This window comes from Sprattus sprattus, assembly GCF_963457725.1.
Source record: "Sprattus sprattus genome assembly, chromosome: 4".
Classification (NCBI taxonomy): Eukaryota; Metazoa; Chordata; class Actinopteri; order Clupeiformes; family Clupeidae; genus Sprattus; species Sprattus sprattus.
In genome coordinates, this window is record NC_137923.1 from 30,149,743 (window position 1) to 30,221,831 (window position 72,089).

The following is a 72,089-nucleotide window of genomic DNA, read 5'->3' on the forward strand; positions in this document are numbered from 1 at the left end:
AAACATACGAAACATGAATAATGATTCTTAACTCAAATTCTGGAGACAGATGAATGAGAAGACTGACCTGATAAGTAGAGTATATCAAATGGTTTGATGCATGTATTAAAGTATAAGAGTAATGATATGAATTGTTAATGGCTAGCATAACACATTCACCTTAGCAACTGATTATGGTGTTTATGTAGAAACTTATAAGGGGTGTCAGGGAGAGTGTAACTGTGTGCCATGCTATCATTTTGAAATCACTTACTTTAATTGATATTACATAATTCAAAGTTGGTGGATTGCTGAGGTCATGGATACACAAACGCACTTTGAAATGGATTCTGGCACAGTGCCTCCACTAAAATGTCTCCTGGGTCTCCATGTGAACTGAAGGACAAAGACCTGAAGAGAACCTTCAAATGAACTTCTGTACCTTGAGAATTGATTTACATGGGACCAATTGGATCAGGAGGGTAAAATTGTCCCTGTGTTATAATATACCAATTAAAGGCCCTCAATATTGACACCCAAAAGCCATTACAGTTACTAAAATGTGTGTGAGTCTGTGCTGTAACTAAAATGAGGGAGTCTTCAATGCTTCGTAACCCTGTATGTTGGACAGAGCTGACAGGACAAAATTCATAGCATGTGCCATTTTGGCCTGTTATGAGTTCAATTTGGCAATGTGACCAAGGCCAACAGAGACCCTAAAAAAGCTTGACTGATTAAATAAATGTTTTGGCACGTAAATCAGATCCAACCAAATGTAGTTTAGACAGGTCATTCAAGTAGCACTATGGAGTTTTGGTCTAAAACTAGCAAGCTAACTCCCTAAAAGGCCTGCAAACAGACAAAACAAACATCACCCTCAGCTGATTAAAGCCTATTAATGTGCCTGCTACATGATGCCTTTTTGGCAATGTTGTGGCCGCCAAAAAGTTTACAATATCTGAAGGCTTTTCTTAAGTTTTACATTCTGGGTGTTCCTCCCTGGCCCAACCACACCCAAATTGACTTTATGAATGTATCGGCCTGGCCACGCTGACTGGGGACAGTCTCCAGTTGTTGCATGGGTGTAGATTTCAGGTTAATTTTGAAACCATTGGACCAGCCTTCATGTTGCTAGAAGCATAGACATGAATGAATATATGTTTGAATATACATTTATATGTCTATGGCTAGAAGGGTTTCCAGACTGCAATCTCAGCCAAATATTGATAGTTCGTCCTGTCGTCCTTTACTAACCACTTTTCCTTGTAAAATGTCATTAGGTCAAGGAAAGATGTGAAGTAGAATTCACAAGTTCTTAGGAAAAGACAACCGCGGTGCTAAGAAAATCCAACTGCACATACACTAGGCTACTAATTATGCAAAGGCGGAGGTTATTGAAGTGATCAGTTGTTGACTAGGTTGTTGTTACAGCTGCAAGTGATTGTGGGGTGGTAGCCTACTGTCTCCTTTTCCTTCCCTATGGATGGCCCAATGCTCCCCATGCTAGGTATGATAACTATCTAAACTGAGTGGGGTCTCCCACACTGTTAAATCCACAGCCGGCACCTTTCCTCGCCTCCCTGGTACCTTGTGACAGATCTAGAAGTCCCGTAGGCACTGTTTAACCGTGCTGCTCAGACCTCAAAGTTGTTCGACCCTACTCTCTTAGAAGCGGTTGCTAAGGTAGGATTGGACGAGGGCCGTTTTAGTGAGGAGTTACGCGAACGGTCAATTGTGAAAGTCAGCGATTATTTGCATTTTTATTTTGAACTTGTATTAAGTGACTGACAGGCTCGTTCGTCAAGGGCGGGCCCAACCGAGTCCCAGGGCGGGCCCGGCACCCCAAGGCCCGCCCATAGCGCCGGGTCTGCAGCTGCAAGTGATTGTGGGGTGGTAGCCTACTGTCTCCTTTTACTTCCCTATGGATGGCCCAATGTTCCCTATGCTAAATGAGATACAAAAGGAATAGAATTACTAAAGCACTTTTCCTTAACATTCAGAGATTTCGACCAACTCTTATCATAGCTGCCACTTAGATACTTCCGGGTTATTTCACGTGGTACGGAAACCTCTTAAGCCAGAGGTCTCAAACTCAGGCCCGGGGACCAATTCCTGTACCCCAAGCGATTTCATCCGGCCCGCCAAGTTCGATTGATTAAAAAAAAAAGAAGAAGTTCAAATGATTTAAATGGGCCACCCCAACGTTAACCGTAAAATCTGCCCCCCCCCCCATGACCAGACTGGACACTCATTGGCGCCAGGGTCATTTGAGTTTGAGACCCCTGTCTTAAGCAAAAGAGACAATCCAAACGGGGCCAAGGACTTTAGTTCAGTCAAAAAAAACAAGAAAAAATAACTTTAGTTCAGTCCCTGACCATAGAACTACACCGTGCATAGTGGGAACGGAACCATTGAGATATAAAAACATATAAAAATAGTTTTTTACTGAAATGTATGCACCTCGGATACTATCTGATAGCAAACATATCCAAATTAAGCAATACTAAACACTTACATTATCCAATTAGATGAAATGGTACATAATTTTATATTTTAAGTGTAGCGTTTTTCTTTAGTAGCCTAAGAGACTTTAAGCTTGGGGTGACCGCCAGATTACACTCCTTGCTCAGTGTTTCACGCTCCTTGCAAAACCCTCAATACACACGCATGCACACAATCACGAGATACAAATAACCTTTCAACTAGAAAAGCTGAATTTGTTGTCTGATTAATATTATTGTAACAGGTAGGCCTGGCCACAATTTGTATAGGCTAGCCTACTGTGTATATAACCCAATCGGGACTAAAAAGTGTCCAGACAATAAAATAAAAATCCCCGAACAATAAAACACACAATATAACACATGTCAATAATCAAAACTGCTTTCCTGCTATATAGTTTCTTATGATACAACCATTCAATGTGCTTCATACTTTCTTCAATCATGGGTCCGACATATTGTGTAAGGGCAAAGGTGGCTAGGCTGCTGCATCAATCAACTGGTGATGGGATTTTCGGCTCCTTTGCGAGATGCGGCTCTAATGGCTCTTCTTACTGTGGAGAGCCGGCTCTTTCGGCTCCCAAACGGCTCCCCATACACATGTTTTACATTATTAATTAATTAATAGCTTAAACCTAATTTTATAACATTTTGTTTCATTACTGACATTGTTAAGCACTTATGAGTAAAAATGCAGCATTACAATGCTTTATGAATAAAACCTTTATTATAGCCAATTAAATTATCACAAAATAGCACCACTTCCAAAAAAATAACTTGAATTTAACAGTTAAATATAAATACAAACACCCACCACAATACAAAAAAGTAGGCAATCTACGAGTCTGACGTAGCATTAAAATGAGTCCAGATTTTGCTCCGTTTTCTGTCACCACTCATTATCACACAGGCCTATTCAATTGTCCCTTGCGCGACTTTTCACGTCTTGCGTGCGTCGGCCCCTTTTTCCATAGATATCTTAGATAAAGGCTAGATGGATTATGGCGGACTCTTGAATGTCCGCACAGGAGGCCATTTTGAGGACAGTATGCTTCCGGTAGGGATCAGTGGTACGTTAGGTAACGTCAGTGATCTTCACAATCGTTTACACTCTTATCTCGCGGAAATTTTGACGGATTTACATATGACTTGATTTACAATCGTCATTACCTTGGTAATAATTATGGATGCTTGAACATGTTGAAATGTGCAGCTTAATTGTGTATCACGGCTATTGTGTATCAGTCATTTTACATCAATTGGCGAGTAATTGTTCTTTCTTTTCAATATAACTTAAGTTGCACATAATAAAACTGAAGTTGCACATGATTTCCAATCGGGTTGGTTTGTTAAACATCTTACATTATGATTTCGACAGGAAATTGCTGACTATTGCCAATGAAGATGCCAGCATTTTGTGCAACCTGCTCTACTGAACACTCCCTTGAAACGAGACCTGTCAGAGACCTGTCAATGTTATTTTCATATGAAAACCCATGTTTATAATTCTTCATAAGTATGTAGTGCCATAAGAAATATCTTACGTTTATAACAAACCAACCTGTTTGAAAATCGGTTGAAAATTGAGCAAGTTCTGGTTATTTAAAAAGTCCACTACCAACACAATGTTAAGGGGAGTGAGCGATACTGTCCTCAAAATGGCCGAAATGTGCGGACATTCGACTCCGTCGGCCACAAACGCAGGCAGGATATCTAGCCTTTATTATAGATATCTATGCCTTTTTCTACACTTGCGTCATTTTTTACGTAAGGTCTTACGCGAGCCTCGCAGCCTGCATTCTACTATCAACGAATGTTACGAGATGAGGTTACTAAAATATTCTGCATGTCTACTCAATTTTACAGTGCTTCCCAAGTAAAGGTTTGAAAAGAAATTCAAGCTTCAGACTTTCTGTTAGGGAACCTGTTATCTATCTGCAGAACAAATGCCAGGCTCATACAAAAACATTAACGTGAATTAATTGATGCTAATACCTAGCGCGGTCTCTATAGGATTTCCCATATACGTTAGCATTAAGCTAACGTATTTTCTACCACAGTAAAACATGCAATACTATGTGATTGTTTTAAAAAAAGAATGTTACGTGATGAGATTACTAGTCTGCATGTCTGCTCAGTTTAACAGTGCTACCCAAGCAAAGGTTTTAAAATAACTTCAAGCTTCAGACTTTCTGTTAGGGAAACAGCTTTCTATCTGCCAAGCAAATGGCAGGCTCATGACAACACGCGCAAGCATGAACTGTGCACTGAGTAAATTTTGCGTTATAGAGACAGCGAGGCACCGCAGGAGAAAAAGAACTTAAAGCAGAGCACAAGCACAGCGACAGGGAGGCGGAGAGAGCGAAAAACTGAAGAAAAAAAACCGGCTCCCAAATAGGATCTTAAAACGGCTCCCATCGTAGAGCCGGTTCCAATCGTTCACTTCAAAGAGCCGGCTCTTTGAGCCGGATCGTTCGCGACCGACACATCATCAACGTATTTGTAACGTTCTTGCTTGAACGTTCGCAAACTTCAAAGACAAACAGGCACTAGTTGACATTTTGTGAAATTTAGCACGTCTATAACTTCGGCAACAGGATAAAGAAATTGACCAATATAACCTCTACAGATACGCCTGGCAACTTTGTACACAGTCTTTAAGAAAAGTCCTACCGGTCAGACTCTGCAGTTGGTGAGTTTACAATAGAAGCATCCTTCTTGTCTCGTTTGATTATGGATATCGAACTTTCTCGCATTTATTTCAGAGAGTGACCGTTGTGATGATATAGGGCTACAAGTTAGCAATGAAATGTAATTTAACTTCTGACAGCAGTTATCTAGTCGGTTTACTAGCTAGCTAAGCTGTACCTTGTTAGCTAGCTACTGTGGCATTTTGTTATGATTTTGATATATTTGCAATATATAATGGGCCTTTTTGGAAGATGTCAGACATGCTGGATCTCCAGAAATTAGCCTAGTGCAATGACCCATCACATCGCTGTCCCACAGGCTTGTATTGTTTAAATACATGTATCTACCGATTGCACTGCAAACAAACAGTCAAACCATGCAACGCTACAGACAAGTCAGTTGACAGCTGGCACACTTAAAAACATCTGACTGGCTAGAGCTTTGGATGATCATAAACTAGGTGTCAACCATATTAGAGCCAACAAATATTCAATTCGGTTAGTTAGTCTAACTGTAATGCGTAGCCTCATGTTTTGACCGAGTATGTCAACACTGGACAGTGGACACATTTGATCAAATCCGATAGCAGTGTAGGCGATGCCCTTTCCTGTGGCATCCCTCACAGTGCACCCCTCACTGTCCCCTCTCCCTGGGCCTTGAAGTTAGCCTGAGATCAGAGCCAAGGTCAGTGTTTGCTGTGGCCGGACTAGACCCCACTAGTTAACATTTAACAACCGGCTCTCAGTGCTTAACAGGGTGTAGAGGTCCCAGTGACCTTGAGTGGGTATTTGGTATTTACACTGTTAGAAATCGGTGTGATATTGACACTTTTGTTTAAGTAAATTATTGCAAATCACAAATGCATTATGGGAGGTTGTAGGTTACATAGAAGAAGAAAAAAACAGTATCTTAGTGTAGGAGTGATGTTATACAAAGAACTGTGTATCCCACAATCGCATTGTGGAAAAAAAACATCCTTTAACTGTGAAAAGCTTGCTCTAGGGGGTTCAGGCCTCTATAAAGTGCTCTAGGCATTTTAAAGGCACTACACAGTGCATTCAGAGAGAATTCAAACCCCTTCGCCTCATGATAAAATCATTTTAATTATTTTCCCCTCATCAATCTACATTTAATACCCCATAATGACGTTTTGAATATTGATGAATAATGCATTTTTTTTTTGCAAATGTATTAAAAAGGAATAACTGAAATGTCACATTGACATACGTCTTCAGACCCTTTACTCAGCTTTCCCTCAATCCTGACCAGTACCCCAGTCCTGCCCGTAAAACGCACCCCAACAACATGATGCTGCCACTGCCACACTTCACTGTTGGGATGGTATTGGGCAGGTGATGATGACCTGGTTGGCCTGGTTTCCTCCAGACATCACGCTTATAATTGAGGCCAGATGGTTCAATCTTAGTTTCATCAGATTGTGAAAAAACTGAAGGGGTCTGAAAATGTTCTGAATACAAACAATATAAATAAATGAAATATAGCTGCAAGCAGCGATGGCGGTTTCCTCCTCCAAACATTGCGAACCAGGAAAAAATGTAATTTTGTGACAATTTGTCACTGTATAGAAAAATCCATGCTGCAGACTTGCCAATGGGATATTAAATTTCATATCCAACATTTACAATGCTTTTGCCTTGAGGTTTAGACTGAGTGGAGGTTGTGTGTGTGCGATTACCCTGTGTGTCTGTGAGAATGTATACACACCAAGCTGTGTGTCTGTGAGAATTTGTGTGCGTAAAATCAAGCCTGCGCGTGTGTGAAGACAGAGACTGAGTGTGTGTGAGACAGGCGCGGAGGAGCAAAGTAGCAGAGAGAGAGACCTTCTCTTGAAAATCACCCTAGAAATTAGCCAAGCATGCATGTTTCAAATATTCACCAAAAATCCACTTTTCATCTTACAGTCAACTTTTTTTCAGATTTGTGTACTAAACATTCTCAAGTGTCTTCACATGAACTTGTGATTGAATCAGAGTATCACTTTTTGACCTGTTGATGTGTAAAGCATTATTTTAGCGTTAACAATGTATCCAATTTGCTTTATATAAATCATTTTTTAAGATATGAAGTTGCCTTTGCACATGGGAACATGTTGTAGTGTCTTCCAGTGACATATCAAGTTTGGTGTTGATTTCTCAAAGATTTGCCAAGATATGACTTCACTTCCTGTTTGGCGCCTTTTCTGCTGAATTTGAGTGGCTTTACCGGACAAACGGTTGTGAGGATCAAAATTCTGTTCGATAACTTTTGTGAGGCTAGGTCTGAAGATCATCTCTGGTGATTTTGAAGAAGATTTGCCAAAAATTGTAGGAGGAGTAGGCTTTCAAAGGTTTTTGATAAAACCGGAAATAGCGGAAAATCTATATAACCGGAAGTTGACGCGATAGGGTGTGTTTAATTCGTCTTGATCCTGGGAATCCAATGGTACCTCATTTTTGAAAATCGGTCATACGGTTCTAAAGTTGCGTGTGTTACAAAAGTCCAACTTTGACCTGTTGGTGGCGCTAGAGTGGTGTAATGAGAGCCATGAAACCTGGTGTGAATGAAGAAGGGACTGTCCTTAATGAGTGTGCCAAATTTCACAAAAAGTTACCATATGGTTCTAGGGGCTGCCATTGACTCCCATGGTACTAACATAATAAGAAAGCCTACAATATACTAGCTGCAAGCAGCGATGGCGGTTTCCTCCTCCAAACATTGCGAACCAGGGAAAAATGTAATTTTGTGACAATTTGTCACTGTATAGAAAAATCCATGCTGCAGACTTGCCAATGGGATATTACATTTCAAATCCAACATTTACAATGCTTTTGCCCTGAAGTTTAGACTGAGTGGAGGTTGTGTGTGTGCGCTTACCCTGTGTGTCTGTGAGAATGTATGTGTGTGACACCAAGCTGTGTGTCTGTGAGAATGTGTGTGCGTAAAACAAAGCCTGCGCGTGTGTTAAGGGGAGACTGTGTGTGTGAGATTTAGGAGCCGCGCGGATGAGGAGACAGAGACATTCTATAGAGAACCACCCTAGCAAGTAGTCAAGCATGCATGTTTCAAATATTCACCAAAAATCTACTTTTCATCTTACAGTCAACTTTTTTTCAGATTTGTGTACTAAACACTCTCAAGTGTCTTCATATGAACTTGTGATTGAATCAGAGTTTCACTTTTTGACCTGCAGATGTGCAAAGCATTATTTTAGCGTTAACAATTTATCCAATTTGCTTTATATCAATCATTTTTCAAGACATGAAGTTGCCTTTGCACATGGGAACATGTTGTAGTGTCTTCCAAGTGACATACCGGTTTGGTGTTGATATCTTAAAGATTAGCTGAGATATGACTTCACTTCCTGTTTGGCTGCTTTTCTGCTGAATTTGAGTGGCTGTACCGGACAAACCATATGGTAACTTTTTGTGAAATTCGACACAATTATTAAGGACAGTCCCTTCTTTATTCATACAAAGTTTCATGTCTCTCATTATACCACTCTAGCGCCACCAACGGGTCAAAGTTGGACTTGTGTTAACACACGCAACTTTTGAACCGCATGACCGATTTTCAAAAATGAGGTACCATTGGATTCCCTGGATCAAGACGAATTAAATACAAGATATGAAGTTGCCTTTGCACATGGGAACATGTTGTAGTGTCTTCCAAGTGACATACCGGTTTGGTGTTGATATCTTAAAGATTAGCTGACATATGACTTCACTTCCTGTTTGGCCGCTTTTCTGCTGAATTTGAGTGGCTGTACCGAACAAACGGTTGTGAGGATCATAATTCTGTTCGATAACTTTTGTGAGGCTATGTCTGAAGATCATCTCTGGTGATTTTGAAGAAGATTTGCCAAAAATTGTAGGAGGAGTAGGCTTTCAAAGGTTTTTGATAAAACCGGAAATAGCGGGAAATCTTTATAACCGGAAATTGACGCCATGGGGTGGGTTTAATTCGTCTTGATCCAGGGAATCCAATGGTACCTCATTTTTGAAAATCGGTCATACGGTTCAAAAGTTGCGTGTGTTACAAAAGTCCAACTTTGACCTGTTGGTGGCCCTAGAATGGTCTAATGAGAGCCATGAAAATTGGTGTGAATGAAGAAGGGACTGTCCTTAATGAGTGTGCCAAATTTCACAAAAAGTTACCATATGGTTCTAGGGGCTGCCATTGACTCCCATGGTACAAGAATTCAAATAATACTAACAGAAACAATAGGTTACCTCCTACCAGAGGAAACCTAATAAATGAAATTAATAAATTAAGCTATTGAAGTTAATACGTCAGGTTAGAACTTAGAACCTTTTCATCTCTCTGCTATGCCCCTTTAACCATGTGCAAAAGTGTTAGCAGCATACACTGCATGAAATGTGGGATTTACGACAGTCTCCGACCCTGTGTATTGCCGTAGAAGCCCACATTGGTGTGAAAGCCCCCCCACCCCTTCCCCTTGGCCAGGCCTAGGTTTTGTTATGTTAATTGAATTGACCTGGATTGAACACAACAACCCCCCCCCCCCCCCCCCGCCAGGGGAGGCACCCCGTCACTGCTTCACTGATTTAAAAAACCTGAAAGTCACAGGTTCGATCCCCACTAGTGGCAACCATGGCCCAAGTTGCTTAACGACTGTTAACGACTCTTAATGACTGTTATCAGAGTAAGCCTGACTCTGTATAATTACATGCCAGAAACGAATCTCAAAAACATTAAGGTGAAATAATAATATAAGTTAGGAACATTACACATAGCCTAAGTTAAAACGTTTAAACACATACCACCATAAACATGTGAGATAATTCGACAAGAGACATTGAAAGACAGCTAACTCACTGCTTCGTCAAATAACAGAGATCAACTATATCTGGAAACCACTTACAGATTCCGATTAGCTAAATTTGCGTCTGGATGGAAAGGTGTTATCTTTCCCCATCCCACCCATGCTAAGCCATTTCTAGCATAACATGCGATCTACCGTGGAAAACAGAAGGCAGGCGATTTTTTTATCAGTTCTCACCACACAACGTCGTCGCATCTTTGCTCCTTGAATGTCCAGTGGTGTAGTCCAGTGTATACGCAGGTATACGGAGTATACCCACTTATTTTTCAGTCAGCATTGGGTATACCCACTTCTCAAAACAGGGTGTTTATCCTGTGCTGTATGAATAAATGAAGAGTATACCCACTTCTCCAGGGACAACTACACCACTATGAATGTCGATATGTAGGCTAATGGTATGGTGTTCCGATTCGCACGCTCCAGTAACAGAAGAGAAATACCCCAGAGGAGGGAGGAATGATAAACCAGGTACTTGGTTGCACCGACGAGCTAGAACATTACCAGCAAAGGTGGCTAAGCGGTTAGCAACAGCACCATTAGGTACAAAGTACCACTAACCTGAAGAGCGCAGGTTCAAATCTCGCGAAGCTCGCGTAAAATCTACCTGAAAAGTCACAGGTTAGATATTTACGAGTGGCAAACATGTCCCAAGTTGCGAAATGACTAACTCGATATCAGAGTAAGCCCGACTCTGTATAATCACATGCCAAAAGTGAATCTCAAGAACATTACAGAGAGGAAGCTCCGGAATATGAGTGGAACAGCCTCGAAAGTACATTGCAATCCCCGAACTCTGAACATGAAAGGCAAAGCAAGAATTGTGAAACCCCCGAAATCAAAACCCTAATGACAGAACTCTGAAAACAGCGAGCAAATCAAGAAATGTGATAACCCCGGAGCAAAACCCTAAAGACAGAATATTAATTAAATTATTATCGTGTACATTTTAATTTAGTTTTTATGGGGCAATAGCTGTAAATGGGAGGGGATACGTTTTTTCAGTTGAAAGCTGACCTATAGACAGAATCTCATTCCGTCTCATCACAAGACGTTTTAATTCAATTCCTTCTCGTTTTCAACCAATGGCTGCAGCAGGGTGTGTGTGGCTAGACTGCTGACAGTCAATATGCTAATAAGAGCATTTCGCACCTCTGTCAGCGGGAGGTGAGAATGCTAAACACATCGGCCCCCCTCCCCTCGCAGGTTCCTTCCCGGGAATTTCCGTTCGTATGCGGCAGACGGATATTTCGGGGGAATGTCCGCGATCAGCCAGGAATGGTGATCATTCGCGGCTGTATCACAGCGTTTACGGGCCCGATAATCTTGCTTTTCGTGCAGTGATAGGACTCAAACGTGTGACAATATAAGCTGATGAGACAACACAACACTTAATAAACTGTATGCTCATGGGGCAGTTTTTGAATGCCAATAGCTGCCAGTAACAGTAACATTGCTAAAGGGCATTGCTAATCTCACTAAAAGAAATTGTCTTGATTGCTACAGGCTTGACCTGAAAGAGTTGTTTTCCACCAGCAGCAGGGCTGACAAAAAATCGTAGAATTGTTAATGAATAATTGCCCAAATGTTTGGAAGCTTCTAGATAGAAACAAATATCCCCTTTTCAATGAAAACAAACCATCAAATAGGATGCTGATGTGCCCAATTTGCCTGATCTTGCCACGTACCTCAAACGCAAATAAAACCTTCATCAAAACAGAGACAATTATTGATTCTCCCTGTCGTGTCATCCCATCTAAACATGATCACTTCACCTCTGATGCAATGAAAGCATTTCCTCCGTGTGCCTGTTAGGATAAAGGTCCAAAGAATGATCATGATGAAGCGCGAGTGGATTTCGGAACAGTTCCATATGACACACCAGATGAATGTAACAATTTGTCTATGTATGGTTAGATCTGTTTGATTAGTGTGCCATGCCCTTAAGATAGTTATACATGTATTCAACTAACCAGGGTTTGTTATGTATTGTGTCAAGTCAACAGAAAGGGTTAAAAGAGTTGATAACAACTGAATGATTAAAAAACTCCCATAATATTACCATAAATCACCAGGTCACATACTCTTACCTTGAATTTAATGTTTCTACAGTGGGTCATAATTTGATTTGAGTAATCAATAACCTTTAATGAATTACCCCAGAAACAAATTGGGTATATTCATGGGTAAATTAACCTATGAAACCAGAATCCATGGACAAACCACTTACTATTCCAGTATAAGATAGGATTTTCAAGAAGAGTAAGAATTCTGTTTCGATGGTGTGTGAACCACAGTTATATACTTTGTAACAGGCTTTCAAAACAATGTTTTTGTCTAGGTGCCTTTTAGACCCCATCAAAAAGTGATGACGTATCAGTGGTGGGTAATGAAAATTGGTACTCAAGTAAAAGTACAATTACCTCCTTCAAAATCGACTTGAGTAAAAGTAAATATTCCAATAGGAAAACTTACTCAAGTAAGAGTAAAAAAGTACTCTGTTTAAAAGTTACTCAAATTACAAGTTACTTTTTTGTGTTGGAGTGTTTGGATCAATGAAAAACATAACGTGAGTAAGTCAGAAAGAAATGCACTCTTGAAATATTTCTTCACAAGTTGCTTCATTGTACATGTAAGATGTATTTTTTTTTTCATAACAAATCTCATAGCTGGCAACTATGTCAGTCAGTCAAACAAACTGCTAACTTTAACGGTAGCCATCTAGTCGTTACGCTAGCTGCTAACATTTTAACGTGACTACTGCAGCCAGCCAATGTAGCCTAACGTTAAATGGAAAGGTCTTAGCAGTATAGAGTTTTATCAAAGTGTATAGAAGTACCTCTATACTCTTTGGTTTTATGTGCAAGAGTTTGCACTGCGCCTTGTGCATAGGATGTGAGTTTGTAAAATGGTAAAGGATGTAACATCTCCAGGACTAGCTGCAGTACAGATAAAACAAATGCGACCTGAAGTTGTCTCCTGCGCGGCTATAACAATGTTGCAACCTGTGGAGGGCGCGTCGATAACGCATAGCTAACTGACCTCTCCGTTTTTACCCTCTCTGGTTGCCGTGTATGCTTGTATTCCAGTAAATAAAGATATGTGTACTTTTATCACAATACTCATTTTAATGAAAGCACAATGGAAATGTAACTGAGTAAAGAGTAGAATTCTAGTTCAAATATTTACTCGAGTAAGAGTAAAAGTGCAGACTTTATAAAGGAACGCAAAAAGTACTCGTTACCCGAAAAATGTACTTTTTTACTCATTTGCGTTCCTTGTAACGCGTTACTACCCACCACTGGTAAGGATAGTGCACCTCGCATCTTCTAAGACATGAAAATATTTTCCATAATCTTTGACCCTTTGGGGTGCACTCAGGAACATAAACATGGCCCATTTAAACAGATCGCACTCTTTCTACACGACAGACAAGAAGCTTGACTCTAAGTAAACCGGACCTTCACCTTAACATAACCAATCAGACTACAGATGCCTCTGCTGATTTCCATGACAACTGATGTGTAAATATCTACCTGTCATGTAAATATGCCTCAAAATGTCTGACTGACACAGTGTCACTAATGTTATTTAATTTGCCATGTTACTTGCAAGTTTGGTGTTCGGTGTGTAAAATCCCCCAAGGTAATATGGAGTTAAGAGCAGAGGAGTCATTGAACAGCTCCATTGCAGCAGCTGTTCACAACAGGCTGCATTTCATCTAAGGAGATAAGGGTCAGGGGGTAGGTTGGTATTGGTTCATGGACATGTTGTTTGCACATTGGAAACCAAGCAGGGAATGTATGGGCTACTAAAGTTCAAACTGAGCGTTGCTTAATAATCAACCCTCCTTCTGGACGCAGGTATATAAGCAGACCTGCCACTGACTTGGGCCGTCTTTCTTCCAGAGGAGATCGAGGAGACACGGACTGGCCGAGAAAGGACTGCAGAAACAACAGAAATGATGAAGCTGCTGGTCCTGCTAGTGCTCGTGGCTGTCGCTCAGGGCTTCCCTGCCGCCAGTGGCAAGGAAGCAGAGACCCGCTCCGTCTTCGCCCCCCTGGATGACGTCCGTCTCCTGGCCAACGGACTTCTCCAGCTCGGCCACAGTCTGAAGGACTTTGTGACGAAGACCAAGGGCCAGATTAACGACATCTTCCAGAAGCTCAACGTATTTGACCGCTCGTTCTACCAGCTCGCCACCCTGGCCAGCGAGATCAAGGAGGAGGAAGAGGAGCTGAAGAAGACCACCGTCGTCCTCAAGGCCAACAATGACGAGATCAAGACTCTGTCCCAGCAGATCAACTCCAAGGTGGAAGACATCATACGGGAGAGAAGCCATCTGCAGAGCCAGGTGGGCAACTTGGAGGAAAAAATGAGTGGCTTGTCCCAGGGCATGCTCTCCTCTGACCAGCTCACGGAGATCAACGGTCTCAAGGTAAAACCTCCTAAACGGCGCTGTGGGTTTGTCAGTCTTACCTTTAGCCTGTCAGCCTGAATTTGTTTAAATAGCAAACTGATAAAGTGCAAAAGTGTGTGTGTGTGTGGAGGGGGGGGGGGGGTAACTTTTCTATTTCCAAAGGAAGATAACTGCAAGCGAAGGACTTCTGGGTCTCACCTCTTAGAATAGAAACAAATACAGTGAAGTGAATGTTCGAGAAGTGAGAAGTCAGTTCTGGTAGGCAATGAGCTGTGATGCGTCCCCTTGCAGGAGGTGATTCACACCCAGGAGAAAAGCATCACAGACCTCCTGAAAGCTGTGAGGGAACAAAGCGAACAGCTCAACTTCCAAAGAACCCAGATCAAGAGCCTGGAGATGAAGGTACAGTCTTTTTTCTAACGTCGTCATTATTAAACAATGCAGCCACACAAGATTATGAAGAAATAAGGTCTTGATATCTTACTTGAATGATTAGATCTAAAGTAGACACATGCCTTTTGATGCTGTCCTGAGCTTTGAAATGATCATGATCACCAGTGTGTTTATGTTGCTTCATGCTGTGTCACATAAGCTCAGATATCACAAGGAATAACAGTTGTGGTCCTTGCCTCCCCACTAGATCACTGACAGCACCCTTCAGGAGACTTTCAGATGGGTCTGGAACATGGAGAATCACAGCGTGTCAGGGTACTTGGCGGACAACTCCACCAACAACGCCTCTCTCTTGGACGGTATGCGTGATTGTGTTGTTTAAGGTTTTTGACATGCAGGAACTCAGGTTTTTATTGTTTGGTGCTGTCAATACATGAACATGCTTAAATTTAGCAAAGTATTACTAGCAAACGTTATGATTTATATTTATTAGACGTTATCACACGCAGTACTACATTGTGCCTCTTGAGGACAAAACCCATGTCTTTGTCAGTGTCACCGGCATACTCAACATACTGATATGTAGAGGCCAGTTTCAGTGGAAAAAAACAAGCTTTGACTGTTTTTTGTTTGGTCATGTTACATGTTACAGATCTCCCAGCTCACTGCGGTGATGTGTATGCAAGAGGTCAGAGAAACAGTGGCCTGTACCCCATCAAGCCCAATCAGTCCCTGCCCTTCCTTGTGTACTGTGAAATGACAGCTGGTAAGACACAAAGAGATGGCCTCTTTGTTTTGAAATTATTGCAATGTTAAGATGCTATATGTTGTAAGATTCGATGCTCATATTACAATACAGAGGGAAACGTTTCAGGCGTTTTTAGCAGGCAACACCACCATTGGAACCCTACGAAATCAAATGAGAACTATGTAGTCTTAGTCATGAATTTTGGGTATGATGTTTCTTAATTATTCTGCCCAAACACACTTTGTATGTTTTACTTCAGCTGAATGAAAGTGTTAATGGTAATTGTGTGCTCATTTTCCCCTGCAGATGGGGCCGCAACAGTCATTCAGCGGAGACAGGACGGCTCTGTGGACTTTGACCAAGCCTGGAGAAATTATGAAGAGGGGTTTGGCAACTTCAAAGGTGAGTTGACTGTGCACATAGTAGTTGTGTGTCTTGTAAATTGATCAAAGCTAGGAACATTAAGCTGCACATTCCCCAGGGTGATGACATGGCATGCTTGAAGATCAATGACTGGCTTCCAAAATCAACACTGCTACAGCAGTGTAGCCTGTTGTGACAGCAAACTGTCACTCACAGCCTCTTGAAGATGCTTCCGGTTCAAATACCTAGCGGATGTGTTTGCAGTGAGACAGCATTCTATCCTCCCTGCCAGGCTTCTCTAACCTTTGAACTTACTTCTGTGCTAGTGCTAACCTGATGTGCTGTCATGAACACATGAACAGCATCTTGTGTCTGAAAAGAAAGTCATTTAATGTAGATATGAATACATCGTCATGTCATATGTAATGTCATTAGGCCCAATCAATGTCAATGACAGAAGTTTAAGGTGAACCCATAAAAAAACGGATATGTGTGAGAAGTGATTTAAAGAGCCAACCAGTGTGCTGGTGTCTCTCGCAGGAGAGTTCTGGCTCGGCTTGGAGAAGATACACGCCATAACTCGACAGAATAACACCGTACTGCGGATCCAGGCAGAGGACTTTAAGCAGGGGAGGCATGTGGTGGAGTACCACTTGATGATGGAAGATGCCAGCTCTGACTACACAATCCACCTCAGGCTGACAGACAGTGGCCTGCCTCATATGGTGGGAAACAGCACTGCCATCAGGTTCTCCACCCACGATCGCCTGAACGATGAACAACCGAACTCCAGCTGTGCCAACGACTATACAGGTAAGAGGGGCAAGACAAGATTTGAACAGAAACAGAATCTTATACAACCATGACCAGATGAAAGGGCATTCTCTTAAGAAACCTTGACATTGTGATTTTTGTATGTATGTACCATTAAATTAATTATGTAGAAATAATTACTTCTATAAAGTAGCCTAGTCACTGAGAGTTGCTCATTAATCTTCAAACAGGGTTTTGTCTGGGCACTTGCTTAGAGTAAGTACTGAGATGAGGTACTGAGACCGATATATTTGCAAGTTTGGCTTACTAATCAATATCTTATTCTAGATATATAAATCATGATTACTAAGGTTCCAAAGTATGATATTAACACACCCCTCTGGTGTGTTAATATCATACTTTGGAACCTTAGTAATCATGATATATATATCTAAAATAAGATATTGATTAGTAAGCCAAACTTGCAAATATATCGGTCTCATTACCTCATCTCATCAAGTGTGACTGACTCTACAACAGCCATGTTATTGTGATGTCTAGGGTCATTCATGTAGTCTGAGGCTTGGCTGCATGGATTTTTACAGGCAAACTTTTTTGGATTGCGAAATACTCTGATAATAGCTATGATGCTGTCAGAATCCAATGCAGCCATACACGATACAGTCTTCTGGTAGTCTAGAACTGACTAAACAGGCAGCAATCTCTGGAGGCTGTGGTCGGAGCATTGGGGAGTCTGCAGGCGGCTGCGGCTCTGACTGCGTGAGTGTCTAATCTCTCCCTGCGTTCCTTCCCAGGGGGCTGGTGGTTCAGCGCTTGTGGCGACATCAATCTCAACGGGAGGTACACCAACGGGAAACTGCCACGCGGCCGCCCAGATCGCAGGAAGGGAAGGCACCCGAAGACCCACGGGTTGAGCTCCTTTTTACTCAAGTCCTCCCAGATCACAATACTGCACGGCTCAAACGCACACACCCCTACGCAGGGAACGTCTTAATAAACAGGTCCTCTTATCATTCACTCTGTACACATAAACATCGACACTGACTGCCCTGACGGTAATTTGTAGCAACAGTAATTTGTAGTTTTCTCTGATAAGGCTCAGATTGGAACACAGTTACTGTTGCTGATATTGAATATTGTTGCATACAGCTGCTAGTGTTAAGCTTATTAACATAGTTCTCATAAGACACAAAGTAGAAATCAACTTGATTTCTGTAAGGTTTGTGTGGTGCTAACAGGTTAAAACCTTTCATAAAGATTATGTTGATTGCCAGTAGTGATTTAATGTGTTAGGTTTTCAAATTTTAGAGTGCCACGTTTGCACTTCACTGCTTTTGACAGTAGTCTGAAGTGAGGCCTAAGAACTGTGGACCCTGGACCCAAACATGCTCAGCAGAGTCAGTCACAAGTTTTTACTGAGTCACATTGACTTTAGGAATACACCTCCATACTGTATATATTTTGTTGCGTGTGGTGCCATTTGTATTGAGCTTGGAAATAAAACGTCTTTTTAAAAAAAAATGATGTGTCACATAATGTATGTGACACATACACACACACACACACTGAAATTATACGTGACAGTAGGCTTAGTTTTTGCAATTAGAAGCCGTCATCACGTGGTTGAACCAAACCAGTGGCCTCATGGCTCAACCTGGTGTTGCAAAGCCTTTTGTTCCGCTGCTCCCATGCATGAACCCAGGGCCAGTGAACTCGGCTAGCAAGACGTTCAAGGCTCTGGAGTCTCTGCCAAGAGCAGCTGAGACAGATTACAACATGGCTGGGACAGCGTGGCTGCCATTATTTGCTGAGATTGCCTTGTTTGGTCAGACGCCAATGAATTTACGTCAAGGGATTGACGTTACCTTTTTGTTTTATTTTTGTATAGATTCCTGAATTTGGTATTTTTCACTGCATACTTCCCTTAGGTCACACTGTTGGCTATCAAAGCATTAACTGTTTTTTTTTATATGAAGTTTTATATTTTACTATACAACTTATTTAAAATGAGTATACAGTATATGTTAACAAAGACCAGGGACTACATTTAAAGTCAGAGTTGGTGTACATGGCTCTTACATTAAGCAGTGTCGCCCTCTGCTGATGGTTCTTCTCACTGTCGTCTGACAACCTGTGGTTAGGTTTGACCAAGGCCGTTTATAAGATAATGAAAGAAAAATAAATATGTATATAGCTATTAATAATCATACATATCAAGGCATAATAATGGTAGTAATAACTAATGTTAAAGAGTTGCATATGCTCTCAGTAGGCTCCTTCAGATTATCTCTAAATGTTCAGTTCTACCCCACTACACTTGAGTATGTGCTTGTTCTGTGACTCCCATACCAGTGAGCCAGGCATTTGGTGATGTGGTCATGGCTCTTACCCTTCAGACCCAGGTCTGAGTCTGGGGGAGGAGGCTGTTGTCATGGCTTTTACCCTCCAGACCCAGGTCTGAGTCTGGATGACGAGGCTGTCGGGGGCAGCCATGCAGTGTGTGATGCAGAACTTCACCTGGACCAGCAGTGGCCCACAGAACTGCCCTCTTAAAGAAGTTGACGGGGAAAGTCTTCCAAGGAGCGAAACGTGACATTCTACCCTAACAGACAAATTTTTCCAAAAGAAGTTTGACATGAATACAATTTAGTGGCTCACAGTAAGTAACTGTCATCCACAACCCTGACTTAATACTTAAAGGTTTCGTTGATTTCATTAAAATAGCCCAAGGCCATGTTTCTTACAATAAATGGACTTCACAAATCCCCAAAAAGCCACGTGAGATTATTAAAATAACATCAGGCCATGCCACAGAATGACAGAGAGGGGAAAAACATGCAACCAATTTAGCCGGGGATGACTCACCGTGTGATTAGTGTGCAAACAGAGTGCTCTACTCTCGGACCTCAGGACCGGTCCAGGCTGCACTGGCCCCAGGGGGACAGCCGTCTCTGACACTGATGCCCCGTCACATGTGCGTGGAGAAGTCTTCTGTTACCAATCCGGCTTTCTGCAGTTTTATTTTTGGCCCCTCAACTACCCCGCTGCCAGCGTCCACAATGCCTGGGGCAGCCGCAAGGCTTTCCCTTCCTCTTCCCTCCCAGTTCCTTTTCCCCCAAAGGGGGGTGCGCAACAACTGCCTTAGCTTTGTTCTCTCTGCCCCCCTTTTCCCTCCCCGGCCCGCCAAAACGATGGACGATAGCCTTCTGCAGGTCATGTCTGTGCCCACAGCTCCTTACCCAGACCAGAAGCCTGGGGCCAGTGGCTTAAGGAAGAAGGTCTATGTCTTCCAGTCCAACAGGCACTATCTCCAGAACTTAATTCAGAGTGTCTTCTTCTCCATAGACCTGCCAGACCGCCAAGGATCCGCCAAAATCGTTGCCCAGCCTAATCCATGAACCTCTAATCAGCATCATTTTAGAACTAGAGCTGTTGTTATTGTTTTACAAAGACCCAGAATCAGATACAGAGTGTGTGATTTCCAGAGGCATGGTACATAGAACTCTAGCAGTCTAAACCAAATGCAAGTAGTCTGAGGCATGAGGATTCCTGCTGAGATTTCATACATGATGATACTTGCACATTTCTGGAAAACTAAAGCTTTTAATGCCATTGAACATTACCCATATGAATGACACATGAACATCTAGGGTTAATTCCTCCCGAAATAGACTTTGGGTCTGGCACCGTGGTACTGTTTGCACACTGCCTGTACTGAATGAAGCCAACACACTTGGCCTGTGATCAGGAAGGCATATTTATAGGGGATTGAAAGTGAGTTATGTGTGACGATACGTGTGCTTCTTCTAATTTGGTCAATTAAAACCTGAGCACTCAGGTGCATGAGAAATGCCCAGGCTCAATGTCACTGATGGGCTACTGACAGGTCTTGAGACTGGCCCATATTGTCATGTTATAAACATGCCCTGGCAAACAAGGTTGGATGATGGCATGGATGATTGTAGCATTTCTTTTTACTGTGAGAAACATCATAACACTACTCTCTTATTCCTCCATTTTTTAAACATCAGACCCAACGAGAGAAGGTCCTGGGATATTTTTGCACTCAAAAGTGGGTAGGTATAAGTTCATCAATAGGCAATTTTCCAAATCTGAGTTTAACAAAGACATGCTTTGACTTCAGACCTGTGATGACCACAGATGAGACCCAACAAAAGTTTACTTCAACGAGAATCAGATGGTAATCCAAACAGGGTAGCCCAAGAACACAGAGTCCAGGTCAAACACGACAAGAAACACACAGGCAGACTTCACCAGTAAAACACGAATTCAAGATCAAGGGCAGAAGCGTGGCAAGCTCAAACATTAAAAAATCCAACATGGTGACATTGATGAAGGTTCAGCAGAGTTCACACATAAACATGAACACTACTTCACATCGAGGCAGGGCACACAGAGTCTTTGAAAACCCTTCGGCTAACTGACCAACAGTGTACAGAGGGTGTGGGAGAGAGGAGAGAGACGGTAGGCAGAGATATTAAGATAATATATGACATGAGAAGAAGGGGAGGATAGAGAGAGAGAGAGAGAGAGAGGTGATACTGGACAGGACAGGAGTGGGCATGGCTGACATGGCTTTGAACACTGATTGGGTGTTAGATAGTCTCTTATGGGGATGACAGGATACACTTGGCATTCATATTGTTCTGATTTAAAAACTGAATTTCTTATTTGAATGGAATTGGGTGTAATCCTGTGTGCAGTGCCCTGCGCCATGGTATAACCATCACGTTCTTGAAGATCTTCTCACTTCCTTCATATTTCAGGACCATATTGTAAATGTTTCATAAACAGTCATGTTTTGATGCTGAATCTGTTAGATATTTGCTATTAATAAGCATGTGGCATTATTGTTGTTTTTATTATTACTATTATTATTGTTATTATTATTTTAGGATGCCTACTTTACCTTTAATTTATTTCTGGTGACATAGAGAAAGTTGAAACTGAATTCTGTGATGCACTATATCCAGTCTCTAGCCCTCATGACCCTGCCTATACTTTGCTTAATCCAAATCACACAACCTGAAATAGGCCTCCCTCCAGAAGCCATCACAAACAAAATCTTCCAGCTCAGCAGGACTATAGAGGAATACGCCATATGCCCTGACCTCAGGGTGGACCTGGCTACTCTTGGAAAACAAACATTTTGGAGGTAACAACGTAGGTGCTTTTTTGTGGTGTGTTATACATATAGCTACTAATCTAAATAACTGAACATAAAGATGCTGAAAAACTCTTACATTTATTTGTATTTAGGAGCATATTTGGATGTTACAGCTCACTCACACAGAAAATTATATCCAAGCATGCACGGGTCATTAAACACAAATACCTTTTTTGATCATTAACGAGAGAAACATGTTTAGGAATTGGATGTTAAAATGTTGACAATTGAGGGTCCTTGTCTTCTGGGCTTTCTGGCATTCATGTCTCTTAGTCATTCTGCTAAAGTAATTGCAGAGGTTTCAGTAATGCTACTGCTGAGAAATGAATGACTTTGTGCTATTTATAGTGCCTCAACAACACAGAACTTGATAGTATGTTAATTGTTATTCACACATTTGACGGAAACACATTTGAGTCTAACAGCTGCTAATTCCAAATCCACATGGCAGGAGAGCCAATGAGACTTGAGCCTTCTTTTGGATAGTGAGTCTCTCCAGGCTCACCCATGTCTCCGGGCCACCAGGGGAGTCCTGTGAAATAACACTGAAACCAGACACAGATTCCTCTGTCGCTCGTGCCTTCTCACCCACTCGCACGGTTCCCAGAGCCTCGCCCTGTTGGCATTGCAGACACTCCTGACATGACTGGAACTTTAACCAGTCTTAAAGGCCAACACCTTCATCCGCTACTCCTGTTTCATTCAGAACATCGGGCAGAAACTCATGAAACACAGACACATAGACCCATAGACACATAGACCCACTGACCCACTGACCTATAGACACATAGACCCATAGACCCACATACCCATAGACCCACAGACCTATAGACACATAGACCCAAAGACCCACATACCCATCACTCCTTTAACTGTGTAAAATGACTCCAGTATTGGACCTTTAGGAAACATTACCAATGGTTCCTCAACCCTCTCACCCACATTTCACAGCACTTTATCAGTGTTTACACCTTTAGTAGTCCCCATCTTCTATGATACACAATATTATTTTGACTGTATTGCTACCATTTTGGCACTTGTTAACTTTCACAGTAATGGGACCCTATCTGAAGAGGATAATGTGTGAGGAACTTGGCTGCCCTGTTAATTTAGTCATCAACTTTGTCCCTCTGGAGGACTTTGGGGGAAAGCATCCGGATCCAAACCTCACCTATGCTGCAGAGCTGGTCAAGGCCATGAGGAGGAGTGGCCAGTACCATTTAAGGGCAGCCTTTGATGGTGATGGCGTATGTGTCAGAACACTTCAAACCCCTGTTGTGGCACTAGGTATAGCTCTGCGAATCAGCTCAGTGACACAGAAAATAAGCTTGAGAGATTCCAATGTCCCATTGAGACATCAGATCAGTTGTGTGGGTCAGGTTCAGTTTAAGAAAGCACCTTCTGACCCATCTCTCATCACTCTCTCTGACCCTTACCTAACCCCTAACTTGACATTTTTTCACCAGGACCGTAACATGATCTTGGGGAAGCATGGCTTCTTCGTCAACCCATCAGACTCTGTGGCTGTCATTGCTGCAAATATGTTCTACATACCTTACTTCCAGCGAACAGGGGTGAGAGGGCTTGCAAGAAGCATGCCAACAAGTAGCGCCCTTGACAGTTAAGGGTCTCCATTAGACCTAACTGATGCTTGAGTTGTCATTTTCTTTTTTTAAAGGATGATCGGCTGGTCAACTATGTTTTTCTCACTATTGTATAATTCTAGAAACATTAGTTTTGCCTTGTGTCTGAAACAAAGTTGTTTGTAACCCATTTTCTGGAAATGTTATGGTTATAATACACCTGCATGCACTGCACTGCACAATGCCAGATTTTCGCATTTGTTCTGTTCTTGTGCAAGTAGTACTCTGTGAGTTGCTGAATCAAATAAATGTACTTATATTCAATTTAATTAACATGTCTGTGTTTGGTTTTAAAATCTAGTCCACTTTAGGAAGTTTAACTTATAATCTAACTTTAAAGAAAAAAAAAAATCAAAAGAAGCCAGCTAAATTAATTCAATATAACACTGTTGAGTGAATGGCAATAATAGGGGAAAGTGGGGTGATATGTGCCAGTTTTTACTTATAGTGACTTTTAAGCGAGGCCATGACAGTAATGCTTCCTCACTAAAATATGTACATATATTTCAGGATGTGGTGCATCCTTGGGAACAATCACTTTGGATCTGAAATATAGTATTTAAGAAATATAGCTTTCTGGCACAACTTGACCCGGTGCGGGGTAAGTTGTGCCATTAAAGAGAATACATTGGGGTAAATTGTGCCATTGATTATTGAAGTAAAACAGTATATTTGCATCTCAGAAACTGTGTTGCTAAATATAAAAGCTAGACAAATTAAATGCAAAATTATCATTTCAGGTTTATTAGGTTTCCTCCGGTAGGAGGTAACCTATTGTTATCGTAGGTATTATTATTATTCTTGTACCATGGGAGTCAATGGCAGCCCCTATAACCATATGGTAACTTTTTGTGAAATTTGGCACACTCATTAAGGACAGTCCCTTCTTCATTCACACCAAGTTTCATGGCTCTCATTACACCACTCTAGCGCCACCAACAGGTCAAAGTTGGACTTTTGTAACACACACAACTTTTGAACCGTATGACCGATTTTCAAAAATGAGGTACCCTTGGATTCCCTGGATCAAGACGAATTTAACCCACCCCATGACGTCCATTTCCGGTTATATAGATTTTCCGCTATTTCCGGTTTTATCAAAAACCTTTTAAAGCCTACTCCTCCTACAATTTTTGGCAAATCTTTTTCAAAATCACCAGAGATGATCTTCAGACCTAGCCTCACAAAAGTTACTTCTTAGAATTTTGATCCTCACAACCGTTTGTCCGGTACAGCCACTCAAATTCAGCAGAAAAGCGGCCAAACAGGAAGTGAGGTCATATGTCAGCAAATATTTGAGTGAAATTTACGCCACATGGTGGTTTTAATTTGTCTTGATCCAGGGAATCCAATGGTACCTCATTTTTGAAAATCGGTGATGCGGTTCAAAAGTTGCGTGTGTTAACACAAGTCCAACTTTGACACGTTGGTGGCGCTAGAGTGGTATAATGAGAGACATGAAACTTTGTATGAATAAAGAAGGGACTGTCCTTAATAATTGTGTCGAATTTCACAAAAAGTTACCATATGGTTTGTCCGGTACAGCCACTCAAATTCAGCAGAAAAGCAGCCAAACAGGAAGTGTCTAAAATCTCAGCTAATCTTTGAGATATCAACACCAAACTGGTATGTCACTTGGAAGACACTACAACATGTTCTCATGTGCAAAGGCAACTTCATATCTTGAAAAATGATTGATATAAAGCAAATTGGATACATTGTTAATGCTAAAATAATGCTTTACACATCTGCAGGTCAAAAAGTTAAACTCTGATTCAATCACAAGTTCATATGAAGACACTTGAGAGTGTTTAGTACACAAATCTGAAAAAAAGTTGACTGTAAGATGAAAAGTAGATTTTTGGTGAATATTTGAAACATGCATGCTTGACTACTTGCTAGGGTGGTTCTCTATAGAATGTCTCTCTGTCTCCTCATCCGCGCGGCTCCTAAATCTCACACACTCAGTCTCCCCTTAACACACGCGCAGGCTTTGTTTTACGCACACACATTCTCACAGACACACAGCTTGGTGTCACACACATACATTCTCACAGACACACAGGGTAAGCGCACACACACAACCTCCACTCAGTCTAAACTTCAGGGCAAAAGCATTGTAAATGTTGGATTTGAAATGTAATATCCCATTGGCAAGTCTGCAGCATGGATTTTTCTATACAGTGACAAATTGTCACAAAATTACATTTTTCCCTGGTTCGCAATGTTTAGAGGAGGAAACCGCCATCGCTGCTTGCAGCTATATTTTAAAGTTATTTTACAACAACAAAAGCTGATTTTCTACAAGCCTATTGCGCCACATGAGCACTGTTGAGTGAATGGCACAATCACCTCTATACAAAAATGTCCTAGATGGGTTGCTGTAGGTCTTACATTGCACATGCTCAGAAGCTGACTCCACTTTGAGTGTGATGCTGTGTTCAAATGTGCTGGAGCTCACAGTTTTACCCAGCTGGTATATTTTATTCTGTGATTAGTGCAATACATTCTGTTATTAGTGCATGGTTTAAGAGAGATATTGCTGGTCCTACTGTATTTGTCTTGCAAAAATCAAGCATATATGAGCACATGTTAGCTAGCTCAGGACCTTGCACTGCCACCTCACAGCAAGAAGGTCACGGGTTCGATTCCGCATGGGGCATTGTTGGTTCGCGGGGCAGGTCCTCCCCAGACCTTTAGTGCTCAGGTGGGCTACGTATCTCCCGGGCCTTTCTGTGTGGAGTTTGCATGTTCTCCCAGTGTCCACAAGGACCACAACAGCACACTCTCTAATCAATCCCTGACCAAGATGGACGGTTCACTTCACTTGGTCCCCGGGCGCTTAAAAGCTGCCCACTGCTCCTTGGGTCTTGGAAGAAGGACAGTCCGGGATGGAAAAAATGCAGAAGTCAAATTCACGGCTACGTGTGTGTGTGTGGCCACCTAATATATGCAAGTGTGCGGCCACCTAATATATGCACCTGTGCAACATTGTGCAACAATGAACTGACTGAAGTCAGCCTTGTTTGTTGGTATTTGAATTTACATAACTACACTGAAAAAAAGGACATTGGCCATCTGTTGGATTAAACTAAGCATATTGTGTGTATTTTACACAATTGTTTCAAGTTCTTTAGCCAAACGTGATTGCATTGTGTTGAATCTATATGGTATGCAGAAAGTGTACATGAACGTATTTAGATCACGTTGGGATAAAGTGAATCAATCGAGTAGATTTAGCCTATCAGCTTTCAAATTATGTCTCGCGATAACAGCGCAATCGCAGACATCACTCACACTCGTCACTCAAGTTCAACGGCTCCAGCAAGAAGCAGACATCAATTCAAATTCAACGGCTCAGCTCAGTGTAAGAAATTCCGGATTTATCCACACATGTCCAGCCATCACTCATCTCAACTATGTAAGTATACATGAATTATAATAGCTACCTGGTTTTTAAATTATGTGGGATTTAAAGTAACTAGACGGCTTTTCTTTCACCATTGGAGAAAGTAAAAAAGAAGTTAAAGTTAGCATTAGGCTTAGCTTTGGCTATCACATGCTAGGCAAGTACTAATCTTCCTCCACCATTTAAGATAGCCTACTAACTACACCATGAGACTAGCTTGCTATAATTTGCCTGCTAGTGACACTTTTTTGTGTGAAACCTGGGAATTGAGTAGGTTTGTCTGAACTTGTGTAATACTTTTGTGTGTTAGCCCACATGAAACTGGCGGCAATCCACAGTTAGCGTGTCTCCGACATAAATCTCACAGACAAGTAATGTAGCTATAGTTTTCTTTTAACGATCCCCAAATGTCGTTAAGAGGTATAGCGTGTGAGTTATTTGACCGAGAATACGCAGTTATTTTGCTGCTAATATGCACGCTAATTTTAGCCTCAAGCTGCAGCAAATAAGTCATTTCAAAGCAGTTTTTCTCCAAAAAGCTTTGCATCACAGACAATAAAGTATTTGATATCTTAGGAAAAGCGCAAATTATGTGTTTTAATTTGGCGATCTTTACATATCGAGGGATATGCATGAGTATTTGAGAGACTACTATCTCGTATCAGTGTCTGTTACTCATAGCTCCTCATTCTTTTTCAGAGACAGTTAACAAGACTGGAGCAGGTTGTTGAGGTAAGAGAGCACATAGCCAAAGTGGTAAAAAACTGTTTCTCTTTTTACTTGTGTACTTTGATCCACCATTGGATGTTTCATCAAACTAACAAATTACATTTTGATCAAATTAAGCTTATACTGTAATTTTGCGGACTATAAACCGCTACGTTTTCCCCAGCTTTGTACCTCTGTTTTAAACAATGACGCGGCTAATTTATGGATATTTACCGCTTCTTTAATGCCGCCAAAAAACTGGGCAAAAAAAAAATATCGCTTTTTGGCGGCATGTAGCAGAAAACCAGGAAAGGATAGGATTTTTATTGGCAATAGGACCACACTGATAATACAAGTATCATAGTTGGATTAAAACAGATTACAGTTTATATTGATTAGATGTGATTATTATAATCAGCTCCTACAGGTATGACTTCTTAATAATTCTTGTGTTGTAAATTAAACTGTTAAGCTAATGGTTGGCCAAATGTGTCTCAACAAATGTCTTGTGTGTACATCAGTGTGCCATATCGTTACAAAATTGTTCCATGTTTCAGATAAATGCAGAGTTCAAACGCATAACGACCATGCCTCTACAGTCAAGATTTCTCTCAGAGCTGGACCTACACACTGCAAATCTGCTGAAAATATTTGAGAAGAGATCGGGGCAGCAGGGACAGAAGCTGAAAGACATGTCTGCCATGGTGACGGTAAGAATTCTAACTTAACTGTCATCACAACCATCACATTTGTGTCCATGTTGACATCTCATTTAAAATGCTGCCTTGTGCTTTATTTTTATCCTTAAGGAAGATATTGATGCTTGATGTGTCATCAAAGGACTCTGCATTTACCTCTGCGAGGATCCTGAGGATCTTGTGCAGGAGTATGTGGTAAGTGTATGCGACTAATAAGTGATACAGTGCTTCATTGTGCAAAAATGGGAGAATCTGCCAGAAGGCCTACAATGTTGGCCCATGCTACACCCCTCCACCAAGTTTCATACAAATCGGGCTGGTACTTTTTGGTAATCCTGTTCACACACATACAGACCCACAATCAAACACACACACACACACAGGGGAGAAACATTACCTTCCACCCTGCAGCGGCTTTGCTTGGGTTGGAGGTCATAAACAGTGGGGCATCGGATCTATGATAGATTTGTCCTGGCTGAAGGTAGAAATGATTGCACTGTTGAATTGTTTACAAGCCAAGTTACAAGATGTTGAACCTATCATTAAAGAATTGTATCTTCTTTTTTGTTTTACCAGGAAATGGCTGAAACCGATTTCCTCAGTGCCATAGAGAGAAACAAGTGGGGATCGAGAACAACAGTGGGGTTCTATGTTGTGAGAGACACTACCAGCAGTGAACCCTCTGACGTCAGGATAGTCCTCGAGGGTGTGATGGTGCTTCAAGATCTTGAGAATGTAGCACTTGCTTCTGCAACGTTGTTTGGGCTCTTTTACGCCTTGAACTTGCAGTACCCTACAAAAGCTCCGCTACACCTTTGAGGCATTTCAATAGATTATCATGGAGCTGGATGCAGGTGAACTGTCGAGAAAGACTCAAAGCTTGAAAACTAAGCTATGCCAGTGAAGAGAGCTCTCTCTTCTGTTCCAGTATGAGTGGAGAAGATGGTACATTGTAGACTCTACATTCCAAGACTGAGTGGTGCTGCAGCCTGGTTTTGTTACAACCAATCCAGTGTTTTATAGTTGTAAATACAGTGCAGTTCTGAACAATTTGAATTTTCGTTTGTATTATGTGTACAACCAGTCCAGTGTCTTTCTTTCTTTCTCTCTCTCTATATGTGTTCTATGGTTTTCTAACCACAAGTCAATGTTTTTACTACATATTAAGACTAATTTGATTTGAACTATTCAATTGCAATGCAGGGGGAAGTCTTTGGCATGTTTTTACGCCATTTGGGACACACTTGTCCAGCACTGAGTGGTGTTGCAGACTGGATTTTGTTACAACCAGTCCAGTGTTTTATAATTGTAATTACACCACAGTTCTAGACCATTTGAATCTCTCGCTCTTGCTCGCTCTCTCTCTCTCTGTCTCTCTCAGAAGACATGATTTCATGGTTTTCTTACCAGATGTCAGAGTAAGCTTCCTGTGTAGAGAATATATGTATTCTTTGGTTTTCTTACCACAACAATGTGTTATGTTTTTACTACATATTTAGACTATTTGACTTGTACTATTCAATGTCAAGTCTTTGGCATTTTTCCGCCATTTAGGACACACTTATCCAGCACTGAGTGGTGTTGCAGCCTGTAGTGTTTTGTAATTACAGTACAGTTCTAGACCATTTGAATCTCTCTCTCTCTCGATCGAGCTTACTGTGTAGAGAATGATGTATTTTATGATTTTCTTACCACAAGTCAATGTCAAGTCTTTGATATGTTTTCACCATTTGGGACACACTTGTCCAGTTTGTGGAATAAACGTTTAGAATATAACAGTCTCATCGTTTTTAATGATAATACAAGTGGTTAGTGTTTAAAATGATCAAGAAATAGACATGAATTGACTAATTTACAAAAAGTATAAATATATAATTAAAATGTAATGTATTTGGGATATTCTTTAAATAATAATTGAATGGTGTTGGAATAAAGAGATTAAAATGAGTGTAATTTACTTTATTTAATCATATTAAATTAACTTTTTTGAATTGTGTTGGACTAAAGTGATTCATTCAATTTACTAAATCATTCAATTTACTTGGTATCAACATAAAGTACTTGTGTTGAGTGAACACAAATATTTTGTGTAGATTCAACACAATTGTGTTAGTTGCTACCAAAGCAAACCATTTGTGTGCAACCAATGTCCATTATTGAATTGAGTAAATCCAACACATTCTTTTTTTCAGTGTACATTGTGTGGAAATTGTTGACATAACTAGGCTTTATAACAATGAAATTGCTTGCTTATTCAAGTCAGCTAAATTGGAATTACAAGGAGCTGTTCAGTTGGTGTTAGTAAATCCAGTTGAGTTAGAAATACATAAATGAGTTAGGTCAGTCTAATGAAGGTCTGTTTAGTCAGATGAACACTGCCTGATCAATTATGGCTAACTTGTCCAAATAATATTGAAATTACTTAATACAGTCTTGTTGGTTTCACATAAATTGGTTATTTCCTCTTTAATTATAGTATTACATTAGTTTGAACAAACAATGTTAAGTAATTTGTACAACTTATTTTTTTGAGTGTATGGCCAAGGCCCTCAAGATCCAGCTGTATGAGACGCAGACGGGCTGGAAGTATTTGGGGAATCTGATGGATGACAGTAAACTTTCCCTGTGTGGCGAGGAGAGTTTCGGCACAGGTAGCTTATGAGTGAGTGAACAAACAGGGACTGAAACACACACCAAAGTGAGTGAACAGAGAATGTCACAAGATCCCTGCCGATGATCTCACTAAGGCTGTCTTCTTGCCCTATGTCCGTCCATCCAGGATCATCCGTGAAAAAGATGGGATGGGCTTGGAAACAGTGTGGAAGAGGTCATGATGGAGCACTGGCAGACCTATGGCAGGAACTTATTCACCAGGCAAGAGCACTTCTCAGGCAGCAGCAGAATCTGGAAACAAATCTGTTCCACGGACATTAACCATTTGGGTATAGCCTACTTCTAAAGTGGCGGGACAAGTGTTACAGCTAACATTTCATAATGAGCACACTCACAAAAGAAACTATACTAATCTGGATTTATCCTAAAAACCAACAGAACACTGATGCCAAGGGGTCAGAGCGTCATAGTCCCTGAGCAGTGATTAAACCTTGCCATGGATGAAAGCCATTTTATCCTCCCTTGAACAGAATTTGTGACATAGCCTCTCCTCACCTCTTTAACTGAAATCGTTTTTGATTTGTGAGGTTCATTCTCAACAGATACGACTATGAGGAAGTGGATGTCCTTGCTGCTTTTGAGATGATGGAAGACCTGGAGGCAATGATGTCTGACAAGGCATACATTGGACAAAGTTTCTCAATAGGGGAGAAGACATAGAATGTTGAAAGGGCACACAACTTTGAGTACAGTGACCCTGTGGATGGATGCATATCCAGACATCAGGCGATAATTCCCAACCAATATGCTTGTTGTGGCCTCCTAATTACCAACCAATATGCTTCCCAGTCAATGGCCTCCTAATTCCCAATCAATATTCTTGTGGCCTTCTTAACCTCAGCGTAACACATTCACATCACTTCCACCGAAACCTTTTTCCACTGATGCTCTCCATACCTTCCAATTCCATCTTGTTAAGTATTTCTCCAAATACCTTAGCCTATGAACTTGCAATCATCTATGTGCTAACCTTGAATTTTAATAGAATATATGTAGGCTATCTGTCTTTCAAAGCATTTGGTGTGGGGCCTGTGGCGCTCCTCGCTGCGGCTACCTTTCTGTGTGGGGGAAGGAAGGAAGGGGATAATACCCTTGTTGCACTATTCTTACATATTCTAACACGACAGTGACATGACTGGACGAGTTCGCCACTATGCTTCTGCTCAATTTGCGTTTCTCCAGGCCACCACATATCCCAGAACCGGACGGGAAAGCAAGAAACTAAATGGGAAGGAGGATCACGCGCATAACCTTCGCTCTTATTCGCAGGCACTGTTGCTTGACAACAGAAAATAAACAAAATATAAAGCTCAAAATTAGGAGTTTGGGGGAAATTTAGCGTTACGTATGTTAGCAAGAGCCTTTCAAAGTGAGTCAGGGTATTTAATGTTAGCTGCAGTGCCGCAATGCACTCAACGGCTCCTCTGTTGGGTGGAAAGAAAATCAGTGAGGCCAAATCGCTAAAAAGCAAAACATTAGTAAGTAGCCTAGCTAATGATCTCGTAAGGGATGAGACAGATATGGAACTCAGGAGTTTTGTTACACGGCAACCTAATGATTTATCGGATACCTCTCTCTACTTAACGTTAGCTAATCGTCTGTCATTACAGGAATGTACCTCTCTAAACCATCATCTAGGGATAGAAGCAAGTCCCGTCACACCTGATCTTCTTGAATGGGTGGCACAAATCAAAGGGATTGAAGACACGTTGTGGGAAGGCAATGTAACAGAAAGTTGTCGTAGCCATTGTAGGCCTTTAAAATCCTAAAAGCTCTGACTGCCAATAATAGCCTATTGACTTGAAGGAACATCTGTTTTTTGCCACTAGGGGGTGTATTGAGTTTGTCGTTATATTTCTGTGAACGACACTGCAAAGTTCCACCGTATGTTGTGTTCAACACCGTCCCTTTTCACCCCAATGGTAAGACCATAAAATACTGAATGAAATTCACCGCAGTATACTTGTAATATGACTGAAAACACAAAGCTCCGCTTTCCTCCCATTTTCCCAATGTTTCAAGTGGATGAAGACACAGGGGAGGTATGCATCTCTTTCCCTCACTCTGGAAATAAATGGGATCCCAATACCTCCGCAGTCAGCATCCTTCGCTACATACAGGTATCCTAAATTGCACAGAATAACAAACAACATCAAATTGGCCTATGTGGTAGGTACCAGGAGGTGATAATTAAGGCAACAGTTGCACCTCGGGATGGGCAATGGCTATGGTATGGCTACACTTCTCAGGCTCCTTTTTGAACTACCATCATAATGATGGATCTCACGGCTCATGACATGTTCAGCTACCCTTAAGATGACTGCATGTTACCTGTGCCCTACCCTGTCAGACATACGGTTTAAGCTCTGGTGCTGTGTTCCCTTTGGTGGTCGATGCAGCACGTACTTTCCCATCCTGATTTGGAGGACCCCGTGAATTTGGAAGCTGCTGAAATGTTTTTGAATCGGCCGCATGCGTACAGGGATGTAGTTGAGCAATGTGTGAAAGCCAGTCAAGCACTAGAAAGAGAAGATATGGGTGGTAAGATCATACGATTACATCTTTGATCTTATTGTTATCAGACTTCAGAAAGTATTGCGTAGTCATTGTGCCTTTTCTCTCATGTTTAGTAACTGAGGCTAACCCTGAGAAGCCTTTAAGGAGTGACAGGTGAGAGAATACCATAATGCAGGCCTTTGTGAGTGTGGATATTCAGTATTTTCTCTCTGATTTTCCAGTAATGGGTAATTATCTTCCCAATTGTAATGATCAGGGTTGTCAGGAGGATATCTTTTGAGGAATATCTACAGGCTTGGACAAAAACAGCCACCACCAAAGCAGGACCTCTTATGGCAAACAAATGTATGGGAACCTTTTCCAAGATAAGATAATATAAGAGATGTGAAAAAAGCCTCTAGAGACTATCTAGTTTCTCCTGCTCTCATTTCCAGTAGCCTATTGCAGTACTACAACAAACAGTTTGTCATGCCTCAGTTTTGAAGTTATTGTTATAAGGTTATTACAGGTAAGCAAAGATCAGATATTTATCTTATAAGGTTGACTTGTCTAGGAACATAAAACACCATATTTTAAGACAGCAACTGCAATCGTGAAGGTTGAAGGAACAGTTCACACAAGAATTGTAGCAAACGTGTTGCATACTGTATGTCAAAACAGTCAATCCCTTTTATGACAACTTTATTCATCCGTTTTAAATCTCTTAGCACTGGGCAAACTGGTCTCTGCACAGATGCTTGACCACCGCTGCAGATCACCGACCCCTGTACTGGTTCCTTTGTCTGAAGCATGTCTTGAAACGCAAGTTTATCTTCTCTCTACTGCTAATGTTGAAAATTGAAAAGGCTTTGATATGCACTATAATGATGAAATGAGATATTCCTGCACTTTCAATGCATTTGTTTTACATTGTATTACTGTTTCTGGCCTGGATGAATGACAAAAAATGTCATGAAAAACCATATAACAGATTCATTTAGAAATGTTTTCAAATACGATTTTAAATGTTGAGCTTTGATTATACTGTATTTACTGAAACAAAGGCGAGTCCATTGCAGTCACAGAATAATACTCTGAGTTTTCGTGCAGAATCAGAGACTTGATGTATGGACTACCACAACCGCACCAGAGGGAAAAAAGACAGAAAGAGGACAAACTCGTGCGGATTCAACAAATGAGGAAGTTATACCAACTTTACAGCAAAGCAGGTACTCTTCCAAAAGTAGAAACATGAAATGGCAGTGTGTGAAGCATGCAACGGCTAGATTCGGGCTGTTCTTGTGCCTGGGGAAAAATACTTTTCAAGATGTTCTGGATGTTTCTGTTCTGTTCTATCTTCTCTGCGATTTGCATGTACTGCTGATAAACATGTTATTTAGCATTTTCAGTCGTGCTATGTGCAGCAGTGGCATCACTTCAGAAATACATGGCCATGTACATTTGTTAGACTCTTACTCTGTTGCCTTTCTAATCCTCCATGTTAAATCTGACTCACCCGTCCATCCTCACATGAAGAGCCCCAGAAGGAGTGTTCCACTGCACCCCCAGCAACAGCGCAGTGTCCAGGCCGGCGTGAGCACTGGGAGACTGAGGTGGACAGCCTTGTGGCATGGACACACACCCTGTCTTTGGAGGAACTGGAAGACGATCACTTACCAAAAGCAATGATACCGCCACGCGCATGAATGTTGTTGTAATGAAGTTCACACTTAAAGCTCTGGCTGTAACCATTTCACCGCGGAGGTGTTGTGTAATGCAAGTCACCTGGATTAGACAGGCCACTTTTGCTAAAAGCTAATAAAAAAAACATTAATCACATAATTCAAACAGAGAAGTGTTCAATGTATGTCTTATTACAGAATTATGATAAAAATATTATTTAAAAAAAAAAAAACAGTGGTATGTCAGCCATAGATTTAAAAATGGCAATAGTCTACCTAAAACCATGGGTAAGATAAGGAGACTTCGATAACTTTTCTTAGGAAAGCATGAAGTGGAGTAACTATAATCAAACTTTTCTTTTTATTTGCTCCAATTCAGGCATCATGAACCTTACTTCAACTGAATACATAAATAAATACTAGTGCAGTGCCCGTAGGAATTACGCGTTCTGTAGTGCAGACGTAGGTGTAGCTGTTGGGTAGTGTAATAGCAAGACATATTTGCACTCCACATAGGTAAAGGTTCCACTGAAGTATTATTGTGATGCATGTTTACTTTTCATTAAGAAATGGTTTAATGTTGTATAGCCTTTTTGAATAATGAGAAAACAAAGTACACAGGAACAAGAGCAATCCGAGATTTCTGACCTCCAGCAAGGAGGTACACAAATCCGGATCCAGAAACCGGATCCAGATCCGGATCATCCTGAAATTTTAATGGGGATGTCCCAAGATCCACCTCTGGTGAAAATTTCAGACAGATCCGCCCAGTAGTTTCTGAGAAATCTTGTCCACAGACAGACAGACGGACAAATAAATGAACGGACCCGATCGCATAACCTACTTGCTGGAGGTAATTACAACAGATACATCGGATTTATAGATAGATATCTCACCTGCAAGTTTTCATTTCTGTCCGATCAATTCACAAATCAGACATAAACTCATAATATATTCTGAATGTTTATTTTTATAGATTACAATGTAAAAGAGAAAGTAAAATTGTAAAGGCACATTAAAGTCTGACTATTATCAGTTTATATTCTGCTAACATTTTTGAAAACATGGTCTTTAAAAACTACAGTTCTTTATCAATATTTGTTATGAAATGAAGCCATAAAAGTTAATTATTGTGGTCATAAAGTGCATGATGATACCTAATCAAATAAGGAATGAGTGAATGAATGGCTGCCACACGCACACACACACACATGCACACACACATCTCTCTGTCACACAGACACACACACACACACACACACACACACACATCTTTCTATCAGCCTGATGGGTTGAAACATTACACTGTTGTTTAAAAGTACATGGACAGACATATTGCGTAAATAGAAGATATTCTGTTTTTTCTACTGTAAAAAATATGTCTAAACATCTGTCTATGTCCTTAAACTGATGAATAGTGTGAGTACTGCTCCAGGCTGGTGTATTGTGTTTATCGCTCTGCCAGACGCTGCTGCCTTAGGGTCTTAGGATGGGAAATCGCTAGGCTCAGACAGGAGTGTCTTAAACACCTTGATGAGACCTTTGAAGTCGATGCGGTGATCTGGCGCATGCTCCCAGCATCTCCTCATCTGGGTATAGACCTGGGGATGACATCAAAAGCGCACATGCATCACAATCCGCTCGGGCCAGTTAAAGAAATACAGCTGGGTTGCAACTGAACGATGTATTTTACATTTATATAAACCCTCCTGCAGTTAGAGAACGTGTGCTATAAACTGAAAGGGCCCTCTGTAAATTACACCTGATTCCAATACTAGGCAGTCTGGCAGTGATATGGTTAGATAGAACTGCTCTTAAGTTAACAAACCTACACGTGCAGTGGGAACATTCTCGCTAATTCAACCTAAACTTTGTATTCTCCCTACCATTTCTGGGCAGTCAGTCGGACACGGTAACCTTCGCCCCTCCTCCAGGACTGTGACCAGTCTGGTGACTGTCATCTGTCCCTGGCTTCGACCAATCATTTCGGAGAACATCTGTTTGGAAGAAAGGGGCTTGTCAGTGCAAACAATCCACAACGATCTTGCATCACAAAAAGATACACACACATGACCAGTTGGTAGTTATTGGTTACTGTAATCCAACCAGTGTGAGCAATGCATTCCATGCATAACAGAGATCCATCATGTCTTTGAGTAAATACAACACGTAACAAACAGCCAAAGCTATACTGGATATAAAACAGAACTAGATCAACCCCGCTGACACCAGAAAAAAACACTCTTCAGATGATAACAGCTTCAGATGATCAAAGTCTCTCCCTCTCTCATATGGAGTCAAGAGTCTAGATGGGGTGCTCCCTCTCTTATATGGGGTCAATGGTGTGGATGGGGTGCTCCCTCTCTTAAATAGGTGTGGATGGGGTGCTCCCTCTCTTAAATGGGTGCGGATCGGGTGCTCCCTCTCTTATATGGGTGTGGATGGGGTGCTCCTTCTCTTCTAGGGTGTGGATGGGGTGCTCCCTCTCTTATATGGTGTGGATGGGGTGCTCCCTCTCTTATAGGGTGTGGATGGGGTGCTGCTTCTCTTCTAGGGTGTGGATGGGGTGCTCCCTCTCTTATAGGGTGTGGATGGGGTGCTCCCTCTCTTATAGGGTGTTGATGGGGTGCTCCCTCTCTTATAGGGTGTGGACGGGGTGCTCCCTCTCTTAAATGGGTGTGGATGGGGTGCTCCCTCTCTTAAATTGGGTCAAGGGTGTGGATGGGTTGCTCCCTCTCTTATAGGGTGTGGATGGGGTGCTCCCTCTCTTATAGGGTGTGGATGGGGTGCTCCCTCTCTTATATGGTGTGGATGGGGTGCTCCCTCTCTTATAGGGTGTGGATGGGGTGCTCCCTCTCTTATAGGGTGTGGACGGGGTGCTCCCTCTCTTAAATGGGTGTGGACGGGGTGCTCCCTCTCTTAAATGGGTGTGGATGGGGTGCTCCCTCTCTTAAATTGGGTCAAGGGTGTGGATGGGGTGCTCCCTCTCTAAAATGGGTGTGGATGGGGTGCTCCCTCTCTTAAATGGGTGTGGATGGGGTGCTCCCTCTCTTATATGGGGTCAATGGTGTGGATAGGGTGGCTTTAAAGAGACAGGGCTTACTGCTGGTGGGCTCTTCTTGGTCTCACAGTAGGTCATGAGCTCGTATAGGGTCACACCGAAGGACCACACGTCTGATGCGCGGTAGAACTTGCAGTGCACAAGGCACTCTGGGGCATACCTACAGGAGAACAAATAAACACCTCGTTACAGTTGAACAACCTCCTTTCAATCCACAGCATGAAGCAAGAAACTAAATTGTGTTTGGCCATACTGAATTTTTTAGCGCCACGTGACAACGCAAAAAACATTCTGCAGGACCCAGTTGATAATACAAAGTGTTGTATACACTAAGTCTAGACATAGTTTAACGGATGGCTGTTTGACCCTGCAAACCAAATATTGACTCTGAGCACACAAGGTTCCATATCCTCACCAAAAGACCGGGCTCTCCTGTTCCTCTTTGACTCTATAGTATCCCTCGTTGTCTTTGATGCTCTTGGTCAGGCCAAAGTCCCCTATCTTCACCATACCTTCACTCTCCACCAACACATTGCGTGCGGCCAGGTCTCTGTGGATGTAGTTTTGGGATCCCAAGTAATCCATTCCCTGAAGAGCAGGAAGTAATGATTAGATGACGGAACATTTACTAGTCACATTTAGACTGTCTGTTGACAAGAGACAGATTATCAGAAATTTTGCTCCACTGGAAACATTTCCTTCAGACGTGCATAGATTAAATATTATTGAATATAGTTATATATAGTTAAAAGATTTTAAAATAAATGTAATTAACTTCTCATTATCTATATCAGTAGACTAACTGTGTGTTCTATACCTGACATATTTGGATGGCATAGAGGAGCAGCTTGTCGTGGTCGATCTGATGCTTGTTGCGTGGCAAATACTCCTTCAGACTGCCCATTGGCAGGTACTCCATGATCAGCTTAAAGGTTCTTCCCCCTAAAATATTGAGCAGGTTGACATGCACATTAGAGGTGCTTTATGTATGAATTTCTGTTTAAAACTTTAAAAACAAAGCCAGACATGCACACTGAAAAGAATAAAAGATAAAAACAAACAAACAAACGAAAAATGCACATGCCTAAACTCTGTCAGTTGCTTTTGTCATGATTTCACTGATTTTTAAAGACTTTTAAAATGTTGCATCATGCTCGGGGTAAATTCCTTTTTTTTTTTACCAACGCCTGATTAGAAAAGGTAGTCAAACCTTTACCAAACACTTATGTTCTGAGCAGGAGAGTGAATGGTCTGTCATGTTCTAAGCATGAGAGTGAATGGTCTCTTATGTTCTGAGCAGCAGAGTGAATGGTCTCTTATGTTCTAAGCAGGAGAGTGAAGGGTCTCTTATGTTCTAAGCAGCAGAGTGAATGGTCTCTTATGTTCTAAGCAGGAGAGTGAATGGTCTCACCTTCCTCACTGCACAGTCCTTTATATTTGACGATGTTCTCGTGGTAGAGCTCTCGCATGGTGTTGATCTCCCGCTGGAGGTTACTGGTCTCCACCCCGTCGTTCTCTGACTTCAGGGACTTCACTGCCACCAGCTCCCCTGTCCTGTCCCCGCGCGGGTCATACAGGCACAACTCCACCTTGCCAAAGTGACCCTGCCAAACAAAGACTGCCTGTGAAAGCCTGCACACATACAGCAATAGAGAGCTAATGTGTGATCTTCAGGCGCTTTCACATAGAACTGCATAGAACCATAGAATCCATAGAACTGTATCTATGTGCCCACCTCCCCCAAATCTCTCATTTTCTTGAGGAATCTCTTCTCGAACACCGTCGGGTCCAGCTCCACATTTGACGTTCCAGCCGAGACAATTGTAGGGTCTGTAAAATTGGGATGAGAGAGAGAAACTTGATCTCCAACCACAGCAGATGTATACCATTTCCATGCATCAAAAAATGACAACACCAACAACAACACTGGGTCTGACTGAAGAGCGATGCATAAGTTGTAAACATCACTCTGCAAATTCCTAAATCTTGTTTTATACATAATCATGACAAGGTACATTTACCGGTAGAGATCTTTATTTTCAAATGATGACGTCATCTACCTCTGATGAGACCTCCACAAACCATTTATGAACATACAACCCATGAGCCTTTGCTGCTCTGTGGCCTAAGGCATTTAAAACTCCACCACAATCCACCGTCATCCACAGTCATCTGACAGGGAGGGTAAAAAAAGCTGACCTTGCTCCTCAATCCTGACCAGGTCCCCTTGGATGGCTCTGAAGAACGGCCTCTGCCTGGGGTCATAGTTCATGCACTGAGTCATGAGGTCAGCCAGCTGACTGGCCTGCTTGCTCACCAGCTTCCCCTTGGCTGTGTAGAAGCGCTCCTTCTGCTCAGGGAGAGAGCTGCGTTCAGACTCAACTTGAATGCATGAAAGCATAAATACACCAGGATTTCAGGCTACGTCATGGGGGGGAAAGTTCAGGATTTGAGATAAATATCTTAAACCCTGAACCCTTTGTGGTATATCTCACAACCTCACTCGACCATCCGACATTAAATGCAGTACAAATCGCTACAGTAATTTGTATTAAACAGGTCTTCTTATACTTGTAGATACAGATTTATTACAACAGACATTTTTTTTTAACAAACTGAAAGATGACACACTGTGGAGCCGGTGCCATGGCCGTACCTCAATGAGTGTCTTGTCCTTGAGGGGGCGCTCTCCGTTGTGGCAAATCTCCCACAGGGTCACCCCAAAGCCCCACTTGTCAGCTGCGACGCTCACCACCTGGTGGTTCTCAATGCACTCGGGTGCGATCCAGGGGATCCGGTCCAGGCACTCTGCACAGAGAGAGAGAGAGAGAGAGAGAGAGAAGGAGAGAGAGAGGAAGTGGAGGGAGCAGGAAGTTTCAGTTTTACTCCACCCCACATCACAGGCAAGCAGGACTTCAAAGACATGTTATCGCAGCGCTCTGCCACCATGGAGAACACTCGCTGCAGAGCCTCGAAAATGGCCAGGTGTTTCGCGTGCAGCCCCCGAGTGTGCTAATGTTTCTAAATGTGTCAGTATCAGTGGTGTTGGTAATACAGTGCTTAGCAACGCTGCCTTCTAAGCTGTTGACCCGGGTTTGATTGTTGACTGCTCCAGTGTGTCTTTATGAGTCGCTTTGAACAAACACCTGACATTTCCCTTCATCTTTTTATCGCAGCATTAGTCAGCTCATTCTATTTCACTATCTTCATGTTACATAAAGGGCAGGAAGTTAGCTTGGGTGTTATCGTCATGAACTGACGGTGGTTTTCACAGTGGTTTTCAGCTGAAATGTGAGGCAGTATGTGTGATGTGTGTCACGTCAGCAGCTACAGTTCCATCAACGTAGTATTATATGATTGACTGATGGCATGAACCTACTGTGTCTGTCAGTGTTAGAGTGAGGTGGTCTGTGTTATAGGACTGTGAGGAGTATTAAGGCTAAACTGCATGGCTGTTGTGTGCGAGCCATATGGTTGTGTGTGTGTGTGTGTGTGTGTGTGGTTGTGTGTGTGTGTGTGTGTCAGCCATGTGGTTGTGTGTGAGCCATGTGGTTGTGTGTGTGTGTGTGTGTGTGTGTGTGTGTAGGTGTGTGTGTGTGTGTGTGTAGGAGTGTGTGTGTGTGTGTGTGTGTGTGTGTGTATGAGCCATGTGGTGTGTTACAGGACTGTGTGGAGTAATAAGGCTAGACTGCATGGCTGGCGTGTGTTCCATGTGGTGTTAAAAACCTTCTCTGGAGAGAGCGGTGCTGGGGACGCCCGGGTCACTGAGCTTCATGAAGGGGGCGCCTTCGTCCAGGCCATCCCTGGCCAACAGAATGTTCTTGCCACACACAAACCCATGGACGAGCTTCTTATCTTCCTACAAAGAGAGACACGAACATGCTACTGCATAAGGAATACACAGTATTTTTCCAAGGTCATCTCTCTCTCTATTTTCTTAGAATCAACTCAAACACGCTATATGACACATTAACAACTGAAACATAATGGAATTTCCAAGCTGCCTCATCTTTCTGAGGATGAGATCATATAGTGAAATGTGCACCTCTTATTGCCACAGATAGACAGCTCGTAAATCAGAACAACACTATCCAACAATTTGCCTCTTTATCTGGTATGTCTTTACAAGCAGCTAGTTTTGATATCTTTTCCCAATTAAGCTTGATGGTATACAGCCGCGGAAAAAATTAAGAGACCACTTCAAAATTATCAGTTTCTCTGGTTTTACTATTTATTGGTATGTGTTAAAGTAAAATGTACATTTTTGTTTTATTCTATAACCTACTGGCAACATTCCTACCAAATTTCAAATAAAAATATTCTCATTTAGATCATTTATTTGCAGAAAAATAACAATTGGTCAAAATAGCAAAAAAGATGCAGTGTCTTCAGATCTCGAATAATGCAAAGAAAACAAGCTCATATTCATTTTTAAACTACACAATACTCATGCTTTAACTTAGGAAGAGTTCAGAAATCAATATTTGGTGGAATAACCTTGATTTAAAATCACAACTTTCATGTGTCTTGGCATGCTCTCCACCAGTCTTTCACATTGCCGTTGGGTGACTTTATGCTACTCCTGGCGCAAGAATTCAAGCAGCTCGGCTTCTTTTCATGGCTTGTGACCATTCATCTTCCTCTTGATCACATTTCAGAGTTTTTTTTATGGGATTCAGGTCTCGAAATTGGTCTGGCCATGACAGGGTCCTGATCTGGTGATACTCCATCCACACCTTTACTGGCCTGGCTGTGTGGCATGGAGCATTGCCCTGCTGGAAAAAACCCTTCTCAGAGTTGGGGAACATTGTCAGAGCAAAAGGAAGCAAGTTTTTCTTCCGGGACAACGTTGTACTTTGCCTGGCTGAGGTTTGTAAAAGACCATAAGGATTGAACCAAAGCCGACTGGAGGGTCTCCTAGTTCGTCTTCTCTGATGAGTCCAATTTCACAGTAGGTGCAAGACTCTGTGGTTTGTAGGCCTCTCCAGGTCTCCGTCTAACCATCAGACGACCATGTGTTGGGCAAAGCTGAAAATTGGACTAGGGGTGGGCGATAAATTACATTATCGAGTATTTAAATGACTTCGCCAAAAACAATGACACGCACGGGGAAACTGTTCCCGTGCGTGTCATTGTTTTTGGCGAAGTCATTTAAATACTCGATAATGTAATTTTGCACATCATTTGAACAACAATGACGATATTATCGCAGACGATATATATCGCCCACCCCTAGTCACAAGCCATGAAAAGAAGCCGAGCTGCTTGAATTCTTGCGCCAGGAGTAGCATAAAGTCACCCAACGGCAATGTGAAAGACTGGTGGAGAGCATGCCAAGACACATGAAAGTTGTGATTTTAAATCAAGGTTATTCCACCAAATATTGATTTCTGAACTCTTCCTAAGTTAAAGCATTAGTATTGTGTAGTTTAAAAATGAATATGAGCTTGTTTTCTTTCCATTATTCGAGATCTGAAGACACTGCCTCTTTTTTGCTATTTTGACCAATTGTCATTTTTCTGCAAATAAATGATCTAAATGACAATATTTTTATTTGAAATTTGGTAGGAATGTTGCCAGTAGGTTATAGAATAAAACTAACATGTACATTTTACTTTAACACATACCAATAAATAGTAAAACCAGAGAAACTGATCATTTTGAAGTGGTCTCTTAATTTTTTCCGCGGCTGTATGTTCATGTGAAATACAGATAATTACACCTGTGGTTCCCTCTAGGCATCCAAGATGTACACTAAGCAGTTCTGTGTTCAAGAACAAAATACCCTGCGAAAATGTAAGAAAAGCTTTCACTGTACGACATCGCCAACCGTATTGCCCAAATACACCATTTAGCATGTTAGCGTAGCTTAACAAGCTTTTAACAGTGCCAACTGGGCTGTTGGTGGTGTTTGCAAGGTTGTTGCATGCCTTTTAGCTAGTTTTAGACCCAAACTCTTTAACGCTGCTTTAACTGTAACAAAAGACATGTCAAATACACTTACTAAGGACCACTTTGGGCACTGCAGTGGAAAAATACAGCTTTAACTCAAACTTAAATAGCAACCATAGTATGAAAACACAAATAACTATCTCACCAGGTAGCTCAGGGCACTGGCCAGCTGCTTGGCCACCTGAAACCTCCAGGCTGGGGTGAGGCTGGAGCCATGGGCCTGCATGAAGAGGTCTAGAGGGCCGTGCTGGAGGTACTCTTCTACCATTATTACTGCACAAGACAATAAGGGCAAGAATGTTTACCAGTGTACAATTCCAGATTGACATTACATGATCAATGACCATGTCAGGACCATGTCACAGAAAAACACCATCTGTAAATGCCTTATATGTCACTTTACTAATTGTTATTAACTGGAATACCATTAAAACATGATCACATATACTATACTGAGAACAGCTAAAAAAGCCAGTGCTTGTGTATGCCATCTACTGAGCTACCCTAAGCAGGAAGGAGGTGCCACTCACCGTCCTGGTTGCGGAGGCAGATCCCATACAGCAGAGCAATGTGCTTGTGGGAAACCTGATGCATCATGCTGACCGTCTCCAAGAAATCCTGTCCGGTTTACAGAAACAGAAAAAACACTTCAGTGAGCCTTCCTAAAATCCATGCTTGAGCACACACACACACATACATGTATATATATATATATATATATATATATATAAAGTATATACAGTATGTATATACATACACACACACACATACACTGGTGTCAAGAAAACGTTCTGTGAGTCCGACAAAAAGAACATAGGATGTGAGAGGATGGGTGAGAGCCTACTCACAGACATTTCCCTCTGTCCAGCACTCAGAGCCTTCAGCACCACCTTCACCTCCTGGTAGTCACGACAACCACCCAGGTAGTCGTCCTCATCGCGCACCTTGAGGATGCCAGCGTAGATGTTGGTCCAGGTGCCACGCCCCATGTGCTCCTTCTGTTCAGGAGGAGAATGACAGTGGTACTGCAACTACTACAAACAAGCAAAGCAAACAAACCACACACACACAGGCACGCCACTCAAAAACAGGTAGCAATACCTGAATTAAATCCTCTTTAAGGATTTTGTGGAAGACAGTGGAGAAGCCTCGATGATTCTGTGTTTTCTCCTGTCCCATGGTTGCTACGAGCAAGTTGGAAATCTCTGAAATAAAGTTAACCACAAACATACATTACTTTCTATCCCAATAACTTTGCAGCAGGTGAATATCTAAACTATGAAATATCACAGTCACACTCAATGTGTCATTACAGAGATACAGAACAACAGATGGCACAGTGCTTCCTTTGTTTGTTGCTATTTAGATGATTATCGCAAACTTTAACCAAATGAAGCATTTCAATATCTGAAACAATTGTGAGGAAAAACCATGAAATCTGACTGTCAGGACATAAAAGAGCACAATATAAGCTATAGGTTTTCTATAATGTGCGCATATCAGTAACTCAGACATTGTGTCAGACAGGTGCATGCTGGGAAGTGGCTCTTACCTTTCGGCTGGGGCGGAAACCCATCGCTGAGTTGCAGGGTGATGTTGTCCGAGCGCAGCTGCTGTCCCATCAGCAGCTCCATCAGCTCTCTGAGGCTGGGCTGCTGCACCTCCGTGCCGCACAGCAGGTAGCCATCGGCCTCCTTTGCTATCTGGAAGTTCTTGTAGGTTTTTCTCTCCACTGAGTTCATTGGGTCCCACTGCGGATTCAGATTTTTTTTTTTAAAAAGGACGGCATGTCAGATACAAAGTAAAATTCTTCACCACATTGCAAATGATTGGCTGTGTTCACAGTCTGAGGTGCCTCAGGTGTGTAGTTGTCTGTAATATCTTAACCCACATGCCTGATTTTTAAAGGTGATTTATTTTTCAAAGGTGATATACAAGTGAGGTAACTATACACAATTCAAATGCAGGGTCAGGTGTAAAGTCTCAATATTAGGGCTGGGCAAGTTAACGCGTTAATCTTGCGTTAATCCATCAATCATTTAACGCCGACAATTATTTTAACGCACGTTAACGCAGGTTCTATTATTTATTTTATTATTCTAATAGTCTGTGGCTCACAGGCTTTTATTTTGTAAAAGTTTGATGGTGACTGCTGTGGAACCGGAAAAGGAAATACAGTACATTCGCGGTAAAACACTTCGTTGGTTAAACAAACATGGAGACAGGTACTGAGATTTTACATGGGCATTTTCAATTTAAAGTTCTTAAAGACGGTCACCATCAAACGGAGAATACACAAGTTGTATGAAAAGGAGAGGACTGCAAAAGTGGCGGTTCGTTTCTGCGGATGCTCTTTATCATGTCTAGGGTAGAATTCCATCTGGTTTGAACGTCTTGCATAAGCGACTCCTTCTTCTGTCCATGTTCAACTTGTTGTTGCTCTAATTCTGCTGCACTTGCTGGACTGTGTTTAAAGTGCCCCACAACCTTTCTGCACTTGGCCAGGACATTGTCAAACGCACTGTTATGCAGAGATACTGTGACAGAACGCTGGAGACTGTGCGCGAAGCAGGGGACATGATCAAAAGGCAGTTGTCTTGCAGCAGCGATCATATTTCGTGCACTATCTATGCTAAGTGTGGCGACTTTATTTGATACATTCCACTGCTATGCGATGTCAGTAAAGTGTCCCGCGCACGTTTCAGCATAATGACTCTCCTCAGTTTTCATAGTCAAAGCATGTGAATGTAGTGCCCACTTTTCATCGATATAATGCACTGTAACTCCGAGGTAATTGTGGTAACCGAGTTTGCTGTGGGTTGAGTTAATCTGATTAAGCCGTCAATCTTGTTCATACCCTACTGTAGGACTTTACAAAGGGAAGAGCTATGTTAAAAAATAAAAAATGTCTTTACAATTAAATACACCTTGGCTAACTTCCTTCTATGTTTGCTGTTTCTGGTTTACGTAAGTGTAATCACATTTTTGGTGCTTCACCACACTCTAACATTAATGCAGTGGCAATAAGCTTTAGTTTTGTGTTTGATACAATTGTTTAAGTTGAAATTAACACAAATTATTTATTTTATTTAACTGCTACTATATGAAAATGCTGATGTTAAGTGTTTGTTTGCACAACCAATGCAATGGCACTTTAGTTCATATGGCAGTGCATTTAATATATCGCTATACACTACTTTTAAATTCATTTTTGGAATTTGCGTATAAAAATGCGATTAATCGTGATTAATCAGGGAAATAATGTGATTAATCGCGATTAAAAATTTGAATCATTGCCCAGCCCTACTCAACATACATGCTGTGAATGCAAGCGTATCATCTCTCTCAAATTCAAATTGTTGAAAGAGTTCTGTAGGTGAAAAAGACAGTGTCTCAGCACAGCTCTGCTTAAGCTCTCACAGGAGGCACCTCGACGGTGACGCACCTCATTGCAGATCACAGTCAAAAGAATGTGCTCATAGTCTGTGCTGCTCAAGCGCAGGAGGTACATTCCCTCCTCATCGCCCTCCTCGCGAAGCTTGTGGATAGCGTACTCCGTGCTGTGAGAAACACCAAGGGAGGTTTAGTCATACAGTCTCACCTGTGCAGTTCATTTCAACAGTAAGTGCAGTGGCAGTAAAGTAACGTAACAGAGTCCTTGAGAAAACAGGATGCTTCAAGCTGGATAGAATCCCAAATCTTGGTGGGGCCAGAGTGAGCGAATACAGAGGAGGCATGTGCTCACCTGATTGGTCCGTGACATCCCTCGAGTATGTTCAGCTCTACGGAGGGCCGGGCAACCTCTCTGCACAGGAAGTGATGCGCGTCTGCTGTTAGGTGGAAGTACCCATCCACCAGGGTGGTGAAGGACAACGCTTTCTCCTGCTTTTCCAGGTCAAGCTCCTGTGAATATAAATGCAAAACAAAATATACACCAAGGAAATAAATTCACGTTCAATATGACATCGAAGACTCAACTAAATGTTGGTTTCATGTTTCATTGAAAAAACAATAGAGAACGTACCAACTGTTTGTTATCCCGTTTGTGAATTGTGACCAACGACTCTTTGATGACAATATGTGTGATCTCGTAAAAGTTGGAGAAAGTGTTCCAGTCCTGGCTGTCCTTTGCCTTGTCCTTTTTCAAGCGACTGTCCTTCTTACTCTTCTTGGAGTTGACTTTATCCTTCAGGGGCAGTGCGCTCTAGGGGATAGTTTAAAACTCAGAATCAGAGCAGCAATATACGGTTGTACATTGTTTGTAAACCTGTTAGTCTAGAATTCCTGGGGTTGACAAGCAGCAGGGAATCATATTCCGTATCAGCTGCTGTGCCGCAGGTCCCTGGTGTCTGTGACAGGTAAAAACATTCACACTTTCACTTCTTACCTCTGGCAGCTTCAGGCGCCACTGGATGCCAACCATCGCTGTCACCAGCACCTGGTAGGTAATTGGCTGCTTGAGAGTCGAGCTCTGGACCTGGCTTTCGGTGTCCGATGTCCGGAGAGAAACTGGCTCGAAGAGCTCACACCCAAAGCCCTCCGTCAGCGTTTCCAGAGTGGCAATGTACTTCAGCTTCAAGTCAAGCTTGGACACGGCCCTGTCCCTCACCGTCTTCACGCTGAACTCTTTAAGAAACCTCTTGAAGACATTTGATATGCGGAGCTGTGTGAGGAAGTTACGCTGACTGATGGACTGGTTTATGGACTCTGGAATATGCCTTTTGTAACTGGAACAGTCAACAGAAAAAAGAAAACTTGAATTACTCCTTGGCTTATCTCAATTACACCATACAATCCAGCAACTAAATTGTATTGTTGTCTAGAGATTATTATTTTGAATTATCCGGCTTGACATCTGAAACTACACATCTCACAACTATTAAATAATTGCTCTCATTCAATTGAAGGACTTATGAGCGTGTAACAAATCCTTCATTGATCAACAATAAACTCTCAAACATACATTCCACATACACGGAAGTTACAGATAACCGTGTAAGTGGAATGTATGTTTAAGTGGTATCACAGAAAGCAAAAACAGTCTTACTTAATTTTTTTTGTGGAGTCTGAATCAAAGTGGTCTTTGTCTATGGAGTCATGAGAGATGGACAACACAGCCATCCCCAGACACTCGTTCTCAATCTCACGGGACTGTTCTTCGTCCTGGCCAAGGCACACTGGGGCCATGTCATGGACAAAGTCATACTTGCCCTATGGGGGGAGCACAGAAGAATGAACATTCACATCACATACAGACACACAGCGACCCCCCTCCCCACCCAAACCCTAACCCCCCCCCCCCCCCACACACTACCCTAACAATGTCTGGTTGAGACTATACACCAAAGTGGACAGAGAAGGAGAGGGGATGGGGAGTGTAAGGGATCGATTGGCAAGACATGCATACTGTAAGCTCTAGGTCTTCTATCCTTATGCTTAACGTGTGTATATTGTCAAGTACTGTCATTGACATGTGTGTGAGACATCTGTTGAGTTGAGTCCACATGTGGTCGCATACCTGTGCATAGAGGTACGCCAATGAGTTCTCACACAGGATGGAGGTGCCTTCAGGTTCCACCCGCTTCAAACTGTTCCTGGTAACGGGCTCCTTATCCTTGTGGGTGCCGTGCCAGTTGGTGAAGTAGAACCTGAGAGGCCAAAGACTCTGGTGACTGCCTTATCTTGTTTCAGTTGTAGTGAAGCCTAATTCATCCAGTTCTTTTGCACGACTTACTATGCATAGATACTGGGACATCAGAGTTGATCTTATCTTACCTCATACGATAGTAGAGCTTCAAACTGACACCTTCTGCTTTGAAAGAGTGATTTGGAGGGTACCAGATGGCTCTCTCCTCATCATACAGGCCATACAAACTATGACAGAGTGGGGAAATCCCTGCGAATAATAAAAGACCATGTTATCTTTGGGCTGATCACAGAACAAGTGCTGTAGCGATGAAACTGTAACTCAGAGGAGGAAGTAACACTGGACAGGTAGTTACTCCAGGGAATTGAAACAGGAAGTTCAAATCTTGTATCACTATACTACAGGTTACAGTTATTAATTTCAGGATTAACTTTAGGTGTTAAGTAGACCTCTAAATGCATGCGACTGGATTACTCACCAAACTGTTTTGCACATTCAGTGCACAATTCCTCCACAGTATAGCAACTTTTGGATTTGATCAGTGGCGGAGTGACAGGAGTATAGAAGTGGACTTCTAAGTCTTTTGGACCAAGCGGACCAGTGTGATCACTTTTTTTCTTTTTCCGCATCTTTGCCAAGAGCTGTCTCCCTAATTCCATTTCAGTCTCTTGTGATCCACCAGGTTCACCTTAGGATGGGACTGAAGATTACAAGAGCACAAATTCAGTATGCCACACATGTCATTTTAAGATGCCTTAACATACAAAAAAACCTACATAACACCCACTAAACGTGTATTCATCATAACATAAGGATTATTTAGGCCAGGGTTTTCTCTATCGTAATGACTGGGGAGTGCAGTATAATTATTTTTGACGAGGAGGGGGAGAGAAAGCTTACAGATGAAGAACAGAATTCCATGATCTCGAAAAATCAGATGTCAGAAAAGGGCTCTCTCTCTGATATGGCGTCATATTGTAATGCGTCACTTGGACCTCCATGCTTTCAACCCATAAACGTTATGAACTCTACTATTATCAGAGAGATAATAGCCTAACGACTTTGATATTAACGACAATTTTGATGTCCCCACACAATACACTTTTACGAAAATCTATATCCTACACGGTCGCCGTCTATCTAAAACTCTTGAGTTAAGTGGGCAATCATGAAACATTTTAGCGCAAGTTAAAAACGAAAGAAAACTTACCAATGGCTACAAGGCTATTCAGTGCACATATGACTGTCCTGGAAAGTAGAATACAGTTAACGATGTTCTTGCTTCGATCAAGATGTACAACCAATATTTTAAGTTCTTTAGGTAATATTTTTACAATAACTAAAGAAACGTTTGCTCGATATTTTCCCGGCCAGTATGGCCAGGATCTGGATAATTTGGCTTCCTGAAAACAGGTTCAATTCCCGTAAACTTCGTCACTCTGGATCCGCCCCCATGTAACAGTGACCTCGCTGATTGGCCGTGAAATCCTTTCAATCAATTGTGTTTCGTTTGTTTTTGTTTTGTGGGAGTTTTTCGGAGAGGCCTACATTACATAGGCAAAATATTAACACATTAGACCTCTATTCAGAACATTTGCATTGGGACATTTTGAATATTAGTCTGTCTTGCTTCAGTTTCATTCTGCGCGGAAGTGGCTCACTCAGATGGCAAGCAGATGGACTTTGGTCGACACAGCTCTGTCGGAACAACGTCATTTAGTGTAACAAGGCGTGGATATAGGATTGGATTATGGTCTATGTAAAATATAACCGCTAAACAGAAGAAGTTCATTGTAGTTTATCAGAAGGTTATCAAGTTGAAAAATGACTTAATCAATTAAAGACCTTTGGTACGCCCTGGTAACATAGATGTTAATTATTGGTGAAAATAACCTAAGAAGTAGCCTATGTAAATATTTTTTTAAACGGTGCCGTTTGTCTGAAACTCATCAGGACCAACCGAAAACCGATGAGCAAAAGGCCAGCGGACAGCCAACTCTGTCCTCATTGGGCTGACAGTGGTCAACTGGCCTTTTGCTAGAAGTGCTCATATCTGAAATATGATGCTGTAAAAACTCAAGCTTAAATTCAATGGCGAATTGTTAAATGAAGCTTGTCGGTAGCTGAAAATACACTATCGGCCTACATGCTCTCTCTTTCCTTTCCCCGCAAATCCAGATTATTGAGACTCTCAGTTGATAGCCTAATAAATATACTGTGTTAGAGGACTGAATAATCTGGGTCACTAAATAATAACAGATAGAACAGCCAAAACATAACCCTTGAGAGGATAGTTACATAACGCAGGTTATGTTGTTCACTAAGAGAGGATCAAATTATTTGTTTAAATAAGATATTTGGGGAAAATGTGCAAAGTTTCTGTTGTTTAGCTTGGCGATACACTGTAGGCCTATGTTGCAAACCCATATGCTGCTACCGTTAAAGGGACTCGTTCCTGCGGCTGTTTCTTTAAGACCATCAGGTGGTGGAAGGAGGAAATAGGAAGTGGATTCTGAACTCTTAGCACAAAGAAAAGAAACTGATTGAAATTGAGAAACATGGCGGGGATTAAAGGTAATTATATTACTGTACCATTTTTTTTACCAAGTTTATCTAGTATATTATTTAATACCAGCATTTATGATGATGATAGAGGAGTCACTTCTCTTCACTAGGGTTGTTCGTTAAAGATTCATGCTCGTTTCTGTTGATTTACGTCGTCACACAGCAACTCAAACCAAATAAGAAACACAAACCTCATGCTGCCTGTTTGTTGTTTTCAGTGTTTAATCTTAGTTTTAGCTCTTTCAAGATCAACCCCCACAGGTTGCAGGCGCGTTTGACGCCTCAAAAGCTTAACTAATAAAGAGTGACGCAAGGTTCATTAGTAGGCCTACAACACTGCAGAAGCCTGCCAAAGGAAGAACTTAGTTACTGAGGTCTTAAAAATGAAGCTACTTCCTAAAACTTCACGAAAAGTTGACAAGGATAACATCATTTTGGTGTTGTGCATTTACATCCCATGTCCTATAGAAGGCAGCACCGAGCTCCCAATAAACTTAGTGAAATAATAATAATTATTCTTATAAAAACACATAGTAGCAAACAATCAACATTCATACGAGGCAACAATATACAATATAATTTTAAAAAGACAGAATAGGCGAGTTTAAAGGGGCAGCACGGCTATAAACTCAACAAGTGTGTTTTTGTTATGTTGAATCCCAGTTTTATTACTGCCTGTAGCAGAACCACACTGCAGCTGGGGTTTCTCTTTTGTCTTCCATAGCATTGGTGGGACTGTCCTTCACTGGGGCTATTGGTCTGACATTCCTGTTGTTGAGCTGTGCATTGGATCAGTATGGGTAAGTAGCCTACAGATCAACCACATTTGTGGACAGCAGGCTGGTGTCTGGGATCCTTGTGGCCAGGTGTTTTACAGAAATTTGAATTAGGGTTTACTGGATGAAACTTTATGTATAAAAGTGTATTATATTTGTAGGCAACACAGATAGCAACAGACTGCTGTGGATCCTGATCTTTTTCAGCCTTCTGCAAACTGAGAGTCATTATGTACCTCTGAGCTACAGCACTCTTTTATAAATCTACAAAAGCAGTATAAAATATGCACCCAGCCTTTTCTTCTTTATCTCTGGTTAATATCCAGCACTGCTCTCATCCTGTCCTCTTTTCCACAGGGTGTATTGGCCATTTTTTGTCCTCATCTTCTACGTTCTGTGCCCCATCCCTCACTTTATGGCCAAGAGAGTCAGCGATGACGGGGACTCAGGCAGTAACGTCTATCGTGAGCTGGCGTACTTCCTGACCAGTGGCATTGTGGTGTCTGCTTTCGGTCTGCCCATAGTCCTTGCCCACGTTACAGTGGTATGCTATCACCTTACTTTTATTTCAGTATTAAAAAAAAGTTCTGAAGATGAGGGTCCCGGAGAGCAGAAGTGCTTAGAAATGTTGATTACTTTATTGTAATTTACTTTGAACAGAAATGTTCCAGCTTTCTATATGTGTTTACATGCCTTGGCTCTCTAAATTGTAAACACATGCATAGAAACACCTCATACAAAGTGCATGAAGTTTCCTTCAGATTTACTTCATTATTGTTGATTTCTCCTCTTCCCATGTCTGTTGTGGGAAACAGATCCAGTGGGGGGCCTGTGCACTGGTGTTGGCAGGCAACACGGTCATCTTTCTCACCATCCTAGGCTTCTTCCTGGTGTTCGGCGGCGGGGATGATTTCAGCTGGGAGCAGTGGTAGGGAGCCTCAACCCCATGAAGACGGAGAGACGGAGAGAAGAAACTGACACCCTCCAGCCCCCCGGCTGCCCATATACACTACATTTAGGTGGGGGAAGGAGTGCGATATGGGAACACCAAGGCCAAACTGTACTGCTAATGCAAATCTTACTATGCTTTTGCAGCAGAAAAAATCCCCCCAAAAAGGGAAATGCAGGACAAGACAGGAAGTCAGTTTAGGTGTCTGAGGTAAAATAAAAAAAGGGATGGGGAAAAGGTGGTTCAAGCTGCATTAACATAAACTTCCACCATTTCTGCTTGTGTGGTGGCTGCTTGTAGACAGTGGCCTTAACTAAGACATGCCTTTGTCTGCCTCTTCCACACTCCTCACTGTACATACGTATACATACATACAACAAATCTGTTGCCGTGGCTCCCCTTCATCTGTCTTTCATCCCCTCTGAGGCCTTCCTGTTTCAGTAGAGGTGTTTGCCTTGGTCTTGCCTCATGCAATGAACCATCTTCAAATGCGCTATACCTCTTGATTTTTAATATGATGGGGATGGTCATACTGCTCTGAAGTCCATCACCATTACATGGTGGGAGCCTTTGTATTGTCTGCTTTTTTGATGGTTAAGAGTTTTCTGTTCCACTCTTTGTAATATGATTGTTGTCTTATACTTTTTATGTAGCTGTGGATGGCATGTAAAAGTCACTGTCATGCAAGCTAACTGAGCTGACATCAGTCTTGTAATTGACATAGCCTATTCTTATCTCAGTTATATTTATTGATGTCTACATGATTATCAGGAGTTTTGTATTACACAGGATATTCCATCTCACCTCTTTGTAATATAGGGGTTTTAAAGTGTACAATATTACACTACAATAACCAAAGCTGACTGAAATACAAATACAAATCTACACTCTTTCTTCAAATGTACCTTCTCAACACAATCATGCAATAGGATTTGAAACATGTCCACACATATATCTACGCATTGACAAATTAACAAAGGGCCTTTTTTATGGCAATACAGCAAGCACCTTCTGTAAATTGACAAAGTGAATATGACTACCTTTGTTGAAGGCAGTTGAATATTAAGAACATGTGTATTTGTTTTGCAGTTTGTATGTGTTATTAGTAAATATATTGCACTTATGTTTACTGTAATCAACAGAGTTTCCATGGTTATATTCCTCAAGTCTTAAGGGAAGAAAATTACATAAAACCCCAATTACATGTCATAATAATTCAGTTATAACTATTTAATTTCATTTAATGTAATACAATTTAACAATTCAAGATAGTTGTTATATAGATCCAGGGATTTGATGGTATTGGTGTGATAGCTGTAGTAGCGCAATACAAAGGGGTAAAAATACATGCAGTAAAAAAATAATGAAATCTCACACAGTTTACTGTGCACAACAAATGAACTGGTGATGGATCCACAGACAGATCATTAGGGCCAGTGTCTGGAAAACTCTTTCACTGCTGTGGCAAAGAGAGGTCATGCTCTAAAGAAATCCCTAATGTGTTACTGAGGTAGTTTCTCGAGAAGTAGAGAAGATGATGAATGGGCTTGGGGGAGTTTGGGCAGGAGATAGCCAGTAATGTTTTTTCATCATTGTTTGGACATGTAAGAGGAGTATGGAGACCTTAGTAAAAATTTGAGACGCTTCACTCCTGTCTTCAGTCCTGACTTCACGCCTGTCTTTAGTCCTGTCTTCACTCCTGTCTTTAGTCCTGCTTCAGTCCTGTCTTCAGTCCTGTCTTCACTCCTGTCTTCAGTCCTGTACCATATGTGTTCATGAATTGGATGATGGGTACTTGCAAAACTGAGCCAGGAGTTACCGCCCTCAGATGCATAGTCACATGATCGATGTGGTCATCCCTTTTCAGTGTGCTGACAACCTGGACACACAGGAAGGTGAATGTGTCTTTATACATTCATGCCCCCTGTTTTTGAAGTGTTCTGTAAGAGGTAGGAGGCAACCATGTCCCTATCCAGTCCACTAACAGGTGTCGCACTGCCTTGGTGTCTGAAATGAGGCCAGGTGATGCTGTCATCTCTGCACTTCTGGATGCTCACTGACCTGTGAAGGAAGGTGCATCGGCCTGTGAACTTGGGCGTCTCCTCTTCAGGAGGTTCAATATTCACTGGAACAAGTTGATGTACAGGAGCTGTTGTTTGGAACATCGTCTGAGGAGGCTGAAGGTTGTTGCTGACTGCCTGGGATTTGGGTTTTAACCTGTGAGAGTTAAAAAGCTGCAGAGGTACTGGGAATAGGGGAATAATTTGTTATTTATGATACTGTCTCCTCAGACATATATTTATTCAACAGCACCTGGTATCTTTCATACCTAAAACATCGTTGTGGTTTATAATTGTTTCTAAAATATGTATGACTGTGAATTACAATTGGAATATGGTAAGAGAAAACCCTAATGTTTTACTATTTCAGTAAAGTTTGTTCTTATTTGTATCGTCAGTTAGCAACATGAATTGCCCACATGGTTTCTATCTAGCCCAGTATCTTAGAACTGGTTGTGCCAGAGCTCTTTCAAGTTACCTTGTCTGCTCTCTCTGGAGGCAGGAGATTGAATGATGCCTTGACAGTTTTTCCAATACAGTGTTGCCTCTTTAATGACCTCCCCTGTATAGACTCTAGTGTGTGTTAGATGGTAGCCTAATAATAATCTTTGTGTGAGAAGTAAATATTGATAATAAATATTAATAATAAATATTGAATGCAGCCTCAGGCTATGAAAAGAGTTCTGCCTGAATCCACGATGACTTGGTAACCGTGTTCTTCCTTGTGGCTCAGGCTTGCTTTTTAAAATGCAATCACTGTGATTTGATCATAATGATCCATTCATTTACAACTGTCCTCTTCAGTGAAGATAGGCCACTGAATATATCTTCCATCGCAAGATCTTCCAGAAATAGTCGTTTTCTGTGTTTGTTTGAAAACTGGTCCGTGTAAGTAGGCCTATGGCTATGCCTTCTGGGTCAGGGTCCACTCCAAACTGTGCTCTCCACATATTTTTCGCAGAGGACTAATGATGTGTTACATGATACATGATAGTTATTGCTGCTTTTAGATGGATAGATATATTTACACACATGGAAGTGATAAGGCTAATTAGGAATAGGGTATTGGGGTTCTTGTCTCCACTTATTGAAACGTATTGACACACCTAACACATTTTCATTTGTTGTGTTAAGCAGCCCTGAATTTACATAGGCTTTACTGCCTATTACACTGATGACGGAGAGTGGACATAAAATAGTAGACTATCCTGTAATTGATCAACAATTTCGATAGCCTACTACAAGTAACTTCCCCTACCCAAACATAAAATAGCCTATCTGGATGAACATCGAACAAGCTTCTGAAATACGGCCTACTGATGAAATCAAGGATACAGTTCATCATGCAAAGATCCGTGATGAGGCCGAGGAGAGATACAGGTAGACTTCACATGGAGCAATCGATCGGCTATGATGCTTTGCAGAGCAGGCTTGCGCTGTAGCTTTGGCTACTCTCGCAGCGAATGAGAGGGAGCCGTTGCAGGTTCGTTTGCTGCTCAGATGCAAAGCCTGAACGCTGATTTCTCATCTGACTACACCGACCGTTCTCCGAAGACTACCTAAAGTGAGCAGCGGGTAAGACTCGTACTTTAACCTAAAATCTCACAAAGGGTTTGTTGGTTATACTGTGAACTTGCTTTGGTCATCTCGTGTAGACCAAGACATTGTGTCATGGTTAAGTAATATCATATTTAAAGTGTAGAACTTTTTCAGTAAATCTGTAATGTTAGCCTACGCTATCGCCTCGCGCAGCACACTAATTCTTAACCTCAACACGCGAATGATTTGACTCACTTCTCGGAGAAATGCTGTTCTATAGCTTCTTCTGCCATAAACTTGGATAGGCTATCGGGCTTTAGCTAGAGTTAGTACTGTTGAAATGATAGGTATAAATGCGGTATTGTGTGTTTTGATGTTAGTCCAGTGTCGATAATCAGGCTAAATGATTCGACAAAATCTGATTTAATGCTGGTAAAAAAAACTCAGCAACCATCTGAAATGACGAAGCCCAAACCATCATTCTTTAGTTAGTCCATGCGGTGTTTCGAACCCGAACACTGGTCATTATTGAATTGAATTGCCTTGCCTACCCTACCCTGCCAGTTATTTTGAATAGCTTTATGGTCCTTTCTGCATTTAACTATTGCCCGTTGTTAAAAGATGCCAGATCAGAACAAGTGCTCTTAAGCCGGGGTAGCCTAAATTTCACTTTTGAGGTCGCCTACATCAGTGTAATACAATTAAAGTCTAAACACCCAGATAATAATCGGTGATCCAATGTGTTGTTTCCTACAATATTGTATTATTGTACAATGTATTGTTGTATTTGACAATCTGGAAACAGCATGGCCATTGTTCATTCTCATGTAAAATGCATGCCAATTAATAATGATTCTCTTTCTCTCACTCTCTGGCTTTCTATTTGCTAGAACACTGTAATTCATTTTTAATTACCACCCACTGTTACAGTTCTGACTGTCCATTTAATGTATTGTGTATCAGTGCAGACCTTATTGAAAGCTGCAGCCTATTGCCTGAGGAAAATAATTAAGATCTTTCTTTTGGTCATCTCATTAACGGAAGAACCTGTATGGTTGCAAATCAGTGTAAAATAAGTACTACAGCCTAGTCTAAATGTGTAAATAACAGATGGCTCTTTGGATGTAGTGTTTGGTTGTCTGTAGTGTCTCAGCTGAACAGAAAATATGTAGACTACCCAATCAGCAGTCAGTGTGGACACATGTGTCCAATTTCCGATTTCAGTCCGATTTAAATTGGAGATTGGACACATGTGTCTCCCCAAATCAAGATGCATTGTGTCCGACTTGAGTCCGACTGGACTCCGATGTAAACCCCTGGATACACGATTCGATTCCGCTGGGAATTGGACTGGGCGCTAGAGCGTGGCTCGGGCCGTTTTTTTCTGTTCGAGCCCGGCCCTCAACCGACAGAAAAGTGCTCGAATCCGACCCGGCCCGTGATTACTTAACATATTTGTGTCTGCGCCCGATCGAAGCCCAAGACAAGTGCGATGGGCAGCGTAAGCAAGATTATGAAGGTGGGCTCCATATTCAATACATGACGTGATAAATAGCCAGGATAGGGCTGTAGAAATAGGCAAAGAAGATTCACAGTAGTAGACACGTGCGCGCACGGCGCGCGTTATCCAACAAGAACATTGGTGACGGCGCACCATATTCAGTAACATTGGTGACAACGAACCATATCCATTATAAAACATAGGCCTACACATTAATAGCGGTACACCATAACAAAGGCACACGCACTCTTACACCAGAATAAACACCCACTAAACTAAACTAACTAACTAAACTCAACACAGAGGGGGAAAGTTGACTAATAATAAAACAGTAGAAACTCGAGAGTGACCCAGCTCAGAACAGTAGCCCAATTATGCCAACCAAAGCTAAATGCAAAGACAGGCAGCTACTGTACAATGTCAGCAAGACCAGCAGTCAATTCGAGAACATATTAGTGAGTTGCAACGTTAGAAATAACTTCAGCAGTCCTGTAATAAATTGGGCTACCACCAGCTAAAAAGGTTTGCATAGCCTACGTGAAAAATGCGTCTTGTTTCTTTCGGTTAGCCAGACAGAGACTAATAACTAACAAGTGACAACAATTAAGAACCTATGTGAAGGACATGATATCAAAATGATGCCACGTCTGACGCATGATTTAAGTAAACCTCTGCCCCTACCTTGTATTGTTCGACTTCGTAGCGTCTGTGTGCATCTTCTTACTGCTATCCATGATCTTCTTGTTAGCCCATAGGCTAGGCTACTGCGAATGTGTTCCTTTGGCGAATGCCTTGACTACTAAGCGTCGTCATTTTTCATTTATGCTAATTCAATTACTTAAAAAAAAAAAATTGTAATTTTCACGCTGTATGTTTGCATCGAGCCCGACCCGAGTCCGATATGATATTCATTTTTTTTTCTCGAGCCTGGCCCGGCCCGGCGGGTTCCGACCAGGCCCGTCGGGCTTCGGTCGGGTTGCCATGCTCTACTGGGCGCGCATGTGTCTCTCGAATCTAGATTCAAATTGGACAACAACAACTTTTGCACGTGCTTCAGATCGTGCCCACAGACATATACATGCATCATATATGTCTATGATATGATAATCGCTGCTAGACGCTCAGGGCCTGATTTACTAATATGCGAGCGCTGCTTAATCTGCGTTCGCAAATTTACGCACAGTGTTTTTGCGCATTTTCTGTGGTATTTATCAAACCACACCTGCGCTGGGCACTGTTTGCTTACTCCACCCTTTAAAGGACCTGATTTACTAACATTGATTTGCGAACGCAGCTTGATCTGCGCCTTTGCCAGGTGCACATTAACGCCCGCATTTTCCGTGATATTTATCAAGCCAGATCCTGGGCAATCATTATTTAGTGCACCGTTAAAAGATGGGAGAAATTGCCTGCAAGTTACTGCCCACCATGGAGATTCGAGGAAGAAAAAACTAAGGTTCAGCGGAGAGGAGATAGATATATTGGTTCACGTTTGCTCAATCATTGAGCCTGATTCAATGGGTTATATTGTTGTTTTGCCCGCCATCACCTACAGCGAGATGTTTAAAAGAACACGATTATAAATAATATGCTATTGGTGGCATTAATGCATAAACTGTCTATTATAACAATATAGGTGTGTACATGGCGAGATTAATACGTTCTGGGACATGGGTTCACTACAATATATCCCCACTGAAACAAATACATTTACCAAGTAGTCAGGCCTCTCCAAAATCACCGTTGCTCAATCATGAATAGATGGCACTATTCCGGAAGATAAAACTGTCCACAGACCACTACCACGTAAGTAATGGCCATGTTGGCATCACATATGACCTAGACATTCATTGAATATGTGTGCTTTCTGTTTCGGTAAACGTGTTCGTGGATTGAAGGTGGGACTGTTTGCATGTGGGTGCAAGCAATGGTTCCAATTACGTTCGGAAAGTTTGCAATTTCAAAAAAAGTCCTGTTTGATGTCTCTAATTTATGCTATGGTAGTGGGGAAATGTATTGACCAGCGCACCGTAGCAATGCGTCGAGTACCTGGGTGAATATTTGGCTGAGTGAAGGCTGAGATATGACTGATGCACTGACTGCTGATGCTATAACTGTTTGAAATGATCCAATGCCAAAATTTGTAATGTTGTCCTGAGTTTAACAACTGATGGAATGGAATGTGATCTCCGGTTGGAGGCTTCGATGTCTCTGATCTGGTTCAGAAGTATTGCGTGGCTGGTTAACCTGTACCGTCTAATGATTTGTGGATCGCTTAACTGAAAAAGTGTTATACCAGTTGAAAAAATTATTTCTGTGCGCTGCCTCTGTATATATCTTCGCCTTGCTCTTATAACTGGTGCAATATCAACGTTTTCAGACTCAATGGAAAATGCGCTTCCTGGTTAAGACGTGCTTTTAGGAGGCGAAGAATTATCCCGCAAATTGAGACGTGCGCTCGACAGGCAGTTTTAGTAAATACCACGCAATACATCATTAGGCGCACTTACCTTCTCTCCTCCCATTAAATTGCGCTCCATGCCCACGTTCCACCCAGGTTTCCACCCACGTTTCCGTGCCCAACCCTGTTCACACCCACAGGCGTTAATATGCGCTGCGGCCCCTTAGTAAATACCGTTTTATGTTTACGACCGCTATTTTACGCCAGAAATGGGCGCAATCCTGTTAGTAAATCAGGCCCTCAGTTCTTGTGCTCCCTCTCATTCACGTTGAAATACTGAAACCGAAACTGAAACTTTGAAACTGGAACGCAACTGTTTGGGACAGAACGCGCTAATTCAGTGAACAAATATTTTCATATTACTTTTCCACCAGTTGTTAGTCATGTAATCCATTCATATCGATGTGAATCAATCAATACTAATACAACTTTAACTGTGGTGTGTTTTTGTTTCATTTCACAACGTTTTTACTGTATAATCAACGGTAGCAGATGTAAACATTCCGCATTTGATTTGAACTGACGCGGCCAAGATCTAGATTTGTCACTGCCATGTGCTTTGAGATAGAGCAGTTAACCCCCCATGGAGAGAATCGGATCGGATCGGAGTACTGCCATTGTGTGCCCGCACTGAATGTTGTCCTTGTCCTCTGTGGTCATAAGGCAAAGTGATCATAAAATGATCTCTCACGTACTCTTTAGAGTGGCGGTTTCAGACACAAATCCAGAATCAGCATCAAAGCAGCCTGATCACATCAGTTTCTTTCAGTTATGTTGTGACGGATTCAGAATTTCATGGACAGCGGACAATTTTACCCCTAACTGAACACCTTGTCTAGAATTACTTTCACTGCAAGCTAATCTAATTGAATCGGAAGGCAGTTTTATGTATGATTACGCTTGTGTTTCGGGTAACAGAAGTGTCCTTTGTTCAGGCTTCTGATGACTTTGGATGTGATGGTCATTACTTTCCTCCCCACAGACTACCATTTGTTAAAAGTTTGTGTGACATGTGACTCATTGGTCAGTGGTTCTGGGCTTTTTTCTGTGGCTGACGTCTCTGTCTCAAGCTGTTTGTCGTCACACACTGTTGTCAATACAGACCCTCAGTAATTATACTGCCAGTGGAATTCTCACTGTCACTACACTTTCTAGAGGGACGGGAGAAGGACGAGAAAGCCTCTGAGTGAGTTTGTGGGGTACTTTGTCTTCTTCTCCTTGCACTTACACAAGTCAAAGGAAGAGTTTCCATGGATACACACCAGACACACACACACACACACACACACACACACACACACACACACACACACACACACACACACACACACACACACACTTAGTTATATATATGTTAAGTGCTTTGTATTTTTGTGCATTGGACCATGAAGTCAAAGCCAAAGTAGCTTTATTTGTCAATTACTTCAAATGTCAAGACATACAAAGTATTCGAAAAAAACGTTTCCCACTCTCCTACGTGAAACATATAAGTGCACAGGCACAACAGAGAGGACATACAAACATACAGACAAGACATTACATAATACAAGTAGAACATACAGATAAACATATAGCAGCATAAGTTACATAAAGTGAGGTTATGTAGTGCAAAAAAAAGGGCAATTTGGTACAGTGAGTGGTGTTACCATAAGTGATAAAAGTGCAGTTAAGCAGATTGTTACAGAGTCCTGAGTGATTTTAGGGGGGGTGGGGGAATTTGGATATGGCTGGGAGGAGTGAGGGGAGAGAGTTTAGTGTCCTGACAGCTTGGTGAATGAAGCTGTTGCTGAGTCTGGTGGTGCGGCAATGGAGGGTCCTGTATCTTCTTCCAGAGGTCTCACTATGTAAGATCTTAGCTAACTGCTTTTAACATTGATTTTCTGACTCCTGTGTCCCTAATGAATTGATGTTGTGAACTGACTTGGATATCACTCATGCCTTGACATGTTTATAGCCTTTCAGCTAATTTTCCTTCACTGATAACTGATAATTCTGTTTGGTGTCAGAGAGAGAGATAATTAGTGTTAGGGATGCACCGATACCGATACCAGTATCGGGTATCGGGTCGATACTTCTTTAAAATACTCGTACTCGTACTCGTTTTAAATTACCGATACCAAAAAACGATACCCAGTGTTGCGTCTTAACGCGTGTGTTTTCTTCTCCTCTACTGTCTATGCCTGCCAGGTGTGAGAGCGCCGAGTTGCATAGAGGCCAAGAGCGGTATTGCAGACAGATAAGTTGAGGTTGAACTTGCAGTTTAAATCAATTCAATAACAGCTTGGATACGATGTGTGGAGGTGGCTTGCGTAAGCTAACGGTTTCGCTAGAGATTTTAAACTTAACACGTACGACCTCCAGTAAAGGTAAGTGCTATCTTCGGCTATTTTATGTTTTGCAGTTAACTTAGAACTGCTGTTACATAGGCAAAGTGTAGAGGCTAGCCTACTGTCTTTAGCGACGCTGCGCCCAAAACATATTATTGCCATTTGCTACGGTTGATTGACGGGGACGGGAATGTATTTGTTTTCTCTTCTTTTACCCGGACGCATTTAGGTCTTGAAAGGAGGACATGTGAGGGTAAAAGAGGACGTCTGCCTTGTCTTGTGTTTCAGGAATCTTGTTGACTTGCTAGTTTGTCATAAACACCCGCTAGCAAGTAGCCGCTAGCAAGACATCCCGTTAGCGATGTTAGCAAGGTTGTTTTAACACTCTTGGACATTGATGCTAGTATTACGTTTTTTTTTTTTCGTTTTTCCGCCTGATGCTAATATTAAGTGCTCTTGCGTTAACTTATTTGCAATGTTATTGTGATAGCTATGTTGGCTAGGTTGCAAACAACTTCCCTAACACAGTCAAACTTCAGGCAAGTGTCAATTTGGCTGCAAGAACGTAGCCCAGTTCATTGTCAACATTAAACTCTAGTAAGAAATCGCTATACCGTGGTGCTGCCTTAACGGCGATTTGGACTCATTTTAAGATAAATTATGACAGGAGTAAGGCACAGTGTAAGATCTGCACTGTTACAGTGTCGAGGGGCGGAAAGGAAAGTACTTTGTTTGACACAAGCAATTTGATTAAACATCTGAAGACGCACCATAGTGCTAAGCACACAAAGTTCACTCATGCCAGTTGCGCAAGAGACCAAAGCAACCAATCTTTACTGACGTCTTTCAAAAGAAAAAAACGCGCATGCACACAGACAGAGAGAGAGAGAGAAGGGGAGGAAGAGAGTTGATGATCCTTTTGTAACTGAACTGTGCTCATGTTCTTATTCAGGATAGTTCTGTTCATTTTTTGTTAAGCAGACTGTGTTGTTAACTATGCAGCAACTTAAATTGCCATCTGTCTATATTTACATTTTGTTTAATGTGATGATATTGACTCTTTTTTTTTTGTTTAAACCAGAAAGCTCTGTTTATTTTTGGCTTGGGATAGCCTTCTGTTAATGTTGTATTATAGGCTTGACATAACCTGCAGAGGATAAAATAAAATCTTTCATGGAAACCAAATCTTGGAAGTATCGGTATTGGTACTCGGTATCGGCAAGTACACAAATAAAAATACTCGTACTCGTATCGGTTTGTAAAAAAGTGGTATCGGTGCATCCCTAATTAGTGTATGTAGGTTTATCTGCCTGTCATGGATTCATATTTCGTCTTTTAAGATTTTAAGGTATAGCATCACTTATAGTACTTACTTCTACCTGCATGTATCTGTAAATAACACTATTCTTTTGCACTTCTGGTGCACTTCTTTTGCACTGCATTTAAAGAAGTATTCCGGATCAATTGCTATTCGCTAACGATATGCTAGCGGCTAAAACTAACGAAATCTCTTTAAATGTGCTGACTTTGACGTTATGACAAACTAGTTACTCAACAACTGTCCTAACACAGTCAAACATCAAGCAAGTGCAACACAAGACAAAGCAAGACGGCAAATAAGCTAGTTCGGCAGACAGTAGAAAGCCGGGCGGCATCAGGCAATCCTACATTTAGCAGTTATATGCCTATGGACCCTGGTATGGCAATGGCAAGGAGGCGATTCGCCATATTAAAAGTCATTGTAGCGCCCCAATTTTTTTCAAACTGTTATTTTAAGGTAAAACTGCTTATCCTAACCCTATTCCTGAAGTATAATTGTTGCATACTGTTACTTTAATTGGCTTTGTCTGCACTCTGCACGATGACAATAAAGTTGAATCTAATCTAATCTAATCTAATTTAATCAAATCTAATTTTAATTTTAAACAGCTGCCTTGGACAGTGATTTCGTGCTCCTTGGTAAGTGCATGAAAAGCTGTTACATCTAGAACTGGAAGGATGTACCATTATAGCCATGTGGACAATATTTATTTATAGATATTCCTAAGATGTGTATTAGATATAAAATTCAAATCGCCTTGTGCATTTTCTGAGCACTTTAAGCAATAAAAGTCTTGTGTGCAATTTCAGCAATATGTCTAGAATGAAGGGTTAAGGGTGACACCAAGTAATCAAATGAAACCTGAAAAGATGGAAAGCGAGGGTAGAAAGTCAACACACTCATGCCTGGTGAAACACTTCAAGTTTTTATGTGATCTATCCATCCTGTCTGCCATTTTGTGTTTCTAACATATAAGACCTGCCAGCTGTGGGATGCAATGGCCTTTTCTTGACCTCACCAAGCAATCTTCCCCACCACTTTAGCAGTTGACTTTAGCAATATCTTAACCATCAGATCTGTAATTGAAAGAACCAGACCATCAAATTGAAATGAATTGCAAATGTCCCTATGGGAACCAGACGATTAACGTCATACCTAAATTGCACCAAAAGGGATGCACAAAATAATTTACCACTAGCCAGGAAATGAAAATGACAGTACAAAGCTGAGCCCTCGATTCTCATCGCTGTGGCTCTTAAAATTGCATTTTAAATTAATTGCTTTGGAGATCAGGGATCTTTCATTTTCTGTACCTGCCATAGAAAGAGATGAGATGTTTTTTTGTATTGAAAGCAAATTATTCCGGTTCTTAGCATTTTACAGAGATGTTATTGTTGGTTGCTAGTTTTTGTAGCATTCTAAAATTCATTCGTACTATATGGTCTCAAAGCGATCTGGCATTACCTTCAGCTGTCCTGACTTTTTACTATGTAGCTTTGTTCTCTGGATCAGAAATGAGAGCAGCAGAAATGTAAAAACAGCTTATACAACAGCACATTGCATAAGCTCTCTAGTTTTACACAAAAAATCTCAGTTACACTTCAACATGATTTTTTTCTAATATTTGTTAATGAAAATCATCCCTGCAGTGTGACCTACGTCTTTTGGCTTTCTCTAATGCAGCTGTTTCCTGTAGCAGTCAGTGAAATCCTCAGACCATAACCACAGATCTTTGTTACAAAGAGTTTTCTTTTTTTCTTTTCATCAATTTGACTTTTCTGATTGGAGAGAAAATCAATGCCTGACTTTGATCTGGTGCCATTTGCACTGCTTGATGACTCGGCAAAGCGTTTTTGATTTTTTTGGCATCTTGAAGGAATATTGTTTATGAAAATCATGTTATTTAAAATGTAGCATGTTATACGTACATGACCTAACCAGGTGTTTTCCAAAGTAAGTTCAAAACCAGATTAGTATGTATCGTATGTAACTAAACAATGCAATGTAAGATAAGACAAAGACTTTTGTAAGACTGGATGATGTTAATGAATTTGGGCATTACATAACAAAATAGATCTTATACTAAACAAACGCTGACAAAGTGGACCACACTCTGACCTGCCCTGCTGTGATTGAAGTATTACATTTAGTGAGCACGGTGTGCAACATGTAAAGGAGACTGTTAATGTATTCTCCCTCTGTCCATTTAGTGAGCACTGTGTGCAACATGTAAAGGAGACTGGTACTGTACTCTCCCTCTGTCCTTCCCCAGGTGTTCCGTCTCTTTCCAGATCAACTCCAGGAGGACGAGGTACCTTTCTGGACCGCGTCACCATGAAGAAGAGTCACAGTGCACTCGCGGTGTCTCCCAGTGAGGTGAGAGGAGAGGAGAAGAGAACTCCTTGTTCATTTCCATACACTCGTCCAATGTCTGATGTTTGAAGTTGTCCAATCCCCCCAAGACACAGGAAAAAGGGAATGACTGTTGTTACAGTAATGAGCAGCCACACCTCAGTCAGGCCATTGGCAACAGAACTAGGGCAGGAGTGTGGCTGATGAGTCACAGGCACATGACCACAGGAACAGACTGGCCACCCACAGGGGTGGACTGCCGAGAGGGAGCAGGAGAGGGACACAGAGAAGGCAAGCTAGGCAGTCTGTTTACTGTTTACCCTCTCGCAGATGAAGAAGAATCATCGTATTTTTATTTTTGTAGCACTAGAATCTCTTGTTTATCTTGGCGAATTCCAGCGCAGGCTAGGTTTTATTTTTCTTACCTTTGACTCTGGTATGAGATGGTACTTTTTCAGTTGGTAGCTCACTGACATAGAATATTGAAAAGGAGCAGTGAGGGTTGCCATGGAAACCTCACTTGTCCTTGAGAGAGAGCAGTGTCTGACAGCTTCCTATGGTCCAAACGTACTCAAGATGATTCAAGGCTGGCCGGGTTCACTTTGGCGTTTTCTTTTAGTTCATCACGTTGGAGACAGCTTTCAATAATGCAGGCCAAAAGTCTGGCCTACTTCATCCAGTAGGGGAAAAATAAACACCTCCACTTTCTTTATCTATCTCTCTCTCTCTCTCTCTCATTCTCTCTGTCTGATATTCTGTAGATTTTGATCAATGGTTTATGATCTTTGTGTATTTTAGTTCTGCCAGACATGATTACTGTATTGACCGGTCAAACTGAATTGATTTGCAATTATGGTAACACCCCAGCAAAAGCTGTATCAAACTATAAATATGTGGCCATGTGTCACTATTAAAAAGAATAATAAATCAGTAGTGCCGACTGGAGAACATGCCACAGATCTAGTCAAGTCAATGTCATTGGCCATGAATAATTTAAACTTCTCTGGCAGGCCTACACTTTGAAACATGAAAACCAAAGGGGTTATGTTGAACCTCTGCGAAACAAATGACACTGGGGGATAAGATCTCTGACAGTTACAGTGCATTGCAAAAAGTTATCAGAAGCTTTACGTCTGAGTAATTGTACTGTATAACAGCATTGTCATGCATTAAATGTGCATTTTCTAGTGTATTTCCTTGATTTAAAGTAGACTAGACTAGACCTTGGGATAGGGATAGGATATTCCTTCTGTTACTTGTCTCTAGTCTATCCAGTGACCGTAGTCTACTCATCATTTTTTCTCAGTGTATCCTAGTTCCCCTAGCTGCCCAATGTACACCTAGTGGCTGACCACAAACTGGCCTCCTTCTCTCTAGTTAAGCATAGAGCGCCACCTGGTGTTCAAACAAGAAAACAAAAACAATCCACTTTGCCAGTTCTTGACACAGCTGAAGCTGTTGACCAGTGGCACCCCTGTGCACCATTCATTGCCACTGTTCATAGTGAGCTAACAGCCAACCCCTGAGATGTAAAAAGCAATTGACTCACAGCCTTACATTTATACATTTATAACATTTATATTGTGAACTTTCAAGAAAACAAGGCATGATATATCATGCATTGTGAAGTGTCTTCTCCAGTTAATATAAGTGATATCATGCATTGTGAAGTGTTTACTCCAGTTAATAGTGAGCTATAGAAAAAATGCTCTGAAGCAATTATTTTAAAGGAGTTCAGTTAAGCTTTCTTTGGTCCTCCTTATTCTTCTTCTGGTAATCTGGAGGCCATCAGGTCATTTCCCTACAGCTTTCTCACTGACACTGTGCCCTTCACCCTTCACAGGAGAGTAAAGACCTCTTGGGGGTGCACCTCCTCGGCAGCTCTCTGGGAGTGGACCTCCGCAGGGGTCGCAGACGCCACTCAGGCACCCTGCAGCTGCCCCCGTTGTCATGGAGACAGGCTGAGAGGGCCCGCACCCCGGACGAGGACCCCGTGTCCAGGCCCTCCTCTCTGCTCTTTCCCAGCCCTCCACGCATCAACATCACAGTCCCCACCGAGGGGTGAGTCCATGGGCTGTGTTGTGGGTGCCACTCAGATTTGTGAACATAGATCACTTTAGGTGCATTTTTGATGCAATTCTGCTCAGCACATAAACATGCACACACATCAGCCTCACACAAATCTGTTGGCGGTAAGGCAGTCGGAATAAGGGCTTGTCGTGTGTGTCCCAGGTTGTCAGCACATTTCTTTTTATTTTCATAACACGGCTCCCAATACTATACGTCTTCCATGTTATACAGGGAATTGAATTAGGTTTTCCATATGTTTACATTTGGTATTCCAAGCCAGATGGAAAAAGGCTTTTCTCTTTTTATTACAGTTTTGATGTGTGTGTGTGTGTGTGTGAGTGTGTAATGTAATGGCAAAGTTACACTGAGGATATTTTATGGGGTCGTATTTCATCAAGTGTCTTGACAGTCCCAAAGGGACAAAGAGAAAGAGAGAGATAGAGAAAGAGGGATGGAATAGAATCCAATCTTTCTACACCACCCCAGATGTTGTGCAGGGCAGAGGCCGTGACAAATGGACTGTTGATGGTGACACAAGAGTTCTATTGCAGAACGCGCTAGGAATCGAGTGAGAGAGGCATGGGCAGAGTAAGGCGTTGTATGTTCAGTTAGGGAAGTGGACACTTTGGGATGTACGTGAAGAAGGAGCAAACAAGGGGATATAAAGCTGTCGGTGAGGTGATGCTCCTGTTGTTGATCTTCGACTGGTAAAGTGAACATGTCAGCTGAAGAAATCGGACCAAAGCCCATGGAGACAGATACCGCTCCTTGGTCCGAGCGTGAACGAATAGCCACGCAGCATGATCCAAAAGATCTCCAACAAAACCGTGTGGTCCCGAAGGAACAGGCTGAGCGGCAAGCTGTGAAACCATCCAACCCAATAGAGTGTCAATCATCCCCTGGGAAAGTCTCACCCAAAAGTTCACCCAGTCATTTCCGCAAGCTGGTAGTGAACAAGACTCTTCGTCAACGCCGGCGCTTCACTGTCGCCCAAAGCTGGTAAGGCTGAGAACGTGTATGTATGTGGGGGAACTGCAGTGAGTATAGTTTGAGTGTCTTAGTAGTTCTCTGGTAGTGTCAAAGCTCGGCTACTTTTCTCTTCGTATGGTGCTGTGGCTGCCCTATGACATATAACCTACGACTGTTTTTTTTTTTTTTAATGATTCAAACACAAAAATGGCTTATATTATGATGGTACTCTGGCTTTGCGTGTTTAATACTCAGATGTACAGAGTATGATTGCGTGACGGTTCTAATTTCAGCAAAGTTTTGAGAAAAGTAGAATGAGTTTGTAAGTCTCAACTTGTTTTGAACCTAGATTCAACATTATATGAGACTTCAAGAAGAGGTATCAGAATATATAAGTAACAGTGGTCATGTAGTATAGCAGTTGTAGATGCTGAAACCTGAGATTACTCACCACATTTGATATAATAGAATATATCAACATTAGACTGATCATCTGTTTCCCAGTGATTGGGCCACCGTTTGGTCTAGTTGCCTTTGCTCATCCTACCCTTTGGCTTACATCTGTTTGATGTAACACTGAAACTTCCCAATTCCATGTTCCCCTTCCTTTTTCTTTTTAAATTCCTGCCAGTCTGAACTCTCCAACTCTCTGAATAAACCACAAAAGGTGTAGTGCTGTTCTTGCCTCAGCAGCGACTACGAGGACCTTCTCTCTTTTGATGTTTCAGCTCCTATTCATTTCCTGCAGAGTGTGTTCATGTCTCAACTTTGTACTCTTAATCACCACTGCGTCAAGATTTGTATAAAAGAGCATTGTGATGTAAGGGGCGTTAGACATGCGCAACGGAGATGCAATAAGAGACTGACAGAGAGAGAGAGAGAGAGAGAGAGAGAGAGAGAGAGAGAGAGAGAGAGAGAGAGAGCGGTGGAGTGGAATCCATTTTCCTTTAATCCACCCCAGAGCTGTTGGCTCTCCCTCTCTCCCCCTGTCCCACTCGTCCCCTGAGCCGTGTGCTCTCTGCAGTGGCATGGAGGAGGTGGCTGCTGCAGGGCTGACATGTTCAGGCTCTCCCCCTGCCCCTGCCCCAGGGCCCAGCCCCACTTTGACTTCAGTGAGGAGGTGATAAGGGGAGGTCCTGCTCCTGCCCTCAGGTGAGCTGACCTCCTCCTCTCTCTTTCTTTCTGTTTCTCTCTCTTTCTTTCTGTTTCTCTCGTTCTCTCTTTCTTTCTGTTTCTCTCTCTCTCTTTATTTCTGTTTCTCTCTCTTTCTTTTGTTGTTTCTCTCTCTCTCCTACCTTCTGTTTGTCTCTCTCTTTTTCTTTTTCTTTCTCTT

At 41.8% G+C, this 72,089-nt stretch overlaps 4 protein-coding genes and 1 pseudogene across 5 annotated transcripts in view; 4 read left to right on the forward strand and 1 right to left on the reverse strand.

Annotated features, from left to right (window-relative positions):
- Positions 1-13,972: 13,972 nt before the first annotated feature.
- Positions 13,973-19,262, forward strand: LOC308363455 (angiopoietin-related protein 3-like; the record flags this gene model as incomplete). The annotated part of the gene is made up of 8 exons (XM_080836263.1): positions 13,973-14,449; positions 14,723-14,833; positions 15,072-15,183; positions 15,477-15,590; positions 15,879-15,974; positions 16,476-16,748; positions 17,504-17,696; positions 19,106-19,262. 8 exons carry the CDS (start codon positions 13,973-13,975, stop codon positions 19,260-19,262), a joined length of 1,533 nt encoding a protein of 510 aa, XP_080692389.1.
- A 638-nt stretch (positions 19,263-19,900) lies between these two features.
- On the forward strand, positions 19,901-31,832 carry LOC308363456 (phosphoglucomutase-1-like; annotated as a pseudogene). The gene is made up of 8 exons: positions 19,901-20,086; positions 21,704-21,885; positions 22,505-22,515; positions 22,951-23,144; positions 23,364-23,517; positions 30,863-31,013; positions 31,135-31,229; positions 31,571-31,832. The product of its transcript is annotated as a phosphoglucomutase-1-like (transcript).
- A 4,334-nt stretch (positions 31,833-36,166) lies between these two features.
- On the reverse strand, positions 36,167-51,234 carry LOC308363296 (tyrosine-protein kinase JAK1-like). The gene is made up of 24 exons (XM_080836107.1): positions 51,077-51,234; positions 50,345-50,566; positions 49,995-50,115; positions 49,738-49,867; positions 49,267-49,430; positions 48,607-48,946; positions 48,244-48,423; positions 47,965-48,122; positions 47,665-47,779; positions 45,772-45,970; positions 45,321-45,424; positions 45,068-45,217; positions 44,750-44,837; positions 44,365-44,492; positions 41,994-42,126; positions 40,924-41,075; positions 40,467-40,617; positions 40,003-40,097; positions 39,679-39,871; positions 39,085-39,209; positions 38,683-38,855; positions 38,310-38,427; positions 37,093-37,203; positions 36,167-36,807 (listed from the first exon to the last, which is right to left on the reverse strand). Exons 2-24 carry the CDS (start codon positions 50,523-50,525, stop codon positions 36,691-36,693), a joined length of 3,426 nt encoding a protein of 1,141 aa, XP_080692233.1. The 5' UTR covers positions 50,526-50,566; positions 51,077-51,234; the 3' UTR covers positions 36,167-36,690.
- Positions 51,235-52,353: 1,119 nt separating this feature from the next.
- leprot (leptin receptor overlapping transcript) lies at positions 52,354-55,329 on the forward strand. The gene is made up of 4 exons (XM_080838153.1): positions 52,354-52,440; positions 53,156-53,231; positions 53,565-53,751; positions 54,023-55,329. Exons 1-4 carry the CDS (start codon positions 52,425-52,427, stop codon positions 54,137-54,139), a joined length of 396 nt encoding a protein of 131 aa, XP_080694279.1. The 5' UTR covers positions 52,354-52,424; the 3' UTR covers positions 54,140-55,329.
- Positions 55,330-67,699: 12,370 nt separating this feature from the next.
- pde4bb (phosphodiesterase 4B, cAMP-specific b) overlaps positions 67,700-72,089 on the forward strand; it is a gene marked incomplete at both ends in the record, with an annotated part of 37,800 nt that continues 33,410 nt past the window's right edge. Inside the window, 2 exons of the mRNA XM_080836264.1 lie at positions 67,700-67,741; positions 69,561-69,778. Coding sequence (XP_080692390.1) covers positions 67,700-67,741; positions 69,561-69,778 — 260 coding nt within the window. The remainder of the gene's footprint in view (positions 67,742-69,560; positions 69,779-72,089) is intronic.

Bases quoted from the DNA above. Each gene is read 5' to 3' on its own strand.
- LOC308363296 (XM_080836107.1), bottom strand. From the start codon at position 50,525: ATGGAATTAGGGAGACAGCTCTTGGCAAAGATGCGGAAAAAGAAAAAA. The intron at 38,856-39,084 runs GTATAGAACACA...CCTGCTCTTCAG, and splicing joins ATGCCATCCAAATATGTCAG to GGAATGGATTACTTGGGATC. The intron at 36,808-37,092 runs GTAGGGAGAATA...TGTCATCCCCAG, and splicing joins CGACTGACTGCCCAGAAATG to GTCTATACCCAGATGAGGAG.
- leprot (XM_080838153.1), top strand. The intron at 53,232-53,564 runs GTAAGTAGCCTA...TCTTTTCCACAG, and splicing joins TGTGCATTGGATCAGTATGG to GGTGTATTGGCCATTTTTTG. The intron at 53,752-54,022 runs GTATGCTATCAC...TGTGGGAAACAG, and splicing joins TCCTTGCCCACGTTACAGTG to ATCCAGTGGGGGGCCTGTGC.